General features: G+C 43.8%; 1 protein-coding gene across 2 annotated transcripts; it reads left to right on the forward strand.

Moving 5' to 3' along the window:
* The first annotated feature begins 19,540 nt into the window (after window positions 1–19,540).
* Window positions 19,541–56,275, forward strand: LOC147890390 (putative mitochondrial adenine nucleotide transporter BTL3). Of its 2 annotated transcripts, none has more exons than XM_087390689.1 (5): window positions 19,541–19,672; window positions 20,840–22,032; window positions 22,387–22,690; window positions 40,464–40,976; window positions 55,809–56,275. In XM_087390689.1, exons 2-5 carry the CDS (start codon window positions 21,185–21,187, stop codon window positions 55,875–55,877), a joined length of 1,734 nt encoding a protein of 577 aa, XP_087246815.1. In that variant the 5' UTR covers window positions 19,541–19,672; window positions 20,840–21,184; the 3' UTR covers window positions 55,878–56,275. The 2 variants fall into 2 exon arrangements, with proteins under 2 accessions (XP_087246815.1, XP_087246816.1); XM_087390690.1 differs by lacking the exon at window positions 19,541–19,672 and adding an exon at window positions 20,507–20,642.
* The last annotated feature ends 3,359 nt before the right edge of the window (window positions 56,276–59,634 follow it).

The raw sequence follows: 59,634 nt of genomic DNA on the forward strand, positions 1-59,634 counted from the left end.
CTGGGGGTCGGTCTCAAAATAGGCCACCGACCACACGATAGAACCGGTGCGCAAAATAGAGCAACTAATCTATGGTTTCCGTTCAACCCACAGCCATCCAAACATCATCTGGGACTCCAAACGGGCCTCGCAACCCAAGAGTGGGCTGCCTCAGAAAATGCTCCATCTACCCTCAATGCGGTCAATCATGGGATGCCTTCCTGCACTTGCATGTAGCCTAGTTGGCAGTGTGCCAACTCCGTCCAGCCATCATGGCACACATGGCCCCCATCTGGTGTCCAAACCAGGTCCTAATGGATAACCGAGCTACTCAAATGCCTTCTCCTCATATGGGGGGCTTATAAGTAGAGTTAGCTAGTTCCTGCGTAGTTACACGAGACTGGAGCATTGATATCTAATAGAAACATTTCCTATCTGTAGATCCCTATTTTGTCTAGTTTTGACTATGTTTCCTATCTTATGTACTGAGTTTACAATAGTAATGAAATGGATATCAATTAGTATTACTTATTCTGATCTTTACTTGTTACAAATTCAGAATTGAAATGTCAGTTATTGTCGAAAGTTCTTACTATGCTTTCAATGGTATTCTGTTTATCTAAATAGGTAGTTTTTTTGAATTCTGATTTTTACTTGTTCCGAATTCAGAATTGAAATGTCAGTTGTTGTCAGAAGTTCTTACTATGATTTCAATGGTATTCTATTTATCTCAATAGGTAGTTTTCATGAATATGTCTCTACCTATTACACTGGCGATCCTGCAAATCAATTGGGCACTTGGATTGTGAGAGATGCATAAAGAGCACACATGGCTTCTCTGTGCAAGCACTGCGGGGACAATATATGCTATGAAGCATAGGGAGGCACCACTGAAATCAAAGAAGGAGAGAGTTCAATGTTTACAGTAGCAAATCCAAGTCTTGCATGGTGATGTTCAAACGCTCAAGTCCATGCAACAAACGTTGGATGTCAAGAGTTCACGTAGCGGAATTCAGTTAATCATTGTACATTTTCAATAGATGATTCACAATTTTTAGCAGATGGTACGTGAAATTGTCGAGGGGGACAATTGGGATTGAGTTGCATCCAATCCATGGTGGCGAAAGATGGAAAATTATGGGAGTAGTTAATCTTTATAGCATGTTCATCGAGGCATTGGTAGCAGATGTCTAATGTAGAAGAACCTGAGATATCTCCTCGATGTATTGGCCATCCATACTTCACCAGAGCTTGGGCTAGAGGTCACGGGCTAGAGGTCAAACAAGTGCCTCTAAAGAGGTTCCTGAGGAGAAGGCACAAGGTTGTGAAGAGGTCGTAGAAGCATCCAAACACCAACAAGGTGGGACAAAAATCATTAGTAATTCGGAGGATGAAGATTTGGTTCTTGGCTACACATCGTCAAGGGAACAACCTTCCACTAGTTCAAGTGGCAATTAAGAGTACCACAATGTAGATAATGCTGGAGTCCTTTGGAGGTCATGGTCTCCTTCATAAGATTTCATTCGTGCAACTTATGGTTATCATGCAACATTTTGACTTATGTAGGATCCCTAAGGCAGTTGTATGATCCACTTCCACCCCGACCCCATCCAAGGATAATACTACCGGTTGTTCTGAACTTCCCTGTAGTCAACATGCAGAACCTAAAGTCCGCTCTGCTACATTTAGTGGCAAAACAAAACAAGACCTTGATAGTCACATTTGGCAATTTGAGACCCGATGGGTAGCAAGTGGTTTCGAAGGACAGCTTATGACACCGTGAAGAAGGAAGTTAATAGTTGGTAGCCACTTTGGTGGGTAAGGCGATGAGTTGGTTCATTCAGTATGGCATGGGACATTTTGCAGATTATGAGACTTTAAAGTATGCTTTTCTTGCACGGTTTTGGCAAGAGAAAACCCAGAATAAATTCTCAAAAATCTCCGACAGTTGAAACAAAAGGATATGTTGGTAGAAGACTATGCCCAAAAGTTCTGCATTCTGAACAAGAGGCTAGCCGCTCCTTAAAGACCGACTCAAGAGCAATTGGGAGATTACTTTTGTAAGGGACTAAATACTGGATTAAGAAGTGTTGTTGTTGGGAGGGACACCTGGAAGGAGCTAATGATTTTGACAATATGGTAGAAGCCACACAATGAGCTAAACAAAGAGTTGGTATGACCAAAAAATCCAAAAAGAATAGAAGGAAAGAAATAGACAATTCTGATTCAGACACAGATTCGGATGGAGACTCTAACACAAACAGTGAAAATGAAGATATGGATTCTGAGTCTGATCATGATGATTCAGATGATTTCGATAATGAAGACAAGTATACCAAATGCAAAAGAAAGTAGCAATCAAAGAAAGGGAAATCTAAGGAGAGCCCCGAAGTCTCATAAAAAAGTTGAATCCTCTTCAATAGGTGAGAAGTTGAAGAAAAAGATCAAACAACATTTGAAAAGCATGGTGTTATCAGAAGCCCCTTCATCTAAGAAGCCTAAATGTGAGTTCTGTGGTAAAAGAAATCATGAGAGTACCAACTATTGGTATAATCCAAATTACAGGGGGAGATTGCCTCCTCATATGCAAAACATTGGGGCAGTGACACAACCATCTGCAGTCAATAACTAAGGAAGAAGACAGTCATATTAGAATTGGGGAAATCATCCTCGACAATCAAATCAAAACAATGATTCTTAGAATTGCACATATTGTGGTCAAGCCTGACATCGGTAAAGCCCAAGTTGTGAGTTATGGTGCAAACACCGCAATGAGAGGGGTATCCCCATTGTGCAGTACCAACTCAATTACAAACACCGCATCCACCTCGTCAGCCACCAGCTCAAGCCAATGCTGTGCTTATTCAGCTGGAATAGAGTTGTTTGAAGGATGCAGCCATGGAGGTGAAGTAGCCAATTGGGCATGGAGAGAAATACTTGGAGTCAATGTTGGAAGTGTCCTATGATTGTATGGGTTTCAAACAAGAAGAGGAGATGCCAAAGAGAACAAGTTATCTGGAAGCACTCGCCATCACAAGATCTAAGGGTCTTGTATCAGTTGAAAAGAAATTGTCTATGGTAGCCAAAGGTAAACATCCAATTGATTGGAATGAGCAAAATAGAGTTCATTAGAATGTTCTTAGAGCTCTTGATAAGGTGAATGCAGAAAAGGAAGTTAACTGGGGAGTGAAGGATACCTCACAATCTCAACCTTTAGAAATAAAGATTAATGTAGAAATAAAGATGATGGAGGGGAAGATTCTACCCCCATGTGTTAAGCTAGTAGTGAATAAGGAGGCACCAGTAAAGAAAGGTGACCAAAGTGAAGGATGTAAAAAAGATTTTGATGCGCTCAAAGAGTAGCATGAAGGCCAAAAGCTTAATGATATGAAGGAAAATACTCCTTCTAGAGGGTGTTATCTCGGTGGTGGAATACACAACAAACCCAATCTCAAAGATGCAATGAACCATGGTGGGGAATTGTTTCACAGTTTGCTGAAGGCCCAAATATATATTACATTGAACCAGCTTCTTAATCTAGTACCAGAATTCAAAGCAGAGCTGCTGACAAATTTGTCGGATGGTGGTGTGAGCCTAATGATAACACAAAAGAGGATGAGGAGGAGGTTTGGTTGACTCTGAAGTTAATGCAGCACAAATTGAAGATGTAGATTATACTATTCCACTAATCTAGGTGGAATATAAATCAAAGATCATACCAGAGGTCCTTTTGCACCTAGCAAGCCGTTGATCACACATATTCCAACAGGATGTTCTGACGATCCGAAATTCCAAAGTTCCAAGTTTGGAACAGGTCCGTACTCTGAGGGATGTCTCACACATGCAAGAGGTACGGTACCTCATCAAAATCAAGACTATTGTATGCATCAATAATCTTGGTGTGCACAATAATAATTTATGTATGGGGAATGTAATTGTTTATGTCGAGGTCAAAAAGTGTTCTGTTCCAATCAGTTCCATCATTTCACTTGACGTACTCACTACCTCCGATGACATGTGCATATAATGGATTAGTTTAGTGGCAATGTCCATGTTTGGCATCACGTTCTTCTAGTCTTTCCACTTCCAGCTCACTGAAGTTTTTTCGAGCACTTTCGCTTGCTGTTCTTTGTGGCGGAGAATGTCCTTGGCACAAAGCGATCTCGCTCAAGGTGCAGAGCTATCATCGTCATGTCTGAGCTTGAATTACTTTCAGGTGCAGTGAGTAAAGAAATGGGTCACAAACTCATAGGTGCACCGGCTCATCGAAGCAAGTGCATTCAAAGGGAAGTGAAGTCACCCATAGAGGAAACCGAAGATCTTTAGACGGCTACTGAATCGGGGATCCATTGGTGAAAGAGCAACAGATCAATGAGACAATCCACCGGTATTCCAAGAATCGAAGGTATCTCTTGATCCGATATTACATAAGAAATGGTTTAAAAAGATTCGACTATATGATTTTGCATGTCTGCCCTGGGTATTATGGAAGTATAACCTAGATGTTCTCAGTCAATTTCAAGTATTACAAAGAATGGGAGGCGAAATTGTTATGGGAGTGAAAATTACACCAGAACTAATTGCAAGTGTATTTTGTTTGCCTTATTATTCAAAGGAGGGTCAATTTGATCGATGTTCAAATGAGATAATGATGGCTGAGTTTGGAAGTCCATTTTTGTCAAAAAAATGTTATATGATTAGCAAAGTATGGGATCCAATCAGAAAGCAACAGCTGAGTTGGTTTGTTGAGAGGGTTGTTCTACTGGTTTGGAATGATTATATGGCCAAAGAAAATTATGTTTATCTACTGCAGAGCAAGGTGAGAAGGTTTCATGGGCCATGGTGGTGTACACAAAATTAATGCAGGAGATCTCAAGGAAATAGTCCCAGACTCTGAATAAGTTTTCTTGGATTGTACCATATATTACAGCTTTGTTTATCATGTGGTTCAGAAGAAAGAAAGCATGCCATCTCGCAAGGAGAAAGGAAAAAAGTTGTTTGAGGATTTGGATGATACAATTAAAGATACCATTGATCATTTAGTCAAAGCCAAATACACATCAACATTCAGTGGAGATGGCTACATGAAAGTCACTATCTATAGCTTTGTGGAATACACCGATCATTGGTAAGGAGAAGAAGGTCCTTCAAGAACCATCAACAATAAAATCCAGGTTGAAGATTTCATTGAAGAAAGAGGCAATCAGTGACTTAAAGAAAAAGTTGACAGCAGGTAGTAAGGATCCATATACAGATAAGGAAGCAGACCTCAGATTAGATCTTAGAAGTGGGAAGTCTCTGGGTAAGGTTTCATACAAGCAATTTACTATGGCAGTTGATATTTTGAACACCTATGGTAGTCAGATGCAAACACTCCAGCAACAATCAGTCAATGAAATTGTTGGATTGCAAGCACAGAATAAAATACTGGCACAGCAAATAAAAGATCATGATGAAGTGCAAAAAATCTAGTAGGAATTATTACAATTACAAAAACAGTTTCAAAATTATAGAAAGCAAAAAGAAAAGACTGAGAAACAGTTGATGGATCGAATTGAGAGGCAACAAGAATGTTCACCTACTATTAAGGAATGGTTGAAGGGGATGCAAGTTGAAATTTTTAATGTTTTAGAACTGCTTTCTAAAAGCAATTCAGAGTTGCAAACAGGTAACTTGTTATTGCAGGCAAAAATTGAATCTTTGAAGTATGTGGAACATTAGCTAAAGACACTTTCAAAACACAAGCCTTGAGTGTATAAAAGAAATATGAAACTCAAAGAACAATTTTGAACCTTCAAAAGAAAAGAGACAAGGCATAGACAACAAGGGAACCAAATGTTGCTTAGGGAAGGGAGACAAATGCTTCTTGTAGGAAAATTTCATAAGAAAAAACATTTTTTGACTTCTATTTATGAGATATTTTGAAGTATCATGAATAACTCACACAATTTCCCTTTTTTACAGCTGTAGATGAAATATTATTAATCAGAGGTTATAATTGTTAGATATGCTCAATGCCCCACCCTCCTGGTAACCACCAATGGTCCAAGGTGCTCAAGTTGTAAGGCCCCCATAGAGGAGAAGCCATGTGTGAGCCTGGGACACTGGATGGATCCTGACTTGCATGTCAGATGAGGTCTATCAGTGAGACCGTTGATGGTAGAAAGGTGATCTATGTGAGTCTAGCCTATGGGCTAGGCAGGGTAGGTAAGCTGGTAGCACAACAAGGCACATTGTCTTGATTGTGTGGGAGCCCCTTACTCTTGCTGGGGCTTAGGGGCCAGCTGGGGGGTCCCAAGAGGGCTAGCGGCCCCCCCTTGTGGGGCTTCGGGGGCGAGAGCCCCTGACGTGACAGTATAGGGAATATTCCTTGAATATTCCATGGACGACCAGATGATTCCATCGACCAGGTTGACTGGTCGGCTCCACCGACTAGGTTGACTAGTCGGTTCCACCGACTACATTGATCCGACTACCGCGCTCATAGCTATAAAGAGACGACCTTCCAACTGTGGGAGTGCACGGGTGGATGGAGCCATCATCTGTACTACATCAGTATTGAAGGAAAATTTTGTTCATCTCCAATTTGTTGTGTACTCTCTATTCTTTGTTCAGTTTTTGTTCCGTTGCGCCATGTAATTTAACAATAATTACAAAATAGATCGAGAGAAATTGGACAATTCTAGCGTAAAGGAAATATTGTTAATTATAGCTTGCATTTATTCAAAGTTAACTTGCATTTAGGCAAACATTTCTTTTGGGAAAAAAATTTTAATCTTACATATTTCAAGAAAAAAAGAGATATTTTTTTATGAGCTTACTGCAACAACCTGAGGGTGAGGGCTACAATACCAGGAGGCAAAGATGTTGTGGATATTGCAGCAAGGCAAGTCAAGTTGGCAATACTAGGTTTGTTTTGTTTTTCTCTCTCCATAACTACATTGCATATATGTGACTTTGCACTTTAGAATCACATAGCGACAAGTTTTGAATAAAATTTGTCTTGTATAATGGCTCGTTCTTTAAATAAAAATTGGAGTCACTAACCAAGATATAGAATGTCTCATTGCATCAGTCATAAGTGCAATGTAACAAGTGTGGCATTCATAGAAAGTTTTTTTGTAAGATTTTATCAATCACCTTCATCATAAATAAGATCACTACGTGCCTTGTGCCTAGTTGTGAGGGAAAAAAAAACTTGTCTCCCTAGACCACGATTCATCTAAATATTAATTGGGCTAGCAAAGTTAATTCTAGAGAGATTTTATTTCTATTGTCTTAACATTGCCTGTGACAAAGTCCTTCACATCAATTGCCAATGAAATATATACTATAATGACACAAGATTTGAAATAATTTCCTTGAATGAAATAGTTTGCTTTTTGGTCTAATCTATTGGATTCATGGAGCCTAGCTACAAGCATTAAAGAATAATGTTATACAAGAGTAGGTTGGAATGCTAAACAAGGATATCAAAATTTGAAACAAAATAGACAAAATGTTGCTACTTTTGGGATTGCCATGAAAAATAGTTTAGTATAGGGGAAGAGCATGTTAATTTCTAATGTGGTAATGGAATTTATGGAACAACTGAAGGTTTGGCCTAAAGAGTGGAGAGGACGGTGAACCGTTTGATTGAAGGAATGAGATGGCATAATGACACTTTAAAAGACTATTGGTGCCACACCACTAACTTAAGAGAATTGCTAGTTTAATGCCTTCAAAAAAGAAGGTAGAACATTTTAAGGTGAGTGACAACACTGACATCTTTCGATGCTAATAGCAATGTAATATCTCGCTACTCTCTTGACCTTGCTACAATGCGAGCTCACTATTAATAGGATTCCCCTCTCATGAAAATCATTATTTGATCTCTATAGAATTGATTTTTCTATCCCATCCTTCTTGATACCTCATGAGCATGCATGAAAACTTGTCAGAACTTATATGTTCCCTCCTTCCCTCTTAATAATGAGCACGCATGAAAGCTTGCTAGAACTTATCCGTTCTATCGATATTCATTTCCATTTAATTTATTTGTTAAAAATTGCCCTTGTAATGTGGATGAATAACAAACTACATGATTATATTCATTCTTGGGAGACCTTGAGACTCAAGGGCTTAAATGTTAAATGAAGGTTGATAGAAGATAGTGATGTTGACAATGATGTTTGGATCCAAAGTGTGGTGGCCACTCCAATTGATTATAGTGCATTTCATACTTGTAGTACCAATAATTACACATTTCTTAGGATGTCATTCAAATGCCATTCCATTTGACTTAGTAAAATGTTTTTATCTAGTGCAATCAAATGGTATCACGTTCCTATCATGCAAATTTTGATTAGGATCCTATCTTTCAATTTTTAATAAATGACTTATCATTGTAATGCTAGGAAATGAGTCGACATTCTTTCAAGATCTAGGAACTACTTAGGAGCTAATAATCAATTTTGATAAGCTTGGGGCATCGCAAGCTAGTATATGTTTTATATTTAATCTGTAATTGTAGGAATGTATTTTGGTTGGCATTGCTTTTAGGGAAGCCTTTATGCTTGAAAACCTTATTAATCAAACTTAAGCTTTGGCTACTTATTTTACTCATTTAGTGGTTGTTGTTTTCTTGACAAACATAGGCGTGGTAGAAGGTGGAACTTTCTTGTTAACTTTAATTGGGGGTGAGGATACATCCCTACTCTCAACAAATTTTAATGGGAATCCTTGTTGAAGCTTCGAAGAAATCCTCTTTGTTGCCCTGCCTCTATTGTTAGAGATAAGAGAACCAAGAAATCAACTTGCCCCACAACTTATGAAAACTTGTTAGGTCTTCATTGATTTCATTACCTTGAGTGCTCTTCTATTTTTAACTTCTATATTGCATTTTGGGTAATCTGATTGAACTTATTGTATTTGGATGCTTCAGTTAACTAGAAATGTTATGTGGGAGGTTCTAGGATCGGTATGAGATATATATGAGATAGATGATGGCAAGGTCGCAATGATGACAATTATATCAACCCATTAGATCCCCTGTTGTAATAACAATAATAATGAAATTGACATTGCAAAGGATGATGTTATGAAAATTGGAAGAAATGCTTCTGTATTGCAATCAAGTGATGAATACATCTTATGTTGCCTTTCATGTGATATTTTCTTTGGGGCATTCATATTTTATTGTCAACATGTAGATCATGAGTTACACTTTTTGGAAGATATAGGACCACGAGCCTCTCATATTATAACAAGAAGGAATGTCTTCCTTGCATAAACAATCTTTATTAATTACATGAAGTATATCTCAAATTGTGCTAAGCCAAATTACATGCGAGGAACATAAGAACTCATTTGCTTGCTATTGCCTAGATATATTACATATGCCTTTAGGCGGACATACTATCTCAACTTTATCCCTCTATAATTTATGTCAGGCAAAACTTACACATTTGCCTCAATTCATCTACATTGAGGATCCCCAATTAACACTAATGACAACTGCTACGGCAACCCTGTTGAGAGTTCACACTCAACATCATGTGATCATGTGTGCATAGCACCATCACGTGATCATATGTGCATAGCACTAACCTTATAGAGTGCTATAAAGGAAAGGGTTAGATCCCCTAACCCTAACCCTAAAAGGGTTTGTATATATTCTATTTTTTCAACTAATTCTAGTGTACAGTTAGTCATTTGTGGTGTGCTCTCTAGCTGTGCCCTCTCTCCTCATCTCCACTCTTCTCCTCTCCCCTCTTCATATTTTGTCATGGTATCAGAGCTCCCTTGTCTTCCGCTGAGACATTGAGATTCTTGAGAGTGCGAGAGAGATTGTGAGATTGAGAGTTCTCTTGAGTGATTGTGAGATCCTTCCCTTCACTTCCGTTGAGAGAAATTTCTATTCATGTGAGAATTCCGTCCATGAGAGATTGAGAGATTTCCGTTAATCTCCTTTGCTCATTCTAGGACAGCTCCGTCCATTATTCTTTCTTTGAGTTCTTTGCAAGATTTCATTGCTTGAGAAAGAGAGTATTCCTTGTTTATGAGAGAAAGAGAGATCTAGATCTTAGTCTTTTGAGAGATCTTGTAAGGTTTTGTGAGAGAGAAAGGTTCATTTCTGAGCCTCTAAGTTTCTGTAAGGTTTTCTTGAGAGAATCTCTTCTTCACACTCAGCAAGCACGACTCTGCCATCTCCAACACGCTCCAAGGTCCCCAAGCGCTCTACCAGCTGCAGCGACCTTTACGGACTGCCACCAAGCTGTGCCATGGATGAGGCTCTCCAAATGACCTTCTCCCAAGCTTCATAGCTAACGCGCCAAAGAGCTTGGCCCGTCTACAAGCCGAGCCACGCTCTCAGTGAAGCTTCTCCAAAGCAAGGCAGCGTGCATGCTCCAACGAACTGCACTATTCAACGAGAGCCTAAGCTCTCTGGCCACGCAACGCCTCGACGACAGAAAAGCCGCAACGAATATACTAAGGTCTGTAGACGACGCTCCAAGAAGTTCTCGACCGTCAAAGCCAGGACGTAGTCGAGCTTGTTTTGACTTTCCTCGAGGAGACCGTACTTGAACATCCGTCGAAGTAAGGCCTCGCCTTCAAAAATACGCCGTGGGCTCTTCTCATCAAGAGAGAGGAATCTCGGCCTCGCCAAAGGCTATGGCGATGGCAGCAGCTCTGATGAGAAGATGAAGAAGAGGAAGCCGCCTCACTCCAACGAATAGCTCCAACAAACGATGATCATTTGAGCGGCTCCTCCCTACACAGCCAAGGCTTCATAGCTCGCGGGGCTCACAGAAGACCTTAGCGTCGACTCCAAGCTCCTACGTCAACGCTCTCAAAGCCGCCTCCAACGAGCGCCTCCATCGATTGGATCTCCAAGAGCACCCACGACCACCTCACACACAGGCCGTGACTCAACAACGACTGCTTTGATGCCTCCAGCCCATCGACGGAAATCCGCAGGCGGACGGAATCCCGAAGATTTCGTCAGAATCTTCGAAAGATTCCGGTGGCTCACCTTGCAACACGTGGCAGATAGGACCTAACCAGGCTAAGGTTCAGTCAACCCCTAGTTAGGTGGTTTGATCACAATTGTGCCACATGGCAACGTCATCTTATCTGCCACGTCACCGACTGCCACATCATCAGCCTATCCACACTGCCACATCAGCATTGACACGTCAACAATCCACGTCAGCACTGCCATGTCATCTGTGCCACGTCACTAGGCCACGTCATCAGTGCCACGTCACTTGTGCCACGTTATCAGTGCCACGTCATTTGTGCCACGTCACCAGGCCACATCATCAGGCCACGTCATCAGTGCCACGTCACTTGTGCCATGTCATCAGTGCCACGTCAGCATTGCCACGTCACCCTGCTGACATCATCTGTGCCACCTCAGCAGTCCAGTCAGCACTGACCCTCTGCAGGCACAGTCCCTTGCCAGGCACACTGTGCACACACTGCATGTGCACACTCCTGCCACCTCAGCACAGAGCTTCACTGGCACACCTCTTGCTAAGCACAGTGCCACATCATCACTGCATGTGACTCACAGTGACACATCATCATTGAGCACCATTTGCACTCCTTTTGCCCCTCCACCTAGATCAAGTCATATCTCTTGATCCAGGAAGAATTTGAGGATGCTCCAAAAAGGAAAGTCGCTCAATTTTTCGTGCTCTACGCGCTCGTTACATCATGCGCACATTTCGACGCAAGTTACACTCACATTTGAGCCTCGCCGACAAAACCACTTCCTTCATGCACATTTGCCTCTACATCGACGCATCTGACCCAGCACTTAAAAAGAACAAAAGAAAAGGAATTATTTGCTGCTCTTTCATCGATCGACGATTGGTTTAGATCTAGATCAGAGTAGACTAGATCGCCATAGAGGGGACGCTTTGAATTCCCCAAGTTGCCAATCTAAGCCATGCCCGAAATTCCCGACTAGTACCTACTCGGAGTCAGTCCATACGCTTACATCCGATTTCACATCATTACATTACCTGAAACCTTACGTTCATCAGTTCAGTGAGCAGACTTCAGAGTTCAGAGGCATTGCAGATTGATTCAGTGGGTAGATAGCACTTGATTTCACACACACATGCCACCATTGTAAAGCCTATTTGGCTATCTCACGGCATCGTGCACATCATTTTTCAGCCTTGTAAAGCCTCTTGGCTATTCCCGGCATCATTGCCACAAGCCTTGTAATACAGATCAGATCTTTATACTGCAGTTCTATCTTCACCGACGGTACAGAGATTTCACTTGGCATCTTCAGTGTATTTGCAGTTGATTCATACAGAGTTTTTCAGGACACTTTTGAGTACATTGTTTGCACCATGTCGACTAGCAACCTCAATCTGGAGGCATCTGCTAAGTTAGACAACTCCAATTACGGTACATGGAAATACCGAATGGAGACCATTCTTGTGCTTCAGGACAAATGGGAGTATGTCGATGGATCTATACCTAGACCATTGGCCGATCCAGCCACCAGTAGCTCTACTCCATCTGTTGTCATAGCACCAGCAACGGGATCTACATCGGGATCTACATCTACACAAACAGTTTTCGCACCAGTAGCAGATCCTGCCATTGCCCGAGCTCAAGCAGAATGGGATAAGAAAGACAAGTATGCCTATCACCTGATCAAGCAGAACGTACAAGATGTCATGCTAGGACAGCTCAACACAGTCAAGACATCAAAAGAAGCATGGGATATGTTCGCAGCTCTCTACGAGTCCAAGAACACATCCATGATTCTCACCCTGAGAAACCAGATCACAACCAGAGTTTCCGCAATAGCAATGAAACCGGTCATGCTTATGTACTCCGCATCAAAGACTACAACAATCAACTTGCAGCAGTAGGAGAGACTATGAATCCCGCAGAAATGGTTCAAGTAATCCTGAATGGACTAGGAGAAGGATATGAGAATCTAGTCCAGAGTATTGCCATCCAACGGCAAATTCCAACACTGGAAGAACTTCAGTCAGTTCTACTTGGAGAAGAACTCAGGACTCAGGCCATTCAAGCACGTAAAATTCATTCTAATGATCAGGCATTCACAGCTTCAGATAGAAGCAGAGGCAAAGGCAGAAACAGAGGTAAATCATATCAGAAAAGTGGTCATCATCAACAAAATCAAAGTCAGAATCAGCATCAGCATCAGCATCATCCTCAGCAACATCAGAATCAGCAAAGAGGAAATCATTCCAACCGAGGAAGATTCCAAGGACGAGGGAATGCATCCACCAATGTGTCAAACATTCAATGCAACTACTGTCACAAGTTTGGACACTATGAAAGAGATTGCCACAAGAAGCAGTATGACCAAGGCGGTCAATCCAACAGTAATCGAGGGAATTCCCGAGGAAGAGGAAATCATCGTGGTGGACATTCTAGTCACAGTCATTTTGCAAATGAACATGGAAATATGTTTCTTGCAAGTGAGGAATTGCATCAGACTGATACAATGCACCTAGACACTGATTTCAATCCCAAAGAGGATTTCAGCTATCAAGTCGACCAAGTGGAACAGGATCCTTGGTACATCGACAGCGGTGCATCATCTCATATGACAAATCACCAGGAATGGTTCACAGAAATGAAGCCATTAGAAGGTCAAAAGAATGTCATCTACACAGCAGACAATACACCGAATCCGGTTCAAGGGACAGGTGTTATCCCTATGAACAATTTCACTGGTACAAAAGGATTAGTCAAAGATGTGCTCTATGTTTCGAAGCTCAGCAAGAACCTTTTGTCAGTAGGTCAAATGATGACGGAACACAACTACAAAGTCATCTTTGACGGTGATGAATGCACTATCAGAGACAAATCCAAAAGAGGTCAACTAGTAGCAAAAGGTGTCAAGGAAGGACGCTTATACAGGATGCTAGCTACAGTACCAGATAAGCATGCCATGTCAGCTCAAATGCAACAGATGCCACTATCTGCAAAATGGCACAAGAGATATGGTCATGTCAACTTCAAGTACTTATTAGATCTCAGGAATCAAAATATGGCAATTGGGATTCCGAAGCTAAGGTTTCTTGGAAAGGTTTGTGAAGCATGCTGCTTCGGCAAACAAAAGCGAACCAACTTTGTCAGAAGTACCTCTCGTGCACGAGGTATTCTTGATTTGATTCATACAGATGTATGGGGTTATGCCCAGACCCGCAGCATCAATGGTTCACTTTATTACTTGACCTTCATCGACGACTACAGCAGATATTGTTGGGTCTACTTTCTGAAAGAGAAATCTGAAGTGTTTGCCAGATTTTAAGAATTCAAAGCCATGGTAGAAAACCAAACAGGCAGAAAGATCAAGGTCATGAGATCAGACAGAGGAGGTGAATACATGTCTTCAGCATTCATGAACTTTTGCAAAAATCACGGCATTCGAAGACAATTCACATGTGCAGATACTCCTCAGCAAAATGCAAGAGCTGAAAGGAAGAATGGGACCTTAGCAGACAGTGCTAGAGCAATGCTTAGTGAAAAGCATCTTCCGAATCAGTATTGGGCAGAAGCAATAGCTACAGCTAACTACTTGCTTAATCGGCTTCCTACCGAACTGATACAAGGTATGACTCCTTATGAAGCATTCACTGGACACAAGCCACGTATTGGGCATCTCCGCATATTTGGTTGCATAGCATATGCCCACATACATGATGATCATCGCAGGAAATTGGATGCGAAGTCACGCAAATGCATCATGGTTGGCTACAGTGAAGAAAGCAAAGCATACAAATTGTATGATCCCATCAACCGCAAAGTCATTATCTCCAGAGATGTAATCTTCGATGAGGAATCAGAATGGAAAACCTCACCTACACAGGAGATAGAAGCATCGACTTCACAGTCATCTACAGAACAGGTTGATGAAGAAGAGCAAGAATTGCCAGCAACACCCCAAGCAGCGCCACAGCAGCTCAGACGGTCTACTAGGGAAAGCAGACCACCAGCCAGATTGACATATGCTCAGAAAGGCAAAGCAATTCAGGTGGAAACCACCAACTATGCTCTTATGACTACCATCATGGCTACAGAAGAGCCAGTCTACTTCGAAGACGCAGTAGATAAGCCAGAATGGCAAACTGCAATGAATGAAGAAATGGATGCTTTGTATAAAAATAACACTTGGGAGTTATGCGACCTTCCACCAGGAAAGAAGGCCATAGCCAACAAATGGGTATACAAAGTGAAGTACAATCCAGATGGCAGTATTCAGAGATACAAAGCCAGATTAGTTGCAAAAGGATTTGCACAACAATATGGCCAAGATTATGATGAGACTTATGCTCCAGTAGCAAAGATGGATTCCATACGGTTCTTGATATCATTAGCAACACTCAGCAAATGGAATGTGTATCAGCTCGATGTCAAGAATGCATTTCTCAATGGTTATCTAGATGAGGAAGTCTACATGCAACAACCAGCCGGTTATGTTGAACCAGGAAAGGAGAACAAGGTTTGCCATCTCAAGAAAAGTCTCTATGGCTTAAAGCAAGCACCCAGAAGTTGGTACAGCAGAATTGACAAGTATTTTGCTGATCTGGGATACATGAAGTCCAACGCAGATCATACTCTCTACTACAAAGTTCACGGGGAAGATATTACTATTGCACTTTTGTACGTAGATGATCTGATTGTGACAGGAAGCAAGGATAGCTTCATCAGAAAACTAAAACAAGACTTATCTGCAGAGTTCGACATGAAAGATCTTGGACTTATGCACTATTGTCTTGGAATTGAGTTCTGGAGAGATTCAGATAGCACATTCATGAGTCAGCTCAAGTATGTTGACAGTCTCCTGAAGAAGTTTCATATGGCAGATTGCAAGATTGCAGCCACTCCCATGGAACAGAGTTTGAAACTTACTAAAGATTCAGAAAAGCCTACAGTCAATGACAGATACTACAGGCAACTCATTGGATCTCTTATATATCTGACAATCACACGGCCAGATATTTGTTATGCAGTAAGCTCACTAGCACAGTTTATGGCAAATCCAAAACAGTCTCACTGGAATGCAGCCAAAAGAGTCTTGAGATACATCAGAGGTACAAGACAATTTGGGATAGAATACAGAGGAAGTCATCCACGGTTGCATGGATACTGTGATAGTGACTATGCTGGAGATCATGAGACCAGGAGATCGACACAGGGATATGCATTTTTCCTTGGTCAAGGTGCTATATCATGGTTGTCAAACAAACAGTCAACTGTTTCTTTGTCTTCGACTGAAGCAGAATATAGAGCACTCACTACAGGTGCATGTGAGGCTATATGGCTCAGAAGACTATTGTCAGAAACAGATTACTTTGATGAGTCAAAGCCAACAACAATATACTGTGATAATCAATCGGCTCAAGCATTGGCCAAAAATCCAGTATATCACTCCAGGACAAAGCACATTGATGTCAGAGAGCACTTCATCAGAGAAAGAGTGTTACTTGGTGACATCACACTGCAGCATTGTGATAGCAAAGAAAATGTTGCAGACATCTTTACCAAACCACTCGGTAAAGAGCTATTCGAGAAACACCGACTAGCTCTTGGTTTGATGCAGAGGAAGGACATTCCCATTAAAGGGGTGTGATGGAATGTAATGCCCAGTCCTTCTTCGATTCCCCAGAATCATCATCTTGAGGGAAGGCCTACTTCATGATGTTGATCTTGAGGGAAGGTGTTGAGAGTTCACGCTCAACATCATGTGATCATGTGTGCATAGCACCATCACGTGATCATATGTGCATAGCACTAACATTATAGAGTGCTATAAAGGAAAGGGTTAGATCCCCTAACCCTAACCCTAAAAGGGTTTGTATATATTCTATTTTTTCAACTAATTCTAGTGTACAGTTAGTCATTTGTGGTGTGCTCTCTAGCTGTGCCCTCTCTCCTCATCTCCACTCTTCTCCTCTCCCCTCTTCATATTTTGTCAAACCCCATCAACTAAGGATAAGCAAATACCCTTTTAAACCATAATGAGAGGAACCTATAGATGAAAAATTGAATTCACAACCTCAGATTCTTCACATGGAGCACTAAAAACTGGGCAAAGTGGTGTGCACAAGCTAATAAAACTCTCGATTTCCTAGTGTGAGATTATCGTAATACTGGTGCTAGCTTGCATTTGCTATTAAGAGAAATGTGAGACACTGTTTAATGTGATCTTTTAGAGGGTGGTGCATATGCCCTTGCCAATGGTGTTGTGGGCACACCTTGTTGTCTTTGTTAGGTGCCATTAGAGGAGGGAGGCCATCATTATCGTCCCTTAATGGACTTCTTTTAGTTGCTCCTTCCTCTTCCATTTTTTCACCCATTTTCCATCTCATCTAAACTAATGTTAATACAATTTCAAACTTTTGTTGAGTATGACATGCAATGTATGCCTAAAAAGGACTGGCAAAAAAGAAGAGAGTGATATCCACCCTCCTCCATGAAATTTCCCTCTTGCATTCCCCCATTCTTTGCTTGTTCCATACCCTTCTCCCTTTTCAATGCCCTGTTTATTTATGTCCCCTGTATTATTTGACCTCCTTCCCCTCCCCTTAGCTCCATTTTCCCTTCCTTTTCATGCCTCTCCTCTTCTCCCTCCAAGTAATGTGTGTTCTCCAAGGAAGGTGAGCTTTTGCATGCCTCTCCCTTGGATCTATAATGTTTGTTCTTTTCTTTAGATATCACATTATCCAAATTGTATTATAGCATTTACTTTCCACTAAGCGAATCGTAACATTTACTTTCCATTAAGCCATTAATCTTGCACAATAATGGACACATTCAACTTTGGGTAATGATTATTTTCCCCAAGTAGTTCACGCAACATCATTTCACTAAAATGGAAGACTCAAGAAAGGACCACAATGCTAGTAGTTTATCCAAGAAACTTTCACCGATAGAAAGAATCCCTTGAGAGGATCACAATGATGACCACCACTATGGAACCACCATAGAAATGTGTGAAAAAGGTGTGGTGTAGGTGAAAGGACAAAGGATACAAGATGGGTGTGAAAGTTGTACAACATAGAAGAGCCTACATCTAGCTATGGTCATGACAATAATCTATGCGGTGGCAATGCTAAAGACAATGGATCCCTTGGCCTCCATTCTTTGTCCATCCTATGCGTTAATTCTTATGTTTGTCACCTCTTTTGTACCCCGCTCTTTTTGTTTCTTTTGAGGGGCGGGCAACTCCCACCACCCTTTCCTCTTCTTAATTTACTCTCCAATTTATTTTTCCAAGCAAACCTTGGAAAGTCCCTCCACTATCTCTCGCATTGTCTTATTGATCCAACCACTCATACTTAAGTCCAAAAAACAAGTGTCTCTTTGTGGTACAAGATATGATTACTTCGTCCTTAAGTGTGAAACCAAAGCATATGATGGAGCATGGAGCTTAGTCAACTTGGGCACTAACGTGGGTTAGCCTAACCAAGAGTAGTTTAGAGTTGATCCTAATATTGTGAAATGTTGTACTTGATTCATAGCCCACCATCATGCATGTGGTCAAGCAACAAACTTCTGGAAAGCTATCATGGTGACATCAATTGGGGTCATGTTAAGGGGCTCATGGCCTAACCGGACCATGATCACAATCCTTTAAAATGGGGGTTGGTGCAAGCAAGATGGGGTTGCCATGCACCTTTCGCCTCCCTTATTTTCAAGGGTGCATGTGATTTGCTTTCAACCGCATTTGATGAGTCATTGAATTTTCCACCACCATTCATCCTCAAGCAAGTGTCTCATGCGATAGAAGTGGCAATTAGTCCAAAAAGTAAAGTGAACTTGTAATGGAGCGTGGGGGGGGGGGGGCAACCATTATGAAGGCTTAAAGGATAGCAAATCCATTGTGAACATGTATATACAAGTTCAAGTTGTGGACACAAAGAAAAAGGCAGACACACTGATATCCAAACATGTAAAGGTAGAAACAATATGGCCATATCTGAACATTTAAAGTGATTAATTAGCCCCTTGACTTTCTAAGAGTATACAAAAATGAGAGCATGATCATGCATGGATGAGAATAGCCAATTGGAGTGTGGAAAACGGGTGGGTTTGAGTGCTATGTAGGCACCCTTGTGTGAGAGCAAGGGCTATCCGGTGCCTCCAACTACCATATTTTACACTAGCACAACCCTCTTGAAGTCGTTACGGGTGAACATGCCTTGAGATGGGCATGATGAATTGAAGATGGGCATGTTCACACTCAATTCCTCAAGCCTCGAGGAATTGAGTGTTTGCTTTTTACAGACCCATGGCCCAACGAAGAGGGGCACAATCTACCCTGTACCGCCTGAGCTGCCTGCCCCTTACCGTCTGAGCTAGCGCCGCTTAAAAGTTGAGAGTGGAGGAGCTTAAAAGTTGAGAGTGGAGGAGCTGACAAGGGTTTAGGGAATGTGGATCATTCCATTCCATGATCAGTGTTTTGTCCGAAAAAAACATGGGCTTTTTTGTGAATTGAGATGCACACCTTTTATTGTAAGAGTATATATATAGAGCTCCCTCTCGAGATTGAATCCTTTTTTTTTCCTCTCTTTTTGTGGAGAGGCTCTCTCTCCCACGGCTTGTTCTGCTGATTTGTTGACTTCTTGATTCATCAGTGCTCTCATCCCTTTGATGCTCTTTCCAGCTTCAATTCTTGGTTGCCCGCAGACACTCCATCCTTGTAAGTTTCTGATAAATGTCGTTGAAATTTAGGGAAAGTTTCTGTCAAATGCTCAAAATGAAGCAGTTTCGGAAGGATTCTCTGGAGAATTTTAACGTATGGAGAATTTTAACTTTAGGGAAGGATTTTTGTGAAGAATTTGATTCATCAGAGCTTCTTCTGCTGATTTGTTGATTCATCAGAGCTCTCACCGCTTGATGATGCTCTTTCAGCTTCCTCCCTCCCATTTTTGGCACGCATACCTTGTAAGCTTTTCACAATTGCTGCAAAAATGTTGGTGAAGTTTAGGGAAGGATTCTGTATACTGCTCAAGAATCGTGTCAAATGCTCAAAATGAAGGAGTTTGGGAAGGATTCTGTGGACAAGTTTTTTTTGTCTCTCTCCAAAATTTTGTTGAATAAGGTTCTTCGTCTGGTTTCTGAGCAATCGGTTGAATCCTGTGGAGTGGGAGTGCCGGGTTTGATGTTTTAGACTGTATTCTTCTCCTTTCTTCTTGTTGTTATTCATCCTGATAGGCACATTCTTCTCCTGGTTTTCTGAGCAATCGGTTGGTTAGACTGTGTTCTTCTTCTTTCTTGTTGTTGTTGTTCTTCATAGGCACATTCTTCTCTTGGTTTTCTGAGCAATCGGCTGAATTCTGTGGAGTGGCACGGCTTGGTTTGATGTTTTAGACTGTTTTTTCGTTCGTTCTTCTGTGTTTGGGAAAGGATTGTGTCCTTCTGGCAGTGGCAATGATCAGCTCAACTCCTTGCCTTTGGATGCCTGCTTTGCAAACAATTTTCATTGATTTGCGCTTTTCTTCCAAACTATCTATTTCAGTGGTTCCGGTAATCTCTCCCTTTCGGCCTTTTTCCGAGAGCGTCGTCTGAATTCTAGGCGGTTGATGTTCCGTCGACTCTCTCTCTGTGCCGCAACGATTCATAGCCGTACATTCATGGCATTTCATCGTGTCTTAAATTCGCAAAGATTGGTCTCTTTCTCATCTCTCAAATTCGCAAAGATTAATAGCTCTCATTCAGTATGGCTACATTGTTTAGCATCTCGGCAATTGCACCGTTTCTGTTGTGTTGCTGCATAGCCCTGAAGTTTGGCTTGCCTTCGCAAATGGCTTGTCTTCGATTTTCCGGCCTCGATTCCGTCGTTCTTATGACTTTTCATGTTTCGCAGATTATTTCTTATTTTCGTAGCCTGCCGTCGTGCAAGGCCCTCCTCTACGTCGCTTCGGATTTCTTGAGCACGCGATCCCGGCATGAAGAGCGCCGCGTCTTGTCAGTTCTCATGGACCTGTTAACTTGAGGAGCAGTCAGAGGCTTGGCGTCTTCTGCAACGAGGCTGGATTTCTATAACGGCAGTTTAACGTATTAGGTTGCGGCGTAATTTACTCTAGATACTCTTCTGATGCAGTCATCGCAATGTGTAATTCCGCATGGTATGTAGCCCTCGGCAGCAATTCAGTGTTTCGGGTGTTCAGCATTGTGTGAGGCTCTATGTGCAAAGGCTCGATCGACCAAAATGCCTGTCTCCTCCTCGTCTAGCTCCCTCAGCCAATCGACCGTTCGTGATCCTCCCTGGCCTGACCGGCCTGAATACAATCGTTTACAAACCCTCCCCACTGCACTTCCGCCTGCACACATCAGTTTTGTACATCTTCCTCAACTCAGCAGTCAGAGCCTCTCCGATCCTTCAACTGCTGCGTTATGTTTTACAAGCTACGAAGATCGGTCCTCCTTATGCGCTATGCACTCAAAAAACTCCCAAGTCCCTTCTTTATCCATTGATAACTGTCCTTGTGAAACTAGTGGGGGGGATTCCGCATCTCTTAATCTATTCTCTTCAATTGTCTTTAACGCCTCTTTTTCTGAAGTCCAACGACGCCGTTCAACATTCTTAGCGTCATGGAACAGAAAAGTTGAATCTCATAGTCATCCATTCTTTCACGGCTTTGCTCAACTTGCATCATGGGGCAGTTATCTGCACGCATTTATGAGGAGCGAAAATATTGCGCCTGTAAGGGCTGGGGACCAAAACAGGAACCGGGCATTATGTTGGAGCGAATTGTCTTTGTCAAAGGAAGGGAAACAGTACAGCAAAGAGAGATTATTTTGTTCCATCGGATTGGCAAAAAGGGAAATCAGAGGTGTGGAGAAAATAAGTTTATCTCAGGCAGAGGCAAGTTTAGTTTCGGGAAATATCCAAGGCAGCTCGATGGAGGCTCATAAACTTAATACTAGTGAAGCATCTGAGAAGTTTACAGAACAGGTTACAGATTCAGAAACGGTTTATAGGCCAGCTGTAAGAAATACGGCTTTCAAAACTACAAAGCACCTGTTAGCAGGTGCTATATCTGCAATTGTGTCCAGGTGTGGTTTTGTACTCTGTAGGATTAGAAGTGCGTGGCTTGTAAAAAGAACTGAGTTTGACTTGGATGTAACTGAAAGAAGATTCAGGTGTCATATTTGAGAATGATTTTTATGCTTACAGTCTTTACTCCTTTCTTTATCTTTGATTCCTAAATTATTTGGTTTGGAACCACAATGTTATGCTGGTAGTTGATTATTGTTGTTCTATCCCTGAATGAGCTCTTGGGACTGTAAATTACTTGTACTCATTGATTAAGCTTAGTTTAATGTCCACTATTTTTGTGTAGCTCAGTCCCTAGTCATTGCCAGAATGGTGTTCAGAACAACTCACCCTCTTGGATATGCGCATTGCAGGAGCATTGTGGCTCCGCTTGAAAGGCTGAAACTTGAGTACATAGTTCGTGGTGCCCAGCACAATGTCCTGCAGACTATACGGGTCATAGTAGCAACTGAAGGAGTCAGGGGATTTTGGAGAGGAAATCTAATAAATCTGCTGCGGACTGCTCCATTCAAATCAATAAATTTCTTTTGTTATGATGTATATCGGAAGAAAGTATTGGAGATCACAGCAAAAGAAGAGATCACAAATTTGGAAAGGCTAGTCGCTGGAGCTGCTGCTGGAATATCTGCTACTTTGCTTTGTTTTCCGATGGACACAGTTAATTTCTCTCAATCACCTTGCCAGGCTTCAGTTTGTCGCTGTTTTAGTTTTCTTTCTGTAGATGAATTTATGAAAATTGTTCTTGTTTCTGATGTACTCCATCAACTTCTATTGTTGTCTTAACTTGCATTTGTTAGAGAATGCGTTTGTTTGTAGTCTGAATGCTCCAAAGTCTTACGTAAAGCTCATGTTTAACGATGGGAAGCAAATAGCACGATGGACCCTCAAGGTTCTTCTTTATCTTCTGTTTCATTCCTTTCAGTCTGCTCCTCTCTGTCCCCTGTCTCTCAAACATGAATGCATGACTACTTACGAATCACTGCCCTTGTGAACTTCTAGAATTTCCAGATCCAGAATGCATCTAATATATTGAGATACGGGGTTTTGCTTACTGAGTGTTGTTCCTGAGAATCACTTCCGATGTTTGATTCTAGACATACCCATCCCTTATATAATAGTCCTGGAGACCTCCCCCCTCTCAGGCTATCCAAATTCTTGAAAATTCTGGATCATTTTTGTAGGTTCTTTAATAATACATAGCGTCTCAATGTCTGCCACCCGAAATTGTGTTTGCTTGAGCTCTACATCACAAGCATCTGGTACTGTATCATATATGACAGGGTGTGCAAAGATGCCCAACGGGAAGCGAATGGCAAATTCTTTGAGAAAAGCATGCAATATTTACAGCAACCATTGCATGTGTTAGTAGCGGATAACACAATAAAAGCAATGTCCTAGAGCTAATGAATGGATTGTATTACAAAGATAGCAAGAGAAGAAAACGAGCGTGTCTTTTTTAAGGGTTTTAAATTGCCATGTTCCTTAGGTCATTGCAATACTGAGGTATCAATGCATGTGTTAGACCACCTGCATTCAGAGGCTATGCACGATTTGAAATACCTACAAAGGTTGTTTGTAGAAATAGAGTGTCCACAAATTATGTAAATGGTGCTTTCTTGGCATTCTAAATGCACAAGAAAATAAATTTTTGGAGTGATGCCAATGGCGTTTGGGTACCTAAGTTTAGAATCTGGTTCCTCCATAATCTATTAATCATAAAAATCAACAACATTCCACAGGGCAATTACACATAATCTGGCTGAAAATGAAAATGGTGCAGCCAATCAACCGTGTGAAAATGCCAGGAGGGGCCTGTGGGCGTGTGAGTTAGGACAGTCCTCCATGGTCTTAGTCCCTTGTGAAAGAAGCTCTCCTACCTCGAGCAGCATATGATGGGCCCTGATTAACTCTCCAGGTGGCCATGCGTTTGTGTACAATGTCATGTCAAATGATTCAAAGAGACTGCGAGGATATGCTGGAGCCCTCTATGGCCTCTGTACATCTGGATCACCAACTCTGTCAGGGTGCAAGACTGGCAATAATGTCTGATGCCAAGTCTATGGAGGAAGGATGCTGAGGTTGAGGTAAATCATATTATAGACTATAGTCACTAGTAATTGTCCTTCTTCCTCTCAATCTCCTGAGCACCTGAAAGACTGCATCAAGATGTAGAGGAGGGGTAGCCTCAAACTTTGCTAGCACAATATGAAGTGGGACTGATGGCTTGCTACAGACCATCTGAGCAAGAAGGAGAGCCTGTAGTCTCTCTATGCAGGACCAGTCTGTGTCCGAAGATCTGTCCCCCAAAAGGGACTACCATACATCCCAGTTGGACAAACACGTGAGTCAAAGAAGAGACTTGGTTTAGGGGTCCTGGAAATGGGAGTGAAAGCAATGATGCTCTAGTTTGGCTAGTATGGCAAATCCTCTGCTTGGCTGGTTCATCATGAAAATTGGGCCAGAGAAGAGGACCCCTATGTACATATAGGATGCAACAATCTCCACTGGTGCCCCGTCTAAGGTGAAGTGCTCTCAATGTGCGGCTGCCCAAGACGTGATGAAGATGAACCTTGGTTTTACAAAGGTTGACCTTCATATTATGTGTCCCACAGAAAGTCTGGAGTGCATCCAAGTGCCGCTGAGACCCTCAGCTGATGAGGAGAGTAGAACCACATCATACTTGTATAGTAGAATCAGGATTAGGGAAGCATCTAAGGGTGAACCTGCTCCTACCAATCTCATGATGGAGGACTCCAGCTCATCAATGTATAGACCAAACAAGGTCGGTGGTAACAGACAACCTTATTTGACCCCAATCGTGCTCATTATCTTCCTTGTTCACCTAGTCAATGTCTTGACTTTGCCTAACACCCGCTCATAAAGTATCCAGACAGCCCAAATGAGGTGGGCCTGTTTTGAGTTTATATAGGGGGATTTTCAGTCTCTTGTTCAGAAGTGTTAGCTTTTTTGATGATTAGTGAGCTTTGCTAAGGTTGATGAAGGTTTGAAGGAGTTGTGCCATGTGGCACAATCTAAAGGGATCTTCTACGTGGTTCCATAAGAAGGTGACGGTCACCTTCTCTGTGGGTTTTGCATGCATGGAAGGCTCGTGAGCTCTTAGCTCTCAGGAGAGTTGACCTTCACATGAATCTTGGGCAGGCTAAGGTGTCGCACCTCTTCGTGCTACTGGATGGAAGCGCTGGCACAACCTTCTGGCTCTTATGCAGATCTTCCACGACCTCTATATCTGCAGCAGTTTTGTGTGGGATAAGCTCTGAGTGCTTGGAGCTCGTGTTCTTCTTTTGCGGCTTGATAGGTTATTGCTTGTACACAGATGCAACAAGCTCCTGTGAGAAGTGCAGCGGAAATGAACGGAAGAGAGAGAGAGATAGCATGCCACACACACACACACACAGAGAAGGAGAGAAAGGAGAGAGAAAAGGCACAAGAGAACTGCAAGTGATCTCTGGAAAAGACCCCGCTACAACTGGGGGAAAACCACAGAATCAAAGGACTGCTCGAGAGCTCGGAACACACAGCTCAACAGCCAGGTGAATAGGGAGCATGAGGGAGTGAAAGGACTACTCCACTACCCTGCTCCTCAGGTGATGCTGCGGGCTGGTTCTGCACCTCTGCCAGGCTCCACAAGATGCACCGCTGGAAGCACTGCTCCAATCTGCTCCACAAGATGCACTGCTGGAAGGACTGTTCCAGCTCTAGACGATCTGCTCCACAAGATAGGAAATGAGGACTGAGGGGGGGCCTATATATAGCCCCCCAGCCCCTCCCTAGTTGGGTAGGGCAGGCTGGCCGACCAGTCTGCTAGGTGGCCGACTCAGCAGGCCTGCATGGCCGACCCATCTCTGCCCTACAAAGGGCCTGGTAGCAGCCCTCCAAGGGGCTGCTGAGGGCCAACTCTCTGGGCCCCACCAAGGCCGACTGCCCCGCCTGTACACTGCCACACAAAGGGCTCAAGGACAGCCCTAAAGGAGGCCTCTCCTCCTACCCCTCAGCTCTGACCAGGCTGCCACTGCCTGCAGCCCTACAGGAGGCTACCCTACACAAAACATGGCAGACCCATGTGACCAGCCTACCCTAGACTACCCTCATGGGGGCGGGCGCACCCACAACAAAGGTCCTCACTCTTACTGACCTCCTGAAGAAGGATGCTTTTGGGTGGTCAAAGGAGGCACAACGCAGCTTTGAAGACCTGAAATTTTCTCACTCATGCACCTATCTTGGTATGCCCTGATTTTTCGCGTCCTTTGATTGTGGAGGCAGATGCTAGTGGCAAAGGATTGGGGGTTGGCACTTGCTGAATTTTACTACAACAGTACCAAGCATCTCTCCATTGGCATGAGCTCATTTGAGGCAATGTATGGATGCAAGGTCGTGATGCCTTCTTCAATTGCTGACATGGCTGCGTACACCATCCTGGTACACAGGTCTATCCATGGTAGCACCTCCTGGCACCACCTTCAGTCACGTTCTTGCCTTTGAACTCGAGCAATCCGGGCCACGAACTCTCACTGAGCTCTCAAGTAGGTACTCTTTTGGCTTTAGTACACCTTGTCCATCACCTTCCAGCAATCTGTGTTCGAGATTTGAAGAAGCATCCACACTTCCCCTTCTGTCTTCGAAGAAGGCCAATTCCTTCCAATCTCATATTACCTGAGACAAATGAAGAGCAGAGTCTCTCCACAGCATGCTATAAAGGCTCAAATGAAGAGCATCAAGTACATACCAGATCGTTGTACTGCCTGTTTGCTTGCTCTGAAAGCATACCATGCACCTCATCGAGGCACTCACCAATAGCTTGTGTAATCCTGTAATGTTTCCTTTTGAAGTACAACATCCATCTGAACATGAGACCCCAGGGCACTCCATGGAATCCACCCTCGTGTCAGTATCAACAGCCACACACCTGGAAGATACCAAGCACTCCATGCTGTCCTTCACCTTCACAAAGGTCTCCTCGTCGACCCACATCTCAATGTCAGACATCATCACTGTGGTTTCTAGGTCAGCATACCTGACCTCAATAACACACAGAGATGTCATCGGGAACAACTCTTCGATTACCACATTTGCTTTGGCTTTTGTGTCACCCCCTGAATCTGAGTCGGACTCCTTCCTTTTGTTTTTTTGATCCACCTTCTTCTTTCTGTAGTCCTTCGCAAAATGACCTAGCGTGTCACAGTAGAAGCACTTCTTCTTCTGCTTCCTCTTGGAAGTGTCCTCGTCATCAGAGTCGTCTTTCTTGGACTTGCCACCGTTGGCTTTCCCTTTCCTTTGCCAGCGTAATCCTTCGCCAGCAGTGCCTTGTCATCCTTGTCGTTGTTGTAGAGTTTCTCCCTAGCTTCTTCTTGTAGCAGTAATGGACCCAACTCCTCAAAAGTCAGAGGTTTGGTCCTTTGTCCTGTTGTCACGGTCGTAACAAAGCTTTTGAAATTCTGACGTAGCCTCCTCAGTACCATCAAGGCCAAATGGCACGAGTCCATCTTCTGACCAACTGATGCCAGTTGATCCCTCACCACCTTGACCTTCATCAAGTGGTTATGTACTGAATCTCCCTCATCCATATCAAGATTGTAGAGTTGATGCTGAAGAAGCAAGATCCAGGATGTGTTGTCTGTCTCGTACAGATCCTTCAGAATGACCCACGCCTCTACTGACGTCTTGGCCATCTGGATGTGAGGAAACACGGAGTCCCCTGTAATCCCTATGATCAATGCCAGGCCAGGGGCATCTTTGTCTTCCCAAGCTTCGAGCTCCTCTCCGTCTACTGTCATGAGTATATTCCTGTGTGGCCACCTTGTTCTCTGGCTTCGCCTTTACTCCCGTTGTCAATTTCCACAGCTTCCGAGCCACTAAATGACTCCGGATCTTCACCTTCTAGATCGGGTAGTTTGACCCATCCAGTTTTCTAGACTCTCCAAAGTTAGGAATAGTGAAAGAAAGAAATCTGGGGGAGGAGGAAGGGAGAGTAGGGGCTGAAGAAGCTGAAGAGGTCGACATCTCTGCTGCTAAACCACACAGCAAAGTCGAACAAACTCAATCTTTAGTAGACCGGAACTCTGAACACACCTGATTGAACTTGAGTCACTCTCCTTCTCGCAAGGGCACTGTTCTCCAGTCGTGGAAGTCGATTCCCAAGAGCTTCTGAAGCAGGGTCGTCCTTCAGCAAGGTCCCTTCCTTCAGGCTCCCACACCTGTGAGCCTCCTACTTGGGCTCTGATACCATGATAGAAATGACCCAACAGAGGGTATGCACAGCGGAGGACTGATAGTATTGCCTAGGAGCTCACACAGTGTGGTGTGGGGTGTGGAATCACAATCTTCTTAACTTAAGGTGCATAGAATAGATGTGCAGACTCATCAATAGACAATGAACCAGCCAGATAGAGAAACCACCAAAATAATATATTTCTGTCCAAGGCTATGGACACAATACAAAAGAGAGAGAGATCCAGAGTCCCACCAATGGTGTGGTTGTCTGATCTTACCACAAGGTCCTTCTCCTATCTGCTGGACTCGAGCCCGCGTGCTCCACCTCGAGCGTCTGTAGACTTTCTGTCCAGAATGGTTCTCTCTACCTTACTGCCTGTAGATCAGCCTAGGTAGGCAGCACTTACTAGCTCAGTCTGCAGCCCTCTTTAGGTGTCCTTCACCCCTCGGGAAAGAAGGCCCAAGGAAGCCCTGTCTGCTACTCCAGAGAATGAATAATGAGGGTCTGGAGGCTCTCCTTTTATGGGACTGGCAAAAAACCGACCAGCCTGCCCATTCTGGCCGACCAGACTGGCCGACCAATCTGTGGCTGGTCCAGCCCTATAAGGGCTCTCAAACCAGGGCTTTAGGCCCACACTTCTAGGGCCTTGGCCGTCCAATCAAGGCAGGGTCCCAACTCCTTCTGTCTGCCTATATAAGGCTTGGTTGGTTGGCTCCAAGCAGCCCAACTAGCCCCTCCAAGATGGCTGACCCTCCTGCTGGTACTGTTAGCATTATATGCATCTCCTGTCTACAGTGTACTTGTGTGCACACTGCTCTGAGTGAGGGCTTCTTTGTGGGTGTGCCCGCCCCTCGTGAGGTTCTTTCATTCCCGGTTCTACACTTGTATCTGACACTATTTTCCATCGGTCGGAGGCTATTCCTACACTCAGAGGGGGCACCCACGAGACAGGGCCGAGGCTGGCCGACCAGCTCCCACGCAGCAGGGGGGCCAGAGGGGGTAGGCTGGCCGACCAGCCCCTGGCCGACCAGGCTCTGGCCGACCAGCTGGTCGGCCCAGTTGGCTGACCAACCAGGCTGGTCGGTCTAGGCCATCTGGCCGACCCTCCTGGCCTTCCCTATAAAAGGGTCTTCCCCCTTCCTCATCTCTTGCACTTCTTCCAGCAGCTCCTCAAGGCTCTTGTCTTCAGCCTGCTCCTGGCCATCCCCACCGGAGCCTCCCCTCAGCTGTTCTGTTGGCTGCCAACGCTCCCTCTGCAGATCTTCTGGTGCAGCTCCTCCAGCCTCCTCGCTCCAGGCTCCTCCAGCCTCCTCGCTGCAGGCTCCTCCAATCTTCTGGTGCAGCTCCTCAGCCTCCTCGCCTCAGGCTCCTGCCTCCTCGCTCCAAGCTCCTCCAGCCTCCTCGTTCCTAGGCTCCAGCCTCCTCGCCTCAGGCTTCTGCCTCCTCACTCCAGGCTCCTCCAGCCTCCTCGCTCCAGGCTCCTCCAGCCTCCTCGCTCCAGGCTCCTCCTGCCTCTGTGCTCTCAGGCTCCAGCCTCCTTGTGCCCCTATCCTCTGCTCCAGTTCAGCCCCTTCTGCAGCTCCTGTTTCTCATCCTGTTCAGGACTCCTTGTATTACAGTTGCTGCCCTGGTTTATGGGCTGAGTTACAGCAGATCTGTTTGTGGCACATCTTGTTGTCTCTAGTATTCTCTGTGTGATTCTGTAGCTTCAGTTTGCTTACATCTTCCGCTGCCACTCTTGACATGGTATCAGAGCACTAGGTGCTCCCCATCCTCTTGGTTACTGAAGCATCCACCAACACCTGGGTGATTTCTTCTATGCATCTCTCTTGCTGGTCGGCAGCCTATGTTCCTCCTGCCTCTGTGATCAGCCCTTTGCCTTCTCCTTCTGCTGGTTAGCAGTCTTTGTTCCTCCTGCCCCGAGATCGGCACCTTGGTCACTTCTCCCTCTGATTGGCATCACTGCAGGCTCCTAGTTTGCTGGTCGGCATCTTCCTAGGCACATGTCTTGTTGGTCGGCAGTACCTCTTGTGCACCAATTTTAGTCGACATCCATTCTGCCCCTGAATCCAGGTACATCTGTGACCTCGACAGCTTCTCTAGCATCTCCTACTCCGAAGCCAGGCACGAGTCGGCATCTTGAAAATCGGTTTTGTGAATTTATAAATTTCAAAATTTTGATATTTTGAAATTTTGCTCCTGTACCCCGGACTATCAATAGCAGCCTACTGCTTCATCAAGAGCCTCTCCCCCCCTTCCTTCATCGCGCATCGGGTCGGCTCCCGTCTTCACCCGTACGACTTTATTCAGGGGTTCCTGGCAGAACTTATTGGCTCTTGATTTTTGGGTTCGATAGTTCTCTGTTTGGTATTGAAACACATGGGGGACCTCAGCCACTCAAGAAATCATAAGTCCTATCTAAAAAGTACGGATCTCCACACCCAGATACAGATCCCAATCCTTCCCCACTTCTCCGAAACTCAGAAGTTTGATGGTACTAACTATGACACCTGGAAGGATAACATCGTCGCAGTTTCAGAGGGGGACAGACATCCTCTTCTCCATTTACTCTCTCGTACAGGTTCCCATCTACCGGATTCTCTTCACCGACAAACCTTCCTCATTTGCACTACCCTCCGAGTCTTGGATTGTTTCTTTACATGGCCCCAACCGGGAACATACTCTCGAGGGGGACTCTCCCGTTCACCATCCTTCAACAATCTGGCTCGTTATCGACAGTACCAGCTTCTTGCGGACTCACCCAGCTCCCTGCTTCTTCGACAGGAGCTGAGAGGGGGTGTTAGCATTATATGCATCTCCTGTCTACAGTGTACTTGTGTGCACACTGCTCTGAGTGAGGGCTTCTTTGTGGGTGTGCCCGCCCCTCGTGAGGTTCTTTCATTCCCGGTTCTACACTTGTATCTGACACTATTTTCCATCGGTCGGAGGCTATTCCTACACTCAGAGGGGGCACCCACGAGATAGGGCCGAGGCTGGCCGACCAGCTCCCACGCAGCAGGGGGGCCAGAGGGGGTAGGCTAGCCGACCAGCCCCTGGCCGACCAGGCTCTGGCTGACCAGCTGGTCGGCCCAGTTGGCTGACCAACCAGGCTGGTCGGTCTAGGCCATTTGGCCGACCCTCCTGGCCTTCCCTATAAAAGGGTCTTCCCCCTTCCTCATCTCTTGCACTTCTTCCAGCAGCTCCTCAAGGCTCTTGTCTTCAGCCTGCTCCTGGCCATCCCCACCGGAGCCTCCCCTCAGCTGTTCTGTTGGCTGCCCACGCTCCCTCTGCAGATCTTCTGGTGCAGCTCCTCCAGCCTCCTCGCTCCAGGCTCCTCCAATCTTCTGGTGCAGCTCCTCAGCCTCCTCGCCTCAGGCTCCTGCCTCCTCGCTCCAAGCTCCTCCAGCCTCCTCGTTCCTAGGCTCCAGCCTCCTCGCCTCAGGCTTCTGCCTCCTCACTCCAGGCTCCTCCAGCCTCCTCACTCCAGGCTCCTCCAGCCTCCTCGCTCCAGGCTCCTCCAGCCTCTATGCTCTCAGGCTCCAGCCTCCTTGTGCCCCTATCCTCTGCTCCAGTTCAGCCCCTTCTGCAGCTCCTGTTTCTCATCCTGTTCAGGACTCCTTGTATTATAGTTGCTGCCCTGGTTTATGGGCTGAGTTACAGCAGATCTGTTTGTGGCACATCTTGTTGTCTCTAGTATTCTCTGTGTGATTCTGTAGCTTCAGTTTGCTTACATCTTCCGCTGCCACTCTTGACAGGTACACCCGCCTCTGCTGCGCCCCTTTCCGGCACCCTGTTCTGCCCACATGTGCGCCTTTGCTGTGCCACATGCAGCCTCTGTCCTGCCTCTTGTGCGCCTTTGTTAGGGGCCTGTTCCAGCCCGTACACACAGGCCTTGAATTGCCTCTGCCAGGTTGCTGTGCTGCCCATGTGGCAGCCCCTTTTGGCTGTCCTTTCCCTGTGAGGTGCTGCCCATGTGGCAGCCCTCTCTTCACCATGTGTCTCCTGCCCACATGACAGCCAAGATGCTGTCCATGTGGCAGGCCATTCCATCTCTGGTCCACCCCCCCGATGCACTCCTTATTTGGGGGCTCACAGACGGGGAGGTGACCATTCCAACAATATAGGCTACTCACTCACACACTTGCACCAAGTGCATATGGGATAAGTCCCATAGTGACATGTGGCACTGACACATGACACACACACATGAACTAGTGCTAGATCTTCTAGTACTACATACCAAAAGACTCTTTGGCTATGATGTTTCCAACACCCCCCTTCAGAGCAAAGAGTGTGAGACCCAACATGCAAAGAGTAGACCAATCCCCCCTCTACCGCAATAGTGCAATGAGCAAGTCCAACTATCCAACACCTCCCATGTGATAGTGACTTCTCAGTCAGCTTGAGACCGGCAAGGGCAAACCATTACTCGTCACCCCCCCTCACTTTGAACTGGGTGGTCAATACCATCAAACCAAAGTAAAAGACAAATATTCATTTTTGGGAGACAACCCAAGGCAGAGTACCTCTTATTGACTCCAAATACATTCAGTTTAGAGGGGTTGAGAACCTTTATTGACTCAACATAAACACACATAGAGCTAAGCATCATCTACCATCTCAGAGAGGGATAGATCGTGCAATATAGCAAATAAAGCTTGCTAGCAGGCGTGGCATAAATATTCTTGAGCTTGTCCTAGGTCTCCTTAGCTGAAGTAGTGAGGTCAAGTTGATGAAGCAATTTGTTGGCCAACCTCACACCAATAAGTCCCATTGCTTTGTCATCTTGCTCATCCCTAGCTGAGGGTGGTGTTGATGAGTCTTCACCATGAGGACAAGGCTCCAGAGTATCAAATTAAGGTAGCAAAGGTAGCAAGCTGAAATGGATGATCAGCCAATATAGGAGCTGGTCTAGGGCTCTGAGATGAATCAACAGCTTTAGAATGCATAAATAAACATGTCCAGCTGCTGGTAGAGAACCTCAGAGGTTACAAAATGCAAACCCTAATGGAAAAGCAGCAAGAATAGGCCTCGAAATGCAGAACTGAATGAACCCAAATCAAAGAGCAGCAAGTAGATGCCTCGAAATGCAAGAATGAGCCAAGGGAAGAGCACTTGTGGGCATGATGACTGCTCAAGGTGCTGCAACTGATCCGAAATCCTCAACGAGGTACTTGTAGAGGTACCAAATGCAAAAGTATATCTTGAAATTTGTGAGGCAGATCAGCAAAACAGCTCCAAGTTACACCGAGATGCTGTAGTAGATGTATAGGTGCGCAACAACAGGTCTGAGCGATTGAAGGTGCTCCGATGCAAAGGTGGGTCTCTAATGTGCAAGGCGGCTCCCTAGAACAGCTCCGATATGATACAGCAGGACACTCTTCTGAAAACAGCTGTTCTAGATGAGCTAGAGGCTAGGAGCAGCCCCGAAAATGCTTTTGGAAGAGGTGGTTCTGCAGCAGCAACCCTAAGATGACCCAAAAATTCGAGAGCAGCTCCAAACTAGGTCAAAACAGCCTCCAAAAGCCTCGAAAATCTGCAACCAATGCCATGGGTGGTCTGCTTTGCTGCAGCGGATTGGAAACCCTAAAATTGGCAATGGAAAGGCTCCAAATCAGCTCGTGTGCAGGTGCCTGTAAATGAAGACATAATGAAAGGCTATCTTATTCATAATCATGAGAAGTACAAGCCTTATATAGGTTACACACTCACACACTTGCACCAAGTGCATATGGGATAAGTCCCATAGTGACACGTGGCACTCCCACATGAACTAGTACTAGATCTCCTAGTACTACACACCAACACATCACATCAACACACTCTTTGGCTATGATATCTTCAACAAATCACATCTGATATGGCAGGAATCCAATGGCTGAAAGCATCCATGTGGAACGAATAAATTAGATAGGTGTTGAAGTCTGGCGTTGCTAATGACAAGTAAGCAAAAGGGTGGCCTTACGGGCTATCACATTAGTGTGATTGTTTAAAATATTCAAACCCCCATGCATTTTGGGCGAGCAAACATAATCATAATGAAGAAGTCGAGGTGCCTTTCGATCAATTTTAGTGCGCCAAAGGCATTCCATAGCCGTGGAGGTAAATTTCTGAAGAAGACCAAGGGATAGGTGGCAAATGAAATTGCACATAAGCCATAATATTAGATTGCACAATTTAGAGACAGACATGCAATGGCCATGTAGAGAGCTTCCAAAAATCGATCTTATGGAAAAGTTTTGTAACACCCACAATCTTTCGTGCGGCAATGAAATGTGCCAACCAGTGGGATATCCTAAATGACGCACAATCTAGTCAGAGGGCAACTCAAGTCGAGGCCATACAATGCGTTGCCAATCACACTCATTTAATGGCAGAAGTTTGGACTTTGCAAAATTTACTCTTAACCCAGCCGCATGACCAAACAAGTCAAGAGCCTGCATAAGATGCCGAACATCCAATTTAATATTCTTGAGAAAGGAGGAGGAATCATGCTCATAAGCTTGACTGGCAATTGGAGCACCCCCAAGATACTGAATACCATGCAGATATTGGTGCGACACTAAATCATCCATATACATCAAATGTGGATAAGTGGCAATGGCGAAAAGCAAAGCACTGAGGGAGCAGCCCTGACGAACTAAGCGTCCCAAGGTCCATGGAGAAGAGAGTGCATCAGATAAGAGATAGGATGCAGCGCCACGCTCATAAAGCCAATAAACCACTCTTTGCATCTTTGGTCCTAAACCCAACCGCTGCGTGACAAGAGCAATAAAGTCCCATCTCATAGTATCAAAGGGTTTCTCAATGTCAATATGCAAGGTCAAAACATCATGATGCGTACATTTAGCATGTTCTATACGAACATAGGCATTTGCAATGTTGTCCATTATTTGTCTGCGAGGCACAAATCCATATTGCGCTGGATGTAGGTAAAGCTGGCCTGCAATATAAAGGTAAATCTACCACCTCTACCCAAACAAAGCATTTATGCCGGATAAGACTGATATTTCTGCGTGTGCATCCAGGGATAGACATGTATCAATTGATTTCCAATAAACAAAGGAGACTTCTCCAACAACTGTTGTTTGTATTGAGGATAGAAAGATGACTCCATTAAAGCCCCTAGCAGCCTTATAACAGCCTACAACAAAGCATCCTTTCAGAAGGGATATTTAACCATTGTGCTACATCAGCTGCATCCGGCATTCTTCCTGGGAAAAACAAAACCACAGCTTTCTGAGCCAAGCTCATAACTACAGCGTAAAGAACATGCCCCGGAAGTGAAACAAGAAATCTGGCACAGGTGTATCACCCCAAGCATGATTTATTTCTGAAAGGCCTTCATGTAGAGGATCTGTAGACTGCGAATGGTTGCAATTCAGGATTGAGGCAGCTAATACTTGACGTTGCTTGAGATCACCACCACGATGATATTTAAGTGTCTCCATTTCAGCAGCAAGATTACTGAAGAGCAAGACGAAAAGAAAAAAGGGTGTAGATAGAAGTGAAGGGAAAGGAGTATGAACAATACCAAAAGGAAGAAGCAAGGGTCAAAATATGATTATATATGTACGAAAGTTAGTAAGGGTAGGCAAAATGGAGTGTGACCTGTATAAGGACAGCAACAGAGCCAAAAAAGGGTATAAACCAGAATAGAATAGGCTGAGACAGAGGTTATGAATATGGAGAACCAGACTTCTCATGAATGCAAATGTGTGCAATGCATGCACAATTTGAATGCCAATTGGCCCTCCAATGAGGAAAGAGCGCCCTCGTGAGAGAATTTATTTCTCTTTTCGACCCACATGCAAGGTGGGAGAGAGTTGGCGGATGAATGCAAGGTGAATAGAGCAAATGCTATGTGAGATTCACAATGAAGGGTGATACCCTTTCATTAATGTCCCTTGAGAAGACTCAAGTTCCATCTTCCCATTTAGACCTACCCTTAGCTCATGACCCATGCATCTACCATTCAATGCACCTTAATACACCCTTCCCTTTCTATTGCCCCTAGGACCTAAACACCTGGTTGCACATCTTTATTAATAGAATTGGTGTTACATGTCCAAATTTGATGCCGTGTGAAGGAAGTAGTGGCTCCAGCTCGACTAGCCCTACCTACTTAGATGATCCACCGCCATAACAATTTGGTCGGTGTCCATCATAAATACAAATACATGTTACACCATTGGCATATAATATATAATAATGTTCTAATGTCTACTAATCACGGATTAGTGATTTCTCTTGTCATGAAACTCCCTCCTGCTTGAATGGGCAGAAGTCCTCTTCTGGATCCTCTCTTGTCTCTTTCTCTTGCGTATGCTTTCTCTTTTACTTCTGCATTTGCATCACCTCTTCATAATCTGCAAATAGTCTTCTCTTGATAGTACACAATCTCTTAGAACTTAGATCTCATCTTCAAGTTATGGTTCCTCATGATTTTGAATATTCAAAATATAGGAGTATCACTGTAGTGTCTCTTCAATATCTCTTCATGCTCATAATCCTATTCTTAATACCAAGCTGCTGAAATCTCTTCATAATAACCTGCTCGATAAGATGAAACATATTCTCAACAAACTACTCAGTATTAAAAGATTCTCTCACCCAAATGTTTTATTGAACTATGCAGACCTTGGCTATAGATGATTTTGTGATGGAGAACTGCTTTGTCTATAGAAACTATAGATCATCACTCTTTTTTTTCCCCATCTAGTCCTATTCATCCTATAAGACGCTCTACATGGAGGAGAAGATACTTTATTCTCTATCCATACTCTACAATGAATATAAATACGCTCTATAAATACTCTCTATCTAGTTCACACATCCATACACCAGCGTTGGTTCAATGGATAGCATTTACTCTTGGTTCTATGTTCACTGCAGATTCTTGGGATGATGAGGTAGAAGCCTCACCCTCGTGCTTAGGTGCTTTGCCTTTCCCTTTTACAGAATTAGTCTTGGCAGTTTTGGCTAATAGAGTAGGGCATTTATGCCATGGATGCCTTGGCTTATGTTTCTTACATCCGAAACATTTACCCTCCTTAATCAACCCTTTCTTCTCATCGTCGGTCATGGAAGGAAATGGTATCCATCCAGGACGTGATTGGCTGTTAACATTTTGTACAATAGCTTCCTCCTATCCTGTTGAAGGGTTTACGAGGATTCAATTTCCTCTAAGCAATCTCGGCCAATTTAGTGAGGTCTCTAAGGGTGGTTGGGTTGAACATTTCAACCTCATACCTCACTTTCGGGCTTAGGACTACTTAATACTTCTTTCTTTTGTCATTCTTAGGTAACTCTAAAGAGAGTTTCCAAAACTTGGCTGTAAATTCAGCGTTACTCTCGTTATCAAATTGCCTAAATCTTTCCCAATGGAAGGTTAATTCTTCTTCATGCCTTGGAGGCATGAAAGTGGTGTTCAGCTACTCTACAAACTTGGACAATTGAAGAATAGGCTCTTTTTCCATTTGTAATAAGTACCACCTCATCAAAGCATTTTTCTATAGATGCCGTGTGGCAAGAGCAAGCTTCTTGTGATCGGGAGAGTTTCCAAAACTTGGTTGTAAATTCAGCGTTACTCTCGTTATCGAATTGCCTAAACCTTTCCCAATGGAAGGTTAATTCTTCTTCATGCCTCGGAGGCATGAAAGTGGTGTTCAGTTGCTCTACAAACTTGGACCATTGAAGAGTAGGCTCTTTTCCCATTTGTTTTAAGTACCACCACATCAAAGCATTTTTCTATAGATGTTGTGTGGCAAGAGCAAGCTTCTCGTGATCGGTCTTATCTTGATGGGCAAAATAAGCTCAAAATGGCAAATCCAATTAAGGATTTTATTCGCCTATCTTGCTCCATCATATTTTATCCGCCTATCTTGCTCCACATCAAATCTTGGGAATTCTATTCTTTCTCGGGGTTGGAATTTGGCTCTCTTCGAGTGGGTACTTAAATCTTCATCGCCAAAATTCAGCACTCTCATAGTCCCTAATTTTGTCCTCAATCATATTGGCTAAGAAACCGGCTTATCAATAGGAGACTCCTCTTTGCCTCTTGCACTTGGATTATAATCCATGTGTATGGGATTTTGAGTTAAAGGCGTAATCTCAGTGCCTTGCTTGGACTATCATTTCTAAAGGAGAACATATCAAGGGATTCTTGAAGGAGAGATGAAGGTAATTCTATTTGTGGATTATCATACTCAAGATGTGTGTAGCTCTCATCTAAACTATCCTCTTTCGAAGGAGGCGATGGTGTTCTCTGCTATTCCCTTCCGTTAGGACACCCCACAAGAGCACAATTTTCTGAGAAAGTCCTTACCTCAAGACCACCAAAGGCGGGGTTCGATGGCAGGAAGAATGGTGCGCATAATAACTCTCTTCAAAGCTCTAACCTTCGGATCTGGCAGCCTAATGCTTAAACTTGCGAACCCAATCCTCATGGACTGCGTGTCGACTCGGACGCAAGCGCTACTGCCGCACGTGCATCCATTGTCGTACGGACCTCTTTCGTACATGCGTCTCCGTTCGTACAGATCTCTTCTATACACTCTTCCTCTGCACTGCGCTGGCTGCTCGTGCCTTTGTCCCGCATGCTTTCGCTCTTTCTCTTGCTCTCTTCTTCTCTTTCTCTTCCCGTCCCGGTCGTGGATTGTCATTGCTTTGATACCAATTGTGAAGGACGAGACTTCTCAAGAATGCGAATGTGTGCAACACATGCACAATTTGAATGCCAATTGGCCCTCCAATGGGGGAAGGGCGCCCTCGTGAGAGAATTTGTTTCTCTTTTTGACCTACATGCAAGGTGGGGGAGAGATGGCAAATGAATGCAAGGCGAATAGAGAGAATGTATGTGAAATTTACAATGAAAGGTGATACCCTTTCATAAATGTCCCTTGAGATCACTCAAGTTCCATCTTGCATTTAGACCTACCCTTAGCCTATGACCCATGCATCTACCATTCAATGCACCTTAATGCACCCTTCCCTTCCTATTGCCCCTAGGATCTAGAGACGTAGGTGTACATCTTTATTAATAGAATTAGTGTTACATGTCCAAATTTGATGCCGTCCGAAGCAGTGACTCCAGCTCGACTAGCTCTATCTATTTAGATGATCCACTGCCATACCAATTTGGTCGGTGTCCATTATACATACAAATATATGTTACACCATTGACGTATAATATATAATAATGTCCTAATGTCTACTAATCACGGATTAGTGATTCCTCTTGTCATGATGACAATGAACATCAGCAAGAAAGACAGGGTTATTCGCAGAAGTGAAAGTGGCAGAAGACTAGCAAACGTAAGAGATCCTACGTAGATCTCAACGCGCACACACCAGTCATGGGGAATAGCGAAAACCAAGGCCTAGGGGACGAAAAGAGGAGAGAGCGCGCTGGTCATTGGCCAGTCCTGGGTGCAGTAGAATTGAGGTGATTGAAGGCCATACGTCAGAAGCAACACCACACGATTCAGCATGTGACTCCCTAGCGAGCAGATACGGGAGCTGAGGAGGCTATGGAAATCCCCAATGGGTGCTGGCAGACCTGCAATGGAGGAAGGCAAGGGGAGGGAGACTCCACCGACTTGATGTTCGTCACCACCACCACACACACACACACACACGTGCACGCATACACACACACACACGAACGCACCTGCATTTGCTTGTGTTGGCAAGCACGCACACTGCCGCGCATGTGCATGCACTTACACACCATTAAGGAAAAAAACCTATTCTAAGTTGGTGCAGGCTAGCTTTAAGGGTGTGGTATGTGTCGTGCACACACATGCACACATACACACATACACACATACATACATACATACATGTATTTATATTCTTCACTAGACTAGAACAATATGCTTCTGACTGAGCAATCAAAAATCCCACTTTTGAACTCTTTAAGACAGTCATGAGCTTCAATGCATGTGGAATTGAGACTACGTTCAGCTTGAGCACTGTGTTATTTTCTTTACATATAAAATCTCTGATTGCTATGCTTGGAGCCTTGGATTAAATGGGGCTTAACTGCTTTACTGCAAGGCTGTGTAACTAGTTCTCACTGTTACATATCATTACTTTTCTTGCAGATTGTTTCTTCTATTAATTTGGCTTAACGCACTGGTTTGCTGCTATACTTTGGAACTTACTCCTTGCTCTTATGCATTTATCCTTTCCATGCAGATTAGAACCAGGATGGTTGCTCCAGGTGGAGAGGCTTTGGGAGGTGTTATTGGTTGTTTTCAGCATATGATTCACACAGAAGGCTTTTTCTCTCTGTATAAGGGCTTGCTGCCTGCGGTGATAAGTATGGCTCCTTCTGGGGCAGTCTTTTATGGAGTGTATGACATCTTAAAGACATCGTATCTGCGGTCTCCTGAGGGCCAGGAAGACCTGAGTAGAAGAATCCAAATGGAGAAAATGCGACGCAAAAGTAAGAGTAAGGTACAAGGGGATTTGAAGGAAGAGGCTGAGAACCTTGGTCAGTTGGAACTGGGGCCAGCACGAACACTTTTATACGGAGCAATTGCAGGAATTTGTGCAGAGACAGTCACCTATCCTTTTGAAGTTGTTCGGCGGCAGCTTCAAATGCAAAATGCTGTTACGAAAATGAGTGCATTGGCAACTTGTCGGTTGTTAGTACAAAGAGGGGGTTTAGGTGCTTTATATGCTGGCTTACTTCCAAGCTCTCTACAGGTATCTCCTTCTAGTGGCTGTATTTTCTAAGTTAACTGTTTTGTTATATCAGTCCATAATGCAAACTCTTGTTCTTTCCTACATTTGAGAATCTCCTTTTAAAATGCAATATGATTTCCTTGATTCAATCCTTATTGTTGTTGCTCTATTACCTATTTGCTTACTACCTGTGAAGATGATGGTTTTGTGCATATGCTGATTGTGTGCAAGTTTGCTCATTATTGTTATGAAAAGCTCCTTTGTATAATTTGACTGCTTTGAAACATGCATGTTCTCGAAAACTGGCTCTGCATGTTCTTCATGTCTGTGAGGGAAAGAATCTGATCTTTAAAATGCAATATGATTTCCTTGATTCAATCCTTATTGTTGTTGCTCTATTACCTATTTGCTTACTACCTGTGAAGATGATGGTTTTGTGCATATGCTGATTGTGTGCAAGTTTGCTCATTATTGTTATGAAAAGCTCCTTTGTATAATTTGACTGCTTTGAAACATGCATGTTCTCGAAAACTGGCTCTGCATGTTCTTCATGTCTGTGAGGGAAAGAATCTGATCCTGTTGTAAAGCTATAGCTGAGTTTCTGCATAGCTTTTGGTTTCATTTGTTCTAGAGTGTCAGCGACTGAAAGAAAGTGTTGCACCCTGGCCCTTTAAAACTATTTGATAATTCTTTACATCAATTCTTCAAGGAAGCAAAAGGGCATTCCAGAGTGGCGAGCTGGCATGGAAGCAAAAATGGAGGCCATTTTGAAGAGCCACATGGGATTTGGTTGACAAACCTAAAAGCAGAGAGACTATCTAGTATCGGGACCAGGGCAATAGGACTTTGGCTTGTGGTCAAAGGCTATGTGCACACCGAGGGTGTTGACTATGGTGAGACTTTTGTCCCTATAGCTAGAATGAAAACCATTTGGACGGTGATAGCTTTGGCTGTCCATTAATATTGGCCCATTTTCCAGATGGATGCCAAGTCTGCTTTCCAGAATGGAAACTTATAGGACAAAGTCTCTGTGGAGCAGCCACAAGACTTTTGGTATCCAGCAACAGGAAACAAAGTTTGTAGGCTTCACAGGGCATTATACAGGCTGAAACAACGTGGTTGATGACTACTTTTATGAGAATGGATTGTCATGTAGTTTGTTAGATTGGATTGTCTCATGGTATTGTAGTCTTTTATGCGATTGGATTGTTTCGGTGGGTAAAAGGATGATCATAATTTTTTACGTGGATGATTTGATTATTATAACTCACAAGAGGGAGACTCCTCATGCAGGAGTTTGAAATTATAGATTTAAGGATTTTTCATTACTTTCTTTACATAGACGTTTGGCAGAAGCATGACAATATTTTTCATTTCCATAGAGAAGTATTTTCTTGAGGTGCTAAATGGTTCCAAATGGAGGATTACAAGAAAAGTAGTAACCCCTATGAAGGCTGATACTGGGCTGTGTTATAAAGACAAGTCTCCATATGTGAATGCTGCTGCATTAAAAGCTGAGGAAGAATCATTGGAAAGGCTGGTTTGTGAGACCTTATCTATTTGAAAGGTACACACAGATATGGTATCACTTATCGCATAGATTTGGGGCGGGGAAAATCTTTTGGCGAGCTTTTTAATGTGAGCTTTTTTACCATTTCCTTTGTTTTTGCGAGCTTTTTTTAGAAATCCATACATGTTTTTGTTATAAGAAAGATGGGGAGGTTAGAAAGAGGGGGAGAGGATATAGGATATGTTCATTTTCATAGCATGTGGGAGGGGTGGAAGAGTGTGTACTATGCACAGGCGGGGGGGGGGGATATGAGTGGTAGTAGGAGGCAAAAAATTGTGGAAGATATGTCCATATATAAAGTAGAAGGGAGGAACTATGGGAGAGATGTTCATTTTAAAAGTGTATAATTTGAAACTTTTGCCCTCATATTTGGATTCCTCGTTGAATTCCGGTCATTTTGAGTACCAACATGACCATATTCCGATAAAAATTGAAAATATGGTGTTTTTGTCATGAATTCAGTTTTGGCCTGTTTTGGGCCTATTTTGAGTCTGCGCTAGCAACATGACCATATTCCGATAAAAATTGAAAAAATGGTGTTTTTGTCCCAGCAAGCGTGGGAACTGTGACTGCAGATTCAGCTAGCGGGATCTTCTCAGAGGTTAGTACCTTGTTTGTTATGTGTGTTTGTTGCTAAGCTCGTGAAGAGGCTGAAATTAAAGACAAGTCCATCTGACTATGTGTATACAGTCAGGATGGCAGATGGAAGTTCAACTGAAGTATGGGACCAAAGGGTTACCCAGTTGAAGCTTCGTATTCAGGACTATGCTGAGAAGCTTGATTTTGAAATGACCAAGCTTGCTCATGCAGATATAGCCCTGGGTATGGCGTGGCATTCCAGGAAGAATCCAGCCATTGATTGAAAAAAGCACGTATATCAATTTAAGATGAATGATGTGCTTTATGTCTTACGAGGTGAGAAAGAAATACCTGAGGGACCGTTGGTTTCCGTGATGGAAATCTGAAAAGCTCAAGTAGAGTTTTTATTCCTTTGCACAGCTTCGGTAGAGCCGGTTGATGATTCTTCAGCTAGCACTGATGTTACGCAAAGTGGTGAGATGGCCAAGCTGGCTAATCTTATAACAGAGGAGTTCTCTGAATGTTTTAGGGATGAACTACCTTATGGGTTACCTCCAGAGCGGAAAGTTCAACAAAAGATTGAACTGATCACGGGAGCAGACTCAAAATAGGCCCAAAAGAGGCCAAAACTGAATTCATGGCAAAAACACCATTTTTCAATTTTTATCGGAATATGGTCATGTTGCTAGCGCAGACTCAAAATAGGCCCAAAACAGGCCAAAACTGAAATCATGACAAAAACACCATTTTTTCAATTTTTATCGGAATATGGTCATGTTGGTACTCAAAATGACCGGAATTCGACGAGGAATCCAATTATGAGGTCAAATCTTTCAAATTATACACTTTGAAAGTGAACAAATTTCCCACATGCTCTCCCTTTCCCTTTGCATTTAGTAGATGAACATAGCTTTCACATTCCTCATCCTCTCTCTCCTCCTTGCACTCCTCTTTGCATACCTTATAAGTTTCCCCTCTACGTTCTCTACTATGATAACGAATATATGTTCCAACTCCCCTCCCCTCCCTTCTCCATGCCACCTTACCCATGCACCCATCCCTCCCCCTTTACTTTATCTCCCCTCGCCCCCCTCTCTCCTCTTAACCGCAACCACAACCCAAACTTTCAACCCACCTCACTCCATGCCCCCCCCGCCCCCCCTCCCCTCTCTCTCTCTCTCTCTCTCTCTCTCTCTCTCTCTCAGGTGAATGAAAAGCTCGCAATATTCATGAAAATTGAAAAAAGGCTCGTGACAAAAAGCTCACCAAAAAATCACACCCATTTGGAGCTTGGTGGTTTTTGTGATTTAAATTGGACTAGAGGTTGTGACATATGATGTTCCACATCATGTTATTGCTTTATGCAGGGGTTGGGAATTGTTTTGTCGCTCAGCAAGAAGCAACCAATAGTCACTCTTTCCTCTACAGAGGAGAGTATAGAGCAGCTTGCCTAGCAGCATGTGAGTTCATTTGGATGGATTTTGGAGAACATGGACATTCTGTAGAAGGAGGCAATAACAAGCCTGTGTGACAACCAGAGTTGCGTAGTGATCGCAAAGAACCTGATGTTGACAAAGCACATCATAATTTATTTTGGGCAAATATTTGAAGCTGATTTACTGCCCAACATCAGAAGATGTCTCCGATCTGTTCACAAAGGTTCTTCCCGAATAGCAGATGGAGCATTTCATTCAAGGAGTGGACATAGGCCCATAGTGAGTTAGGGAGGGGGGTGTTGGGGTCATTGCTTACTTTTGAGCCCTGTATGAGGAGCACATGGGGGCACCACGTGGGCAACATGCATGGCTGCCACCAAGTGAGGAGCAGTGAAAATCTGATCTGACTAGGGGCCTTGAATGGCTTCCTAGAGTTTGGTCTAGTAGAGGAGGCTGGCCGGTAAATGCTTGGTTTGGGATAAAAGCCTTGTTGACGTACATCTCCAAGTTGGCCCTCTTTAGAGGGCAAAAATGGGCCAGCAAGGTATGCAGCCACAAGAGTGGGAAAACCTGCTCAAAGAGAGCTACATTCATCTAGCAAGGGCTGGAACTGGGTTCACTGGAATGAGTAGAGAAGACCTATGTTCATCTTTATATAGGTGAGGGTGGCTGGATGTGTCGGAATAAATGGGCTAACTCCCCTCTTGTAAGCAGGGGACTGACCCCTGTAGAATTGTAGGAGGAAGGATGAGGGATGAAGAGCCTGCCAGAAAGGCAGCACACAGGCTGCCATGTGGGCAGCAAACAGTTGTAGTTCTTAGGTTTTAATTGGACCCATGCTTTATGGCAGATCTGGCCTGGAAGGGACAGCCATGGGTTTGGCCATCCCTTTGGCCACACATGGGCCCTGAGACAGGGCAGCGTTGCAGTCAGGTAATGGCCCCAAAGGAGGGGCATGAGGTCCGCACAATGGCCTGCATGCAGGCAGGTACGAAGCCCATAATGTGGGCAATAGTACTGGGGCAGAGCCCAGCCAGAACGAGCTGTTGGTGGGTTTTATATCTCCTGAGCTAGGGCTGTCAACCAATCTACAGACTGGTCGGCCAAACCCTAATCTGGTTTGCTGATTTAGGCTTCAGTCGGCCAGTACAAGGGACATACGACCATGCTAACCACTGCACTTACTACCGCCATGTCCACATCATTCCAGCCTCTATATAAAGCTCCCTTTGGGAACCACTGGTACCCTTTGCTCCACGTTCTCTTGTACCTGGAAGCACATATGAGGGTTGGACCAATGAAAATGGATTCTCTGCACCTTGCTGCTGCCTAGATCTGCTTGCTCTAGTGCCTCGAATATGCACTCCTGCGTGGCTGAACAACAGCTTGCAAATGCTGGGCTGCATGAAGCTTCGCCAGCAGATCTAGCAGCCCTTAGCCTTTGTGAAGAACTCATCCAGTGAACATGTAATGAATGGGACAGAGTAGATTTGGAGAAGAACACAGAATTAGAGAGAGGAAGGGGGAGGAGTGAAAATGAAGGAAAAGGGTAGAAGGGAGACGGGGGGGGAGAGAGAGAGAGAGAGAGAGAGAGAGAGAGAAGAGTGCACGGTTGGAGAGGAAGGAGGAAAGCGAGTATAGATTAGGATTGTAGGAGTCATGTCAAAAGTCCAATTGCAAATCTAGGGGGGTATTTATCTAGTACCTCCTTATCCCCTTTTTGACCTCTCTATCTTGCGAACAGGGTCAACAGGAAAAGTAAGACGGTTCTTTGCCCCAAATGTTGTGGCACCTCCTGGGTCATGAAGTGTTCTATCAAGCTCATCATCAAGAAGCTCCAAAATCACATAGATCTTCCATGCCCCTCCATGCCTTGCTGTCCACCTTTTCCAACATTGGAAGAATTGATTTCTTTGCCATATATCCCACATGGCAACTTCTATGAGCTGTCCTTGCATTGCATCTTTGGCTGTGCTATCCTGCCCAAATGGGAGGAACTGAAAACATCTTCATTACAGCTGTTGTATTTAGGGCCAAGAATTTAGAAGACCTTTGTACGTCCTCATGGATGATGGTTGGTGGTTGTCTTGTGGGACTGAACAAATTGATTGTACCCCATAATAAGCATCAAATTTATTAGCCATCATTTCAGCTTGCTGACAACTGTCTTTTCCAATTTTGATGGCAACCCTCCGCTTGAAATGTGCCTCCAAAAGAGCAAAGGCTCCCCCATGCTTCATAGAAACATCAATTGCTTGCACATCTTCCGCGTGGGCCTTACCATGGGGCGCATGGGAAAAGATAAAGGCATATCAATGTACCACAAGCATTGAGATGTTCAGCTTGGATTTGTCTTCCCTGGTGTCAACCATCCTTGTGCATCTCTCCCAACGCCCTTTTGGCTTGTTCTTGTGCCCATGCTAGGCTCTGTTTGCATGCTAGTTATATGCATTAAAGCTCGTGGGTGACTCTCATGTATGCACTGCAGAGGAATTTGTCCCTGAACTAAATCATTTTCGATCATATGGACTCATATGTTGCATGATTGCAATCTACAAAAGATGGCATTTCCATTGCTTGTGTCTTAAAGTTTTTTAGAAAATTAAATATCTAAAGTGCACCAATAGTCATAGATATTTTTACCTTGCAAAGCATTTCTTGCTTGCAATGCACTAAATGTGGTAGTGTAGTAACACTTGAAAGACATTTGATTGTTGAGGCATGGCAATCTTCTCAATCTGTAAAGGGTTAAAAGGTCGATGCATCACATTTAGAGTTATGGGATACTATTTCATAAGGAACCCTGACCATGAGAGGATGTTTGATTGGCATGTTCCTCAATAGGGCAACTTCGTGTGTTACTAGGATTCACTATCTTCCTTAGAAAGTTAGTGAAGGATTATTCAAAGCTAACCGTTTCCAACAACCCCTCTGATCTAAGCATATAAAAATCAAAAGCATAGAAGGGTACACTCCAAGAAACCCCAATCTAGTCTATCACAAGCTTTCTTGAAATCCAAGAGTAAAATGGCTAACCTCTAGCCACTCTGCATAGCCCAATCCGAAGCCAATTGGCTATATTTAGCCATGATGCTTTCTAGAAACTGGGATGGTCTTCTGTATATGAGTGGCCAAGGCTATTGGGTTGGCAGTCTAGCATGTTGACACCACTGGAGGGTCTGGTCTAGATCATGAGCCTAGACTCCTGCCTCTACATGAGATACTATGCTTAAGGTTCCTAGTTGATGGTTCCAGTGGTATGGGATGCCGGAGCTATGGGCATAACCTTATGGGAGTCTGAACTCTAGCCCACATGCTTGGGGGTGGCCAAGAGGTGAGTCGTCTGTTGATCTTTGTTTGGTTTCACTGATTATGTCTGGATTGTCTTTAGGCTTAGATCCTAGTTAGGATGTTTTACAAGGGATGCATGGGAATGCACAGTTCCCTTCTCATTTTCAAATATGCCCTGCAGATTTACCTGGGAAGCCTTGGAAGCAAATTCAGCATGATGCACAGATCAATTAAGTGCTCCGTACCACTATCTATGCTCTTAGAATCCTTCACATGCAGCTTTTCACGCCTTTGTGTCGCTAACACAATGCGGAGATGCTCGACATGTTTGTGTGAGAGTGGTTGTATACCATAATATTGTCTAAGAATACCACTATAAAAATTTCCATATATTCACGAAAGATGTTGTTTGTCATCTGCTGGAAGATCACTGGAGCATTCGTGAGTCCAAAAGGGAGTGCTAAGAACTAATGCCATACCTAATTCGGAATTCTATCTTATAGACGTCTTCCTCAGCTATGTGTATCTTGTGGTGGCCAGTGTGAAGTTCAATCTTTGTAAAATAGGCAGCTACCTGCAGCGTATCAATCAAGTTATCCACCCTAGGAAGGGGATATCAATTCTTGCTAATAAATTTGTTCAACCTTTATAATTTATGCACGTTTTCCAACTTCCGTCCTTTTTGTGCTTCAATAGCACCGGGGCATCCAAGGGAGATTTACTTTTCCTAATCTGCCCCAAATGTAGATATGTCAATTACTGTCACCCATTTGACTCATTCTATAAGGCACCATGCTTATAGGCTGAGCTCCTGGAACTAACTGTGTCTGATGACCTGCCATACTAATGGGTCGTAAACCAAGCGGTAACATGGAATGAAACACTCAGCAAATTCTGTTTTAATTTTGGCTAGTGCACGTGTTTCCCATGCATCTAACTTAGAAGATTCATTTACATATTAACCTCAGATGCAAAAGTACATTGATACACTTCATGCTTAAAATTTTCCATCATATTTATTGTTCCAAAGAGTTTACAAGTGGGCAGAGTGGGCCATCAAAATCACCCTGCAATACATAGGGTACTCCCCCTTTGACAAAAATTAACTTGTGACTCAGCTAGACATTTAGCTTGTGCAACCTTTCTTTCCCTACAATTACATCCACTCTATATCTTTGGAGGAATTTGTGTTGGACGACTTGTCCTGTGTATATGTATGAGATCATTGGGTTTAAACACATTCATGTTAAAGTTAACAACCATGCTTGCGAGGACTTGACCTAAAACCTTGTATGAATGGAAGAGATAGTGTTATCTTTGACTTTGGTCAAAGTAGCCGCCTTTGCCTTACCCTTCACCCCCAGACCAGTCTACCCTCACAGTTGCCTAGTCGGAGTCTCTGAAGGACTCGTGGCTTGAGTCTGCTTTGCCCCAATGGGTCGAAAGTGTCTCTTCTTCCTAAAACTTGCAATTCGTGGTAGCTTGTGGTTTCTATGAAGAACTCCCTTTTGCATAGTATCGTCATAGATCTTGGCGTATCTAATTGCATCCTTGATGTTCTTACTGCGGTTGTTCTTCACCTAGAGTTATGTTCTTTTGTCAATCCATTGATAAAAAACCCACACAAGATGGCTGGATCCATGCACGAGGATTTGGACTGTAGGTCCCTAAATTTCTGCAGATAGTTATCAAATGTTAGTTTATCCGTGTTCAAGAGTGTGAACTTTGTAAGGAGATCAAACTTGTCTGAAGGAACTCCTCTCTGAACATTTTTTCGAATTCAGTTGAAGTTACTGGGTTTTCTTTCAACTCCCTCCACCAGGCCAACACCTTTCCCTTCTGCCATTTGGATTTGCGAAGAATCTGAAAAGGAATGGAAAGAAAATTGTACCTGCCACCGGTTCAACCAAGAGTCAATACACTCCGGAGTGGTGAATGTTTCAGGGTGAAAGAAGGCACCACAGGAATAGTCCCACCAATGCATTTAGTTTCGCTTGCTGCTCTTTAGTCACTAGGTTCTCTGCTGCAAAATCCAGCTCATCTACTTTGTTTCCTTGAGGCTCTTCGAGGGCAGGTACACTGCTTGTAGCCTCCTCACGTGCACGAGTTTCTTCAGCCATCACAAAGAGAGTGTGAACTCAGCAAGTGGATGAGGGGAAAATAGAGAAAGAGCACTCTGGCTTGCTGCACAGAGGCAGCTGCTGAGAAAAGAGATGGAGAGAAGGGCTTCGTAGAGCTTATTTGCTGCCAAACAGGTCCTCCTTGTTTGCTGCAACTTTGAATGAAGAGGAAATGGTTCGCTGCTGTTGGCAGGGAGCTCTTAGCCTGGAAATTGCTTGGAAACCACCTGGTACGCACCCTTCTTGAATCACAAATCACTGTAGGAGTGTTTCCTTGGGTCGGATCTGCTGCAACAATTGAATAGGCTGGTGTGTAGACTACAACAAGGGAGGGGTGTGGGTTTCATTAACATTGGCTTAGCCCCTTGCATCTAAAAGCCATCCTAAAAGGTACCAAAAGCACTGCTTTCCTCCAAAGCTTACTGCTTTTGGAAAGCAATGTTTTTAGAGAGCTTTTCCCCAAAGCTCACAAAAGCAAGCTATGCTTTTCAGAGACCTGCAGCCCTTTGTGGCAAAAAAGTATTCATCCTTTAAGGAACAGTTGCGATCAGCTGCTTCCCCGCTTCTAGATGCGCCACATACCCGTACCTCTCAGTCCACAACCAATTTAACTCCCTTCGCAGCTATTTAAGTGATTCGTTTGTAGATCAGGCAGCCTAACCAGGCTTTCAGCAATCAATCCTACCCTAAAACGACCTTTTGCACAGCATGTCCAGGCTTACAGCAACCAGTTGCACCTGACAGAACATGGTCCAGCCTCCAACAGTGAATCCACCCTTACTTCCTATAGGATAGCTACAGCAAAGACTGCACATGCAGAACTTGGAATTAACTGTCCCAACAGTCCATCCTACTCTGCGATGGGGTTATTTACAACAGCTAACCAACCTGTTTTTCCAAGGCAAACACCTGCAAATTCTCTAGCTTGGATTTGTGAAACCACTGCAATAGGCTTCTACTCTCTTTTTTAACAATCAGAGTCTAAATCTTGCTCTCTTTAATTCACAATTAAGGTACAAGTCCCCTCCTGGGGTTTCTTGCACAAAAACCCTACTGTGAACAGTTCCCATCCTTCTACTTCAACGATTCCCTCAGATTCCAATCTCAAAACACTTCAGCAACATGCAGAAACACTGTGCTACATACTTGGCACCATTGAGCTGCATACCTCACAAACTTCAATTGTGTAGGGGGCTGATATCATCTAAAACATCCCATCCCTAAACACAGTCCAACTCACCTTCTGGCCCTCGAGCATGTGGGCTAGAGTTCAGACTCCCACAAGGCTATGCCCATATCTCTAGTGTCCCCCATACCACCAAAACTGTCCACCCACTAGGAACCTTCAGCAAAGTATCTTGTGATATGCCATGTAGGGGTAGGAGTCTAGGCTCATGATCCAGGTCAGACCTTCTAGTGGTCTCAACACACTAGAATGCCAAGCCAATAGGCTTCCTTAAAGTCCACTTATCTGAGGATTATCATCCCGGTACTCAAGAGCTGCCTTGCTATGTCCTCAATTGCATGCACAAGTGCCACGTGTTGCATTACTGCCATCCCTCCTCAACCTTAGAGACATGTTCTCACCTACGAAGTTTACTAAAACATCCTTACAATCTAACATAACACTTTGTGTTCTAGACTCCATAGGGAAATTGTATGGCATGCCCACGATAATCTGATGTGATAAAATGATCTACAAGATTTGCCCATTGTCTATAATTATCGAATGATTGCAAGTCTTTGATTGCTCTTGACCAACTTTGTTAAGAGGAGGCTAGTGTTTTTTAATGTCACAGTGAGGATTTTCTGTATATCATTGCACTCTATCTCTTCACTATGGTAGACAAGCAGAGAAATTGTCTTTGGCATATGCCTTGCTACCTCCTAGGCATGTGCAAGTGCTTGTTGTTGTCAAACTTGTGCACTCACTTGTTGCTTTAGTGTTCGCTATCTGCACTGTCATGCTTTTCAAATGGGTTTTGGGTCCTATTGTATGTGAATCCAAATCCAAAGGCCACAAGAGAGAGGTCAAATGCAAGAAGTGCCTACTTATCAATAGTCTGCTACGGCATAAATTTGACGGAAAGGGGGGAATGGCTGTTTGATGGTAGCCAAATTGCATTGTTATATAGATGGGGAAGGGTTTTGTCAAAGATATCGTGGGTTTGTAAGAAGCATCTGTTAATCAATAATTTGTATTACGTTAAATTTAATGAAAAGAGAGAAGCCGTTGTTTGGTGACAGACCTATTGTAGTGCAATGTAGAAAGAGAAGGGTTGCATCAACGATGTCTTGGGTTCTCACTCCCCTACAAGAATACAGTGCCTTTGGTCCATTGCTACGCAAATGGATGGGGGAGGACTGAGTGTCCTCCCGGTATTGTTGCTTCCTCAAACCGGGGTCATGAGCCCTCTTGGTTTACTGATGCCATCCAATTGGGTGGCCATATGTGGCCTTCCTACTATAGTCAAAAAGCTTGTTGTAGCTCTCAAGATCATCTTCTTGTACATAGGTACAAATGTCTCAAGGATGAAGAAGGGAAACATATTGAAAGTTGAAAAGGGAAATGGACCTGACAAAAGGTGACCATTAGTGTAATAATGGGGAATGAGAGGAGTGAAGAAAAAGTACGGGGAACGAGGAAGGGCTCTAATACCAATATAATGAAGCAGACATGGTAGATTCAGAGAACAGGCAGAATTGACGTAAGGGAGAGAGAGGAAGGGAAAGAGTGAGAGGTGAATGAAAGCGTAAGAGAGAGAGAACAAGAGAGGGAGAGAGGTGAAAGAAAGAGAGAGAGAGCTAGAGTGCATTGTCGGAGAGGAAGTAGGAGAATTGAGAGTAGATTAGGATTGTAGAGTAGATTAGGATTGTAGGAGTCACATGAAAAGACACATTGCAAATGAGGGGAGGGTACTTCTATATCTTGAAAACACCTTAACTTGGCCAACTTTTGGCCTTCATTACAGACAAACACTTTTTTGTTGTAAGGGATGTGATTAATTTTCAAACCATGTTTTCCAAAAACCATTTGGTTGTCGTTTCTAGTGCCTTTAATTTGCAAGAGAATGTTAAAGATGCACAAGAAATACATGGAAACTCAATGCCCTCAACGTTTTGCATATAGGAGGTTTGTGCTTTGTTTAAAAAGTGTTTTTGTTTGCTACGTTTGCTTGTCTTTGGATCTGTATAGGGAGCTCCTTGGATTTTCATTCTAATCTAATGTGTGTGAAGAGTTGCTGCCAAAGAAGTTGAGGGCATTTCATGGGACACATTTGTATCGATGATTTCCAAAGCCTTCCTAGCTTTATATATACTTTGTTAGCAATGGCTTATATGGTGTATCTTTTGTGGGGATACTCAGCATCATACCTAGCTACAAGATCTTTTGTAGTTAAGGCAGGGTAACTTTCAACTAGTTGGAGAAGCTATGTCTCATGCTCTTCAATCCAAGCCACATGTGAGCGCTTTTGTTTGATTGGCACCACAGGAAAAGAGGAGCTAAAGTCTCATTCAGCAAGAGATTATGTTTGTCTTGCATTATTGCTATGCAAACCTCAAGCACCTTGGATATTGGGACCCCATCAAAACATATCATAGTAAATATGGTGTTGGAAATGTTCTATAAGAAATAAAAAAGGAAAGTCCTGACAATAGATGAAGTACTCACACGTTTAGAAATGTGTTTTTTTGAAAATGTGTGCGATTTTTTGACAAGTACTCACACTGATAGTACCACACCTAGTTTCTTCCACATTTTATACTTTCTTCCATTGATAGTACCACACCTTGGCATGAGCTAGCTAATAGCAATGCACATGGAAAATTGCAGACATTGTCAAAAAAACACATTTCTAAACGTGTGAGTACTTCATCTATTGCAAAGAAAGTAAAATGTGGTGGCAAAGAAAATCTAGGAATGGCTCACAAGTTTTGAATGGAAAAGGTTCCAAACATTTTAGCACGTTTTCATTGCAAGGGTGTATGGAAACTGAGAGCTGAAACAGTTTTGGGCTCCTTGCTAAGACGCTGTGATTGGGCCTTCCTCACTATGGTCCAATTCTTCAGTAAGTGCATTATGTTGAGGGAGTAAGGCATATGTGTTTCTCCATTTGATCTCAAAAGTTTCACTTCCTTACGAGACCATTGGCTTGTATTCCTTGACCTTAGTTCTTTTGATAAATGCATGACATTACTTTGATATGATCTTTCTACTGAAGTCATGCTTGTGCGCATACTTTGAGTAGAATCTAGATCTATGTGTGATCTTGTTGGTTCATATATTTTCCGCTGCACATGTTGGTTTGGGCTTGGACTAGAAAGCAAGTTCAATTCAAAGTTGATCTCCAATAGAGTTCCCTCCGGAGCAAGTCAGTCACACAGGTTTTAAGTTCAAGGGGAACTTTTGAAAGGCTTCTCCACCATTGGAAGAAGGCTTACTCCAAGCACCTCTCATCAGGATCTTGTGTCCATACATTGAAATATGAGTAGGTTCTTGTGTCCATACATTGAAATTCGAGTAGGATCCTATTCCAATTTCAATGTATGGACACAAGATCCTGATGAGAGGTGCTTGGAGTAGGATCTAGATCAGTGTGTAATCTTGTGGGTTGATATATTTTCCGCTGCACATCTTGGTTTGGGCTTGGCCTTGAAAGCAAGTCATATTCAAAGTTAATCTCTAATGGGGTTCCTTCAGGAGCTGGTCAGTGCCATATATGCTAATTTCATGGGGAACTTTTGGAAGGCTCTCCACAATTGGAACAAGGCTTACACCAACCACCTTATCATCATCCTGAGATAGATGGTCCGATGGAGATAGTGAAAATGGCTGGAGGAGTACAGGAAGACATCCCTCGCGTTTTGTGTCATCGTAGTTATCATTTTGCGAACAAAATATTCTCTTAGGCAGGTATATATGACATTGTAGCTTCTATTGTCCTAATAGGTCATTTGGTAGCTAACTCTAGAATGTTCATTTGTCTTGTTATGAGCTCGAGGCTAAAGATATAGAGTATTTGGCTAGTGGCTGTATACGTTTGCTCTGAGGCATATTCATCTTGTAATATTGTATTAGTTGCCACATGTTATGTATGGAATAATCCCATAACACATGTACTAATGACCATGTATAATACTCAAAAAGGGCCGTTTGTCAGGGCATCTTGCATTTACTACAAACGAGTATGCTTTCTCAACCATAGCACTCTCTCCCTAATTAGCATTTCTTCTCTCTTTATTTTGAGAAAGTCAAAACGTATTTGACTTATCTACATTGCCATACTTTTATAATTGTATCTCCCATGCCACATGCCAAACTCTATCGCACAAATTGGTGCAAGGCTAGATACTCAAAGAACGTTGCTTGCACATCAAGCCCATAGTTTCCATAGTTAATTAAAAACATTCTGATCAGATTCTGACAAAATAACAAAAAATATGTTCTCGTGGAACTCGAGAATTTGTATTGTAAGCTTGTTCTAAAGCTTTACCAAGAATCTTCCTCGGGCGTGAATTGAAAGGCTTGGATAAGAAACATGAACAGTATATTAGGGAGGAGTCTTTATTTGGTGTGCATCGGCACCCCATATATGTTCTCATTCTTCTACATCAGGATCCAGCTCTCCTTTCTGGAGATTGGAATGATCTCAAAGGGTATAGCCCCGGGATCTGGCCAAAGTGTGGGTTAACTACTAATTTTGTTCCAGAGGAATCTTCCCTCTGTTGGGGGTTCCCCTTATGTGATGTATGACTTCCATGGCAGACAACAATAGTATTATTTCCCCTATTATATGGGCTTATGGGCAGTTCGAGTTTCAAAACAAAATGCTAATTGTGATTTTGTTTTTTGCAGGTCTTACCTTCTGCTGCTCTCAGTTATTTTGTGTATGAAAGCATGAAGATAGTGTTAAAAGTGCAATGATTGGAGCTAAGCACTGATTGGCACTCCCTGTGTGAGCAATCAATTTGGTAGTTAGGGTCACTCTTTCTGAAAGTTGGGAATATGAGTCTCTTATAAGAGGTTAAAGGGATTTTTTAATTGAATTATGACATTGCAGAGGCTGAGTAAGGATCAAATGTTGATATTGGCCTTATTAATATATTGTCTCTGTCATGAATTTTTGACTACTTATTAGTGCCATAAAGAATATTGCACCCACTTGCATCCACACATTGAAGGACGTGGATGCTTTGAAAATTGTAAAAGAGTGAGATGCTCTTGTTCTTGTTCCAAAATTTGGCCTTTCGACTCTTTTCCAACCAAAGATGGAAGCTGTTTGCTATGATCAACTCATAGGTAGCAATAGATCATCAAGTTGACTTTTTGCCTTTTGAAGGCTTGTTTGCTTGCTTGTGCTTGATTTGTTTTGTCCATATATCCCTACTTTAGGTTGTAATTTCAATTTGATTTGTTGTATCCGATTTGGGTATTTCCAAGATGGTTCCCTTTCTTTTGGCCTTTTAAATTTTCCTGTGTAGACAAATTTGATTTGTTGTATCCAATTTGGGTATGTTAAAATGGTTGTGTTTGTTTTGGCCTTTTAAATTTCTTGTATAGGCTTCAGATTGATAGGTTGCCTCCAAGCATCAGGGTATATTTTGTATTGCTTCATGTATATCTTTTATCAGATTCTCACAAGGAGACTGACTTTAATGTAGACTTTGCAATAATTCAAAATCCATAAACTCAAATGGAGACTTTGCAGTACTTAAAACAGTCATAAACTTCTATTGAGGTTTTGCTGGGTATTAAATTTTGTGGGAAATTGATTCAGCTGCTGTTGCAAAAGATGGTGCCAAAAATCAGCAGCAAGAATAATGTATCTCCTGAGTAGTACCCAATTAACAAAGCACTTTATACACATGTTGCCCAAAGGTAAGAGGCTTGTAACATGCAACGGTAATCTGATCGTGTATTTGACAGCAAGACCTTGTTTAAACCTTTAGTGAGAAATTAGCGTTATACACCATAGAGAGAGAAAGGAGATGAGGGTAGAGAGAGAGTGAGTCAATAACCGATTGGGTCCCTGTACCCATTGAGGGCCCCCTCCCCCAATTAGGGGAGAATTTGCTTTATGCTTGGAGAACTGAGAAATACAAGGAACACTTTTTGAAAGAGCACGGAAACGCGCTTTTGAAGAGCTCACGGTGCACATGTATAGCAGACCCAAAGACTTGAGAGGCGACGCCGACCAATACGGAGACCTTGATGTTGTCCACATTGACGATGTGGGACGCTTCTGCAAGGCAAGGGAGAGGCTTGTGCTGTCCACTGGAATGCAGGGTTACTGCGTGAGTGAGAGAGTGAAAGCTAGGAATGATAGATCCTATAAGAGAGCTGAGAGATGATTGAAATAAAGAGCTGAGAATGAGATGTGTAAAATTGTAAAAGATAACTGAAAGAGCTGCTGAAACAGACCCAAAACCTTGCTCTGTTTTCTGTCCCGACTCCCCGTCTGATGCGCTGCGTAACACCTTCCCAGAGGGCTGAACTGATGCCAAAGGCTGAGGCTGGTCAGAGGGCCACCGCTGGGGTGTGACAGGTTGTTCAGAGGGGGCTGGAGAGGAGCTGTAGGAGGCTGAAGGAGGGGGGGAACTGAATCAGGAAAGAGGGCCTGAGGACCCCCTATTTATAGGGCTGTTGGGGTTGAGCCAACCTGCCCGAAATAGCCGACTTTTCAGTCGGCTGTTTTGGGACTGGTTGGCTGGTCCCTTGGCCCCATAAATGCAGCCCTAGGCCCCATAAATGGCAGCCTAGGGAGGGGTGTAGGGTAAACTATAAAGGCAGCCCTTCCCTGCTATTCTCTTCACTTGTTCCAGTCCTGAGGGGGTCCAGAAGGGCTCCTATCCTAGGCTGGACCTAAACCTAACCCTAAATCGAAGACGAAAACACTACCCTACGGTTCTCCAGTGGGTACCAGTGAGCAAGGACTGATATGTCTAACCTGACCTAAGGTTGAGAGACTGACTTACGTAGCATGTGCCTAAGTGTCCTTGGACAAGGGCTCACGAGGGGTCACAACATACGACAAAATCTCCTATTAGGGAACTAGTACACACTTGTCGATGTAGCCAGTGTGTCACTTTGCACCCAAGTGTAGGGGTGCATGTGACATTCCCTCCTTAACTTAGCGGTAGGTTCATTGCTTCCAAGTGCTCCGTCAATATATGGGGAAACTCTTGGAAAAAATCTTCGTCCAACCACACGGCTTCATAGGTATCTCGATCATGGAACTTGGTATAAAACTCCCAGATCTTGTGGCCTGACCCATGCTTGAATTTACGAAGAAGGATCTGTTCTAGCTGCAAAACTTCAGCTTCATCAAGAACTTCAGGTTGTTGCTCGTCGGAAATCTCTGAAAGAGGAGGTCTAAACTATGGCTTCAACCAAGCTACATGGAACACATTGTGCATAGTCTAACTGTTTGCTTCAATCTTTGCTTGATAATGCGTAAATACATTCCTTCATGAGTGCCAAGCCCTCCTTCCGCGAGGCATCTTCCATTGAGAGATTTCCATCAGAGATAGCGTAAGCCCTTGTTCCGTCAAGGCACGTAAGCCCTTGTTCCGTCAAGGCAATAAGCCCTCCATTTGAGGCAGCTTCTTCATCTTGAGAGTTCCGTCTTTTAGAGCTAGTCTTCCTCTCCGATTCGGTTCAGGAAGCTGAGGAATCTGATTCTTGGAGCTTGAGATATAGCTTTTTGAGTTCTTATGTTCCTTGAAAGAAATGAGTTTGACTATTATGTAAGGTTGGTGATTCTCAAGTTTTGAGGTTCAGGTCCTCACATCTACGAGTAGAGACTCATATACAAGAAAAGGCATCACTAGCGGCCCATGCAAAGGCCTTCTCAATAGTGCCTAAGCTATGGTATACCAGAAGCCAAATCCAACGAGCTCGTGATGCTCCACGCCCTCACAACACCTCTTCAGCATCGTCAACTCCAGGTTTAGCTCCCTTTACAACAAACTCCGACCTCTGGAGATGACCTTACACAGTTGCAAGCGGCTTGGGGACAGCAAACAAATTCGCATAGCTCGTGGGCGACTGGGATGCCAATAGCGCCAACAGCTCCTAGCCTCAAAGACGACTCCTGTAACGTAGCTCGACTCCAACTCTTGTCAGTCGCCATCAACAAGCTCATATGAGCTTCCCTCGACTGGTAGTGCTCCATAGCAATAGCAATAGTTGCCTCCGGACTCCACGCTCTGCAACGACCTTCTACTATAGTGCATAGCAGCCTCCAACACAGTCTCCTACACCACCGACAGCCTTGCATTGATGACCAAAGCCCACGGAGCTTCGGGCTCCACATGCAAACAGCATTGGCTCCAACAGTCGGCTTTCTACTCACAGCTCACTAGAGAGGCTCCATTTAGCACAGCTTCGACAGAGTAGCAGTAGCACCTCATCCTCAACCTCCATGAGTGCTTCAACGAATAGCGCTCCTCCAACGCCTTATAGTAGCACAGCTTCAGGCATTAGCGCTTCGAGCTCCCGGCCTCCATATGCCTCAGCCAACGAGCTGAGATCTCTGCATGGCACTTCGAGCTCCACACCCGACGGCACAACTCGCCTTCCACTATGCAGCTTCAGTCTTAGCGAGACATAGCCGAACAACGGACTCCAAACAAAGCTTCACCACGATCAACTCCCCGCCAACAACCGCTTGCATGCCACG

This window comes from Dipteris shenzhenensis, chromosome 19, assembly GCF_047967505.1.
Source record: "Dipteris shenzhenensis isolate YYH24624 ecotype China chromosome 19, Dip_SZ_1.0, whole genome shotgun sequence".
In the NCBI taxonomy this organism is placed as follows: domain Eukaryota; kingdom Viridiplantae; phylum Streptophyta; class Polypodiopsida; order Gleicheniales; family Dipteridaceae; genus Dipteris; species Dipteris shenzhenensis.

Bases quoted from the DNA above. Each gene is read 5' to 3' on its own strand.
- LOC147890390 (XM_087390689.1), top strand. From the start codon at position 21,185: ATGCCTGTCTCCTCCTCGTCTAGCTCCCTCAGCCAATCGACCGTTCGT. The intron at 22,033-22,386 runs GTGTGGTTTTGT...TGCGCATTGCAG, and splicing joins ATATCTGCAATTGTGTCCAG to GAGCATTGTGGCTCCGCTTG. The intron at 40,977-55,808 runs GTATCTCCTTCT...TGTTTTTTGCAG, and splicing joins TACTTCCAAGCTCTCTACAG to GTCTTACCTTCTGCTGCTCT.